Raw genomic sequence first — 61,162 nt, forward strand, 5'->3', positions numbered from 1 at the left:
GATAAATGGTCTGGTAGGGGCCGTATAACCTCAATATCACCTCCCACATCTACTACAGCAAATCCTACATGTTGATACCCTGAGGTTTAATCTATATAGGCAGATCCATCAACAAACAACACCATGTCAGAGTCAAGCAGAGATTCTTAAACAAGTCTTTGACCGGTGCACATCCCTGGGCTGTCCAGATGTCCCTGTTATCGTTACTGATGATTTGCTTAGGGAAGCTCCAACAACTTGTCCAGGTTTACATGTACAGGAACAATGAGCTCCAGTGTCTATTAGGAATGGTAGGTCATGTCCAGTAATGTTGAGAGTAACCGTTGGCTCTTCTCTTCCATCTTTGAATTCGTACTGGGGACACTGGAGCAGGGGAGTCAGGCACCTTCGTTTTTAATTCTGAGGAAAATAAGAACCATTGGTGTTCTGATTTCCCATTGGCCATGGCTGTCCTCCATCATTAACTTGTCCTCCTTGTTCATGGGGCATAAGTGGCCCCTGGGGAGCATTTTCAGCTCCGGGTGAGTGGTACTGTGGCTGAGGAGCATATTGTTGCCATGGTGGGTAATACACTCCAGGATGTGCATTATCAAAAGTTTCTCTCCCTCTGCCAGGCCCAAAGTTTCCTCTGCCCCTGCTATAACCTCTTCCTCTTCCATGTCCCCCACACTGGGAACTTATATGCCCCAACTTTCCACAGGTCCAGCATTGAGTGTTGCTCCAGTCACGAGGAGCTCTGGCGGGCTCATATCCTCTGACATACCATGTTTTTGTGTCACCATAAAACTCAATGGAGAAAAAGGCACATACCCTGCAGGCACCAGGTTCACGGGTGGGGGGGGGGGGGGGGGGTTGTGCAGGTTGTGATGAGCCTGTAGAAACAATTTGAGCAGCCATCACATTGTGAGTAAACCCACCACTCCCTTTCTCGATCTGGGCAAGCTGGACCTTCTTCAGTGCAGTGTCTAGTCCTCCTTTCCTCGATTTCTCATCATACTTTTGTTTCTTCCAGTTCCTGAACCAGTGTCTGAGATACTCTTCTTTCTCTCCCCCAGTCTTTCTGTCCCATCCTATCTAATCTTCAGCCTTTTTTCTGATGGGTTCAGGGCAATTTTTGCAGTGTAATCATAGAACATGCGTTCTCCAGTGTCATTCTGGTCATATCTTTCTCCGAGTTCCTCATTCCATATTGTTTTAAACTTTTCAAGCCATTCTGTGAAATCTGTGTTTTCGTCGAGGGCCACATGGCGTAGCCTGGTCATATCTCTTACAGTGGGGGTATTCATATCTTAGAGTCCTCCACAGGGGTGCTCGGACTTCACTCAATACGGCTTCAGGTGGAGCATCATCGATGCTCTCAACAACAGCGTTTCCAATTGCCCTGGTGTCATCATCCTTGCCAGTAGCGCCTTGAGGTTCCTCAGGCACAGGTTTCCATTGTGCCCGTGTAAATGCTCAAAAGTCTGTATCCACCCATCTGCTCCTTTCGAGATCCTGGGCATGCCTTTCACTGCTGTTTCCAGGTCTCCAAAACTCCAAGCCTTGTATTCCTGAGTCACCTGTCCCCCTGGACCTGTACGATACACCAAGGGCATGGAAAATGTCTCTCCCTTTCTATCTCTCAGTTCTTCTTCACACTCTTCCACCTCCCTCTGGTATCGTCTTACCATATCTTTGGCTTGTCTGACCTCATATTTCAGATTTTGACTTTCCTCCACATCATCTGTGTCCATTGTCTCTTTAATCTTATCATCAATTAGCATTTGTAGATCTATCAACTTTCTCTTTTTGTAATGTATATAACTTATTATTTGCCAGTTTTCCTTCTTCTTTCTTTCTTTCCTGTCTCTCTGGTCTCTGAATAGGTCCTCCATGGATGGTAAAACTTTGTACTTTACTTTTATTTCTTTAGTAGTTAGTTTGTTTTCTACAGGCGGCCATATGTTTATGGTTTGCCAGTCTGTCCCTTTTTGCGGAGTGAGATGGGGTGACAAGGGACTCTCCCTCCAGGAACTGTGCCTCCTTTTTCCATCCAATTCTATTGTTCTCATACCGCTTGCTGCTGCTGCTGTGTCATCCACCTCCTTCATCAGAGTTCCTTTGAGGATAATTGTGGTTGCTTCGCCATTTTCTTCTGTCAGTAGAATAAGAGGGTAGATCTGTGTATAGTCACCCAGGGTACCTTTGGGTTGATTGTTATACGGCGGCGGGGCAGTGGGGAGTACTCCTGTTCTGTCTCTGTCTTGACTCAGTTCTTTCTTTCCGCATTCTATTGTTCTCTCTAGTTTTAGTTTGGTCACGGTAGTCTTGTTCATGAAGATCTGTCCTTCCAGAAAAATCATTTCAATCACAATTTCTGATACAAGAGTACTCTTTTGTCATCATCTTCTTTTTGTCAAATTTTCTTGTCTGAATTATCTCCTTGACTAAATCCAACCTCGTCTTGTTGAATGATCCAGCCATTGGATATCTATTTTCTCCTGCCATCTCAGTCCAAACACGCCATTTCTTAAAAGTGACTGTAAATTCCACAGCAGGAAACTTCTTTTGCATATATTCAACAGGCGTGACAGGCTTCATTGCGCCTATCTCCTCATTCTGATTTGACTGTGCCATGGTGCTGCGGTTTTTTATTTAGATAGTCTGTGTGTAATGTGTTTTTCTACAAGGTTATCCTAAAGTGAGTGTAATATGTATGAATATGCCAATATAAATTGTGCCTATATAAATAGCAAACAAAGGTTTCTGTACCAAATATTAAGTTCTGCTTTTCTGTTGTATCAAATACTTATGTCATGCAATAAAAAGCAAATTAATTACTTAAAAATCATACAATGTGATTTTCTGGATTTTTCCGTCTCTCACAGTTGAAGTGTACCTATGATAAAAATTACAGACCTCTACATGCTTTGTAAGTAGGAAAACCTGCAAAATCGGCAGTGTATCAAATACTTGTTCTCCCCACTGTATACGCAGTATATATATATATTGTCAATACTGATACTGATGGTATAATGACATTATAGTACTTTTTTCTATCAAACTGCTAATCTGTAATTGTGTGGATTTAAAACTGTCTTGAATCTCTAACCTGCTTCTGTAGGCCTATTTGTGCCATGCCGCTCAGCCGAGCGCTTCCTGCCAGTTGACTTTCTTGTCGCTTAGAAGAAAACAAATCTCACTTTATGACAGACAGCCATGCAGGACTAACATCCATTCAAAAACTTGGATAGAATAGGTCCTGTTGAAATTGTGGAGCATTAGAGGAGGGTGGATGTGCTATTTCCAATAATGAGCCAACGCAAATGTTGAGATTGAGTTCATATTCATATTATTATATTACAGTGCTGGAAGGAACCAGTATTTGTTGTAATTTTAACTTACCTTCTTTCCCAACCTGGTCTCAGAGGATTTCACATTATTCTGTAAGTAAATCCAAGACACTCCATTTAGTATGATATGTTACGTTTTGTATGGTATGTAATACAGTCGTGGACAAAAATACACAAATATTAATTTTCACAAAGTTTGCTGCTTCAGTGTCTTTAGATATTTTTGTCAGATGTTACTATGGAATACTGAAGTATAATTACAAGCATTTCATAAGTGTCAAAGGCTTTTATTGACAATTACATGAAGTTGATGCAAAAAGTCAATATTTGCAGTGTTGACCCTTCTTTTTCAAGACCTCTGCAATCCGCCCTGGTATGCTGTCAATTAACTTCTGGGCCACATCCTGACTGATGGCAGCCCATTCTTGCATAATTAATGCTTGGAGTTTGTCAGAATTTGTGGGTTTTTGTTTGTCCACCTGCCTCTTGAGGATTGACCACAAGTTCTCAATGGGATTAAGGTCTGAGGAGTTCCCTGACCATGGACCCAAAATATCGATGTTTTGCCACTTAGTTATCACTTTTGCCTTATGGCAAGGTGCTCTATCATGCTGGAAAAGGCATTGTTCGTCACCAAACTGTTCCTGGATGGTTGGGAGAAGTTGCTCTCAGAGGATGTGTTGGTACCATTCTTTATTCATAGCTGTGTTCTTAGGCAAAATTGTGAGTGAGCCCACTCCCTTGGCTGAGAAGCAACCCCACACATGAATGGTCTCAGGATGCTTTACTGTTGGCATGACACAGGACTGATGGTAGCGCTCACCTTGTCTTTTCCGGACAAGCTTTTTTTCCAGATGCCCCAAACAATCGGAAAGGGGATTCATCAGAGAACATGACTTTACCCCAGTCCTCAGCAGTCCAATTCCTGTACCTTTTGCAGAATATCAGTCGGTCCCTGATGTTTATCCTGGAGAGAAGTTGCTTCTTTGCGGCCCTTCTTGACACTAGGCCATCCTCCAAAAGTCTTCGCCCCACTGTGCATGCAGATGCACTCACACCTGCCTGCTGCCATTCCTGAGCAAGCTCTGTACTGGTGGTGCCTCGATCCCGCAGCTGAATCAACTTTAGGAGACGGTCCTGGCGCTTGCTGGACTTTCTTGGGCGCCCTGAAGCCTTCTTCACAACAATTGAACCGCTCTCCTTGAAGTTCTTGATGATCCGATAAGTGGTTGATTTAGGTGCAATCTTACTGGCAGCAATATCCTTGCCTGTGAAGCCCTTTTTGTGCAAAGCAATGATGACGGTACATGCTTCCTTGCAGGTAACCATGATTGACAGACGAAGAACAATGATTCCAAGCACCACCCTTCTTTTGATGCTTCCAGTCTGTTATTTGAACTCAATCAGCATGACAGAGTGATCTCCAGCCTTGTCCTCGTCAACACTCACACCTGTGTTAACGAGAGAATCACTGACATGATGTCAGCTAGTCCTTTTGTGGCAGGGCTGAAATGCAGTGGAAATGTTTTTTGGGGGCTTCAGTTTATTTGCATGGCAAAGAGGGACCTTGCAATTAATTGCAATTCATCTGATCACTCTTCATAACATTCTGGAGTATATGCAAATTGCCATCATACAAACTGAGGCAGCAGACTTTGTGAAAATTAATATTTGTGTCATTCTCAAACTTTTGGCCACGACTGTACATTTGTGGATGTCCATCACCCATTTCGTATGATATGTTACAAATTACAATTCATGCTATATGTTACGAATTTGCACAATATGTTACACATTTGCAAAATGTATGATATGTTACAAATTCTAGCTTGCTAACGTTAGCTAGGCTAGGGGTTAGGGGTAAGGTTAAGGTTATGTTTAGGAGGTAGGATAAAGGGTTAAGATTAGGGTTAGGGGAAGGTTTAGCTAAAATGGTTAAGGTTAGGGTTAGGTGAAGGGTTAGCTAAAAGGGTTAAGGTTAGGGTTAGGGGAAGGGTTACCTAAAATGCTCAGTAGTTGCAAAGTAGCTTAAAAGTAGTACATTGTTGAAAAGTTGCTAATTAGCTAAAATGCTAAGGTTGTCCATGATGAGATTCGAATTCACAACCTTTGGGTTGCTAGACGTTTGCATTATACCCCCGACCAACCACCCTACTAAGTAAACATCTGTCTTATGTAACCATACCAAACTTAACATATCATACTAAACGGAGTGTCTTGGTTTTACGTACAGAATAATACAAAAGGCTCTGAGACCAGGTTGTCTTTCCACTGCCTGTCTTTGGCTGGACTACTGAATCGTTATCCTCTTCCATCTCTCTCCTGTTGCTCTTTCAAATCCAACTGCTCTCCATCCAACTTGGGAAGAGGTCTACACCTGTTGTATTCGGCGCACGTGACAAATAAACTTTGATTTGATTTGACTGGGTTGTGTCCAAGTCTACTGGACATGGTCCAGGTTAGTTGTCTGACCAGCTGTGAGCTTCCGCCTGTCTGAGCAGTATATCTGCGGGGCTGCAGCTGTATCAGGATGTGCTGGGTGAGCTGACGGAGCGTGTGACCACTGACAAGGTGACAGGACTCCTGGCTGACATCAGAGACCTGCTGGCCCAGGTCAACAAGGTGAGACTGACACACACACACACAAACTCCCTAAGTAATAAGAGGTAGACACATGCATGCACACTGGCACAAGATCCTAGAGGTCCTACACTCATATCATCACACTTGAGATGTTCGTTTAGGTTAATAACCTTCTGTATGTGTGTGTTTTTGTGTTGTTCAGATGCAGGAGCCTGGCCAGATGAGCAGTGTGGCCCAGTACGAGGCCTCAGGACTGGCCTCACGTCTCCCAGGGGACTACGAGGTTCAGGTTGCAACTCACTTTACCCTGCTGCAGCTCCGTGACTTCACACAGAACCTAAAACGCAGCCTGCGCAACATCGAACACCTGACTTCCAGGCCAGGGCAGAGGGTCTGAACTGTACTCTACAGCAGCAGCAAAACCTGTGCAGACATGGATGGAGGACCGGAGGGGGGGTCGTCCGTGCCAGAAGCCTATTGGACTTCTAAGGCAACTGCGTAGTGATGGAATCTGGCTGAAACATGTTTCATTTCTGTTCGAGCCTGCTTCAGTCTTTCTATCTAATCTGTCCATCAAGGTCAAACTGGACATTTGAAAACATGAAGCAAGCGGAGCACTTTATTTATCTGAGATAGGGGATGGCACCAAAACCAATTGTGTAGCGTCCCTGTATCTGCCAAGGTCTGTACCTSATAGTATAACTGCAGGTAGCTGGTTCAAGCCTTGCTCTATCTGTTCCCCATCAATTGGGACAATAGCAACTGGTCAAGGACTGAGTGCCTGCTTTTCTTCATCTCTTTCTCCCCATGAGGGTTTTGTTCTTAGCTTGTTCTGCCACTCAACACCACCTCTGATTGCTTTCTCAGACTTTCCTTGAGATAAAGCAACACCTGCCAGATAGTGGCAAGTCCCCGACAGTCTCTGAGATACTTATTTATACTTAAAAATATATATATTTATACATTTATGAAGTACTGGGATATCATTTGTTTGTGTGTTTGAATTCATTTGTTTGCATATGCAGGTATTTATTTATTTGTAATGTATTTATGTATTTATACTGTATGTGTTTTTTTACTGATTGATACTGTCCTCCAGAGTCTTTTCCTGGTGGGTGTCAAGAGATTTGTACTGTATGTGGTTTGGCCTCAGCCAAGGTCATTTTTTTATATACTAGGAGCTCCGATCTCCTTCCCTTTGTTTTATTTATTATTATATATATTTTTACAGGACAATAGGAAGTTGGAAGACATGTATAGAACAAACAGTGAGGAAGAGCTTTAGACGAACGGCCGAGTTGCGACTTGATCCCGTCGCCTTGGAGGCATGTGTGGTCCGAGAATCGAGAGTGTTACTACTCGAACCAGACTCCGGCACGAGAGGGTTATTAGTCAATACAATCACCCCTAGAGTCATTTCCTGGTAGGTGTGTCATTCCCTGTTTAGGAAGTTCCTATTCTAGTTTTTATTGACACAAGACAAACGTCACACAAGTGTGAATTGATGTTAACCGACATTTTGTGTGTTTTAGTCATCACTTGTAGTGTCGTAAACGTCACACTTGGGGAAAGCCTAGAAGGTTATTTATTTATTTTGTCTAGCCCTGATGATGAAATATACTCTTCACACTGAAGTATGTAAGACATTGAACATGTTCTAATGTTGTCAGGTTTTGGCCAGGACTGTTTGGTTTTGTTCACTAGATGTCCCCCTTGCACCTTTTTTGTACCTTTTGTTTTTCTTGCCCTAATTATTGTTTGCACCTGTAAGTCATTCCCTTGTTACTATTTAAACCCTGTGTGTTCCTTAGTTCCTTGCTCAGTGTTTGTATGTTAGCACCCAGCCCCAGCCTTTGTGAACATTTTTCTCTTGTTGGATTTTCCAGAGGTTCTCTGGTTTTGTTCTCGTGTATTTTTGGATTGGTCTTTTGAGGTTTGTTTTTTCCCTTGCTGTTTTTACCACTTTGTGGATTTTCTTTTGTATTTTGGAAGATATCTATTTTTTATTAAACCACCATCTCTAGTACTGCTGTGTCTGCCTCATCTTCTGGGTTCTGCCAATTATTAGTGACTGTTTCTCGCACCGGGTCCTGACAAATGTGTGTAGTTTAAGAAGGTTGAATGGTACTTGTGACAACGTACTGTATTTTTCTCCAACATAGTAATAAACCTTTAATGTGTAACAAGAAACGGGTTACTTTTCTAATCTCTGTTTCGTCAGAATGGAAGCTACCTGGAGCAATACAGTGTACTCAGTTAAATAAAGGTTAAAAAAAATAATATATATACTCAGGAAGGATTTCCTGCAAACACACTTGTGTGAAGCATCCAGGCTGTTATAATGTGATGTTGGCCGACTAAGCTTTCCTATGCTCTCGTCTCATAAATATACAAACATTGTAAGCTTCCAGGCTGTTCACTGTTTACATGCCTTGTTGTTTTCTGGGAAGAAGCAGGGAGCGTTCCCATTGTTGTTACAGKTATAGTAAGCACTTTGGTCAATCTGGAAAGCCAGAGTGATGATTCAGWTGTTTCTTGCTTTCCAATGTTGTCCATGACTTGATTGACCATTTTGAACAGATTCACAACATTGTCATAGAGCTGTGAAGAACTGTTGGAGACTGCAGAGCTTTCACAAGAAGCAGGGATGAGAAGAGGGAACAAATCAAATCAAATTGTATTTGTCACATGCCCCGAATACAACAGGTGTAGACCTTACAGTGAAATGCTTACTTACAAGCCCTTAACCAACAATGCAGTTTTAAGAAATTACCTATAAAAAAAGAGATAAGCATAACAAATTATTAAAGAGCAATGCATATAGTCTGGGTAGCCTTTTGATTAGCTGTTCACGAGTCTTATGGCTTGGGGGTAGAAGCTATTTAGGAGCCTCTTGGACCTAGACTTGGCGCTGCGGTACCGCTTGCCGTGCGGTAGCAGAGAGAACAGTCTATGACTAGGGTGGCTGGAGTCTTTGACAATTTTTAGAGCCTTCCTCTGACACCGCCTGGTATAGAGGTCCTGGATGGCAGGAAGCTTGGCCCCGGTGATGTACTGGGTCGTACGCACTACCTCTGTAGTGCCTTGCGGTCAGAGGCCGAGCATTTGCCATACCAGGCAGTGATGCAACCTGTCAGGATGCTCTCGATGGTGCAGCTGTAAAACCTTTTTAGGATCTGAGGACCCATGCCAAATCTTTTCAGTGTCCTGAGGGGGAATAGGTTTTGTCGTGCCCTCTTCACGACTGTCTTGGTGTGCTTGGAGCATCTTAGTTTGTTGGTGATGTGGATGCCAAGGAACTTGAAGCTCTCAACCTGCTTCACTACATCCCCTTCGATGAGAATGGGGGCATGCTCGGTCCTCCTTTTCCTGTAGTCCACAATCATCTCCTTTGCCTTAATCACGTTGAGGGAGAGATTGTTGTCCTTCCACCACACGGTCAGGTCTCTGACCTCCTCCCTATAGGCTGTCTCATCGTTGTCGGTGATCAGGCCTACCACTGTTGTGTCATCAGCAAACGTAATGATGGTGTTGGAGTCGTGCCTGGCCGTGCAGTCATGAGTGAACAGGGAGTACAGGAGGGGACTGTGCACGGACCCCTGAGGGGCCCCCGTGTTGAGGATCAGTGTGGGGGACGTGTTGTTACCTACCCTTATCACCTTGGGGCGGCCCGTCAGGAAGTCCAGGATCCAGTTAGTGTTCTTTGGCACAGGAACTATGGTGGTCTGCTTGAAACATGTTGCTATTACAGACTCAGACAGGGAGAGGTTGAAAATGTCAGTGAAGACACTTGCCAGTTGGTCAGTGCATGCTCGGAGTGCACGTCCTGGTAATCCGTCTGGCCCTGCGGCCTTGTGAATGTTGACCTGTTTAAAGGTCTTATTCACATCGGCTGCGGAGAGCGTGATCACACAGTCGTCCGGAACAGCTGATGCTCTCATGCATGTTTCAGTGTTACTTGCCTCGAAGCGAGCATAGAAGTTATTTAGCTCGTCTGGTAGGCTCGTGACACTGGCCAGCTCTCGGCTGTTCTTCCCTTTGTAGTCTGTAATAGTTTGCAGGCCCTGCCACACCCGACGGGCATCGGAGCCAGTGTAGTACAACTCGATCTTAGTCCTCTATTGATGCGTTTCCTGTTTGATGGTTCGTCGGAAGGCATAGCGAGATTTCTTATAAGAGTCCCGCACCTTGAAAGAGGTAGCACTACCCTTTAGCTCAGTGCAAATATTGCCTGTAATCATGGCTTCTGGTTGGGGTATGTACGTACAGTCACTGTGGGGATGACGTCCTCGATGCACTTATTGGTAAAGCCAGTGACTGATGTGGTGTAATCCTCAATGCCATCAGAACAATCCCGGAACATATTCCAGTCTGTGCTAGCAAAACAGTCCTATAGTTTAGCATCTGCTTCATCTGACCACTTTTTTATAGACCGAGTCACTGGTGCTTCCTGCTTTCAGTTTTGCTTGTAAGCAGGAATGAGAAGGATAGAATTATGGTCAGATTTGCCAAATGGAGAGCGAGGGAGAGCTTTGTATGCATCTCTGTGTGTGGAGTAAAGGGGGTCTAGAATTGTTTCCCCTCTGGTTGCACATTTAACATGCCGCCTCTGGATGAGCATTTTCCTGATTGTGTCAGTGAACAGCAACTTATTCACTGACACTTTAGCAAAGGCATACACAGGCTCAGAGGAAAAGAGCTTCCCTGATTGTTTTCCCCTCATGATTGCGGTCGACGTCACCAATCTTCTAGCCATCACTGATCCATTTTTCATTTTCCATTGGTTTTGTCTTGTCTTCCTTCACACCTGGTTCCAATCCCATCAATTACATGTTGTATATTTAACCCTGTTTCCCCTCATGTCCTTGTCGGTGATTGTTCGTTGTATGTATTGGTGCTAAGTTTGTTATGGTGTGTGACGGGTTTTGTACCCACTTTCTTTCTTTTGTAAATGTTGGTTTTCGGAGTTTGTGAGCATTTATTGAAATACTCAGTTCATACCAAGTTCATTCACCTGCGCCTGACTTCCCTGCCACCAGCACGCACCTCATTACATCCCTGTTCACTCATGACTGCACGGCGAGAAACGACTCCAACACCATCATTAAGTTTGCTGATGACACAACAGTGGTAGGCCTGATCACCGACAACGATGAGACAGCCTATAGGGAGGAGGTCAGAGACCTCACCGTGTGGTGCAAGGACAACAATCTCTCCCTCAACGTGATCAAGACAAAGGAGATGATTGTGGACTACAGGAAAAGGAGGAGCGAGCATGCCCCCATTCTCATCGAAGGGGATGTAGTGGAGCAGGTTGAGAGCTTCAAGTTCCTTGGCATCCACATCACCAACAAACTAAGATGCTCCAAGCACACCCGTGAAGAGGGAACGACAAAACCTATTCCCCCTCAGGAGACTGAAAAGATTTGGCATGGGTCCTCAGATCCTCAAAAGGTTTTACAGCTGCACCATCAAGAGCATCCTGACAGGTTGCATCACTGCCTGGTATGGCAACTGCTCGGCCTCTGACCGCAAGGCACTACAGAGGGTAGTGCGTACAACCCAGTACATTATCGGGGCCAAGCTTCCTGCCATCCAGGACCTCTATACCAGGCGGTGTCAGAGGAAGGCTCTAAAAATTGTCAAAGACTCCAGCCACCCTAGTCATAGACTGTTCTCTCTGCTACCGCACGGCAAGCGGTACCGGAGAGCCAAGTCTAGGTCCAAGAGGCTCCTAAATAGCTTCTACCCCCAAGCCATAAGACTCCTAAACAGCTAATCAAAAGGCTACCCAGACTATATGCATTGCTCTTTAATAATTTGTTATGCTTATCTCTTTTTTTTTATAGGTAATTTCTTAAAACTGCATTGTTGGTTAAGGGCTTGTAAGTAAGCATTTCACAGTAAGGTCTAAACCTGTTTTATTCGGGGCATGTGACAAATACAATTTGATTTGATTTGTTCCCTCTTCTCATCCCTGCTTCTTGTGAAAGCTCTGCAGTCTCCAACAGTTCTTCACAGCTCTATGACAATGTTGTGAATCTGTTCAAAATGGTCAATCAAGTCATGGACAACATTGGAAAGCAAGAAACAWCTGAATCATCACTCTGGCTTTCCAGATTGACCAAAGTGCTTACTATAMCTGTAACAACAATGGGAACGCTCCCTGCTTCTTCCCAGAAAACAACAAGGCATGTAAACAGTGAACAGCCTGGAAGCTTACAATGTTTGTATATTTATGAGAGAAGTTCATGGGAAAGCTTAGTCGGCCAACATCACATTATAACAGCCTGGATGCTTCACACAAGTGTGTTWGCAGGAAATCCTTCCTGAGTATATATATTATTTTTTTTAACCTTTATTTAACTGAGTACACTGTATTGCTCCAGGTAGCTTCCATTCTGACGAAACAGAGATTAGAAAAGTAACCCGTTTCTTGTTACACATTAAAGGTTTATTACTATGTTGGAGAAAAATACAGTACGTTGTCACAAGTACCATTCAACCTTCTTAAACTACACACATTAGAACATGTTCAATGTCTTACATACTTCAGTGTGAAGAGTATATTTCATCATCAGGGCTAGACAAAATAAATAAATAACCTTCTAGGCTTTCCCCAAGTGTGACGTTTACGACACTACAAGTGATGACTAAAACACACAAAATGTCGGTTAACATCAATTCACACTTGTGTGACGTTTGTCTTGTGTTAATAAAAACTAGAATAGGAACTTCCTAAACAGGGAATGACACACCTACCAGGAAATGACTCTAGGGGTGATTGTATTGACTAATAACCCTCTCGTGCCGGAGTCTGGTTCGAGCGGTAACACTCTCGATTCCCAGACCACACATGCCTCCAAGGCGAGGGGATCAAGTCGCAACTCGGCTGTTCGTCTAAAGCCCTTCCTCACTGTTTGTTCTATACATGTCTTCCGACTTCCTATTGTCCTGTAAAAATATATATAATAATAAATAAAACAAAGGGAAGGAGATCGGAGCTCCTGGTATATAAAAAAAATGACCTTGGCTGAGGCCAAACCACATACAGTACAAATCTCTTGACACCCACCAGGAAAAGACTCTAGGAATGACAGTATCAATCAGTAAAAAAACACATACAGTATAAATACATAAATACATTACAAATAAATAAATACCTGCATACGCAAACAAATGAATTCAAATACACAAACAAATGATATCCCAGTACTTCATAAATATATAAATATATATATTTTTAAGTATAAATAAGTATCTCAGAAACTGTCGGGGACTTGCCACTATCTGGCAGCTATCGGTGTTGCTTTATCTCAAGGAAAGTCTGAGAAAGCAATCAGAGGTGGTGTTGAGTGGCAGAACAAGCTAAGAACAAAACCCTCATGGGGAGAAAGAGATGAAGATAAGAAGGCACTCAGTCCTTGACCAGTTGCTATTGTCCCAATTGGTGGGGAACAGATAGAGCAAGGCTTGAACCAGCTACCTGCAGTTATACTATSAGGTACAGACCTTGGCAGATACAGGGACGCTACACAATTGGTTTTGGTGCCATCCCCTATCTCAGATAAATAAAGTGCTCCGCTTGCTTCATGTTTTCAAATGTCCCGTTTGACCTTGATGGACAGATTAGATAGAAAGACTGAAGCAGGCTCGAACAGAAATGAAACATGTTTCAGCCAGATTCCATCACTACGCAGTTGCCTTAGAAGTCCAATAGGCTTCTGGCACGGACGACCCCCCCTCCGGTCCTCCATCCATGTCTGCACAGGTTTTGCTGCTGCTGTAGAGTACAGTTCAGACCCTCTGTCCTGGCCTGGAAGTCAGGTGTTCGATGTTGCGCAGGCTGCGTTTTAGGTTCTGTGTGAAGTCACGGAGCTGCAGCAGGGTAAAGTGAGTTGCAACCTGAACCTCGTAGTCCCCTGGGAGACGTGAGGCCAGTCCCGAGGCCTCGTACTGGGCCACACTGCTCATCTGGCCAGGCTCCTGCATCTGAACAACACAAAAACACACACATACAGAAGGTTATTAACCTAAATGAACATCTCAAGTGTGATGATATGAGTGTAGGACCTCTAGGATCTTGTGCCAGTGTGCATTCATGTGTCTACTTCTTATTACTTAGGGAGTTTGTGTGTGTGTGTGTTTCAGTCTCACCTTGTTGACCTGGGCCAGCAGGTCTCTGATGTCAGCCAGGAGTCCTGTCACCTTGTCAGTGGTCACACGCTCCTTCAGCTCACCCAGCACATCCTGATACAGCTGCAGCCCCGCAGACATACTGCTCAGACACACCTCCTGTAGGCGGAAGCACACAGCTGGTCAGACACRTAACCAATAAAGAATCGTGTCCGAACTAACCATGTCAGCTTTATTAATCTATCTTTAACATTCAGCAGAACCATATCATTGTTTCCCCTTCACACACACACACACACACACACACACACACACACACACACACACACACGACACCACACACACAACACACACACACACACACACCACACACACACACACACCACACACACACACACACACACACACACACACACACACACACACACACACGTGGAGGAACGGAAGGACCATTGTCCTCAGGGAGTTTCATAAAGATACGAAATATATTCACGCCACCAAATAATTGATTAAAACACACTGTTTTGCAATGAAAGTCTACAGTAGTGATAGGTTCTAAATAAACAGAGTAAAAACTAACGGACAACTAGGAAAAGCTCAAACCAACGTTACCCAACGGGGTAAACAAGACATGTTCCCACCAGCACAAGTATTTACACCCGACTTTAGGCGGAGTCTCCTCCTTTTCTCTAAACATGACATCTTTGTTGCTAGGCAGAAAGTTAAGTGATGTGTGTAATAAACTGTTAATTTTCCCTTCATGTGACCTGACCTCGGCCCCCTGTCCTCACTAATCCACAGCTATCCACCCTTATCAGTGACCGCAACCATGTGATTGCCTTTTCCCTCACTTAGTAACTCTCCAAGCCCATGGCTCAAATCCACCCTCAATTGACCCCATCATATACATTCCTCATACAGATAACCATTAACTTCTGGTGTAGCAAGTATTTCAAATTACAACCCAACAGTAGCCTCAACAGCACTTTGTAGGGTAGCACCATGGTGTAGCTGGAGGAGAGCTAGTTTCCATTCTCCTCTGGGTACATTTACTTCAATACAAAACCTAGGAGGGTCACGGCTCTCACCCCCAACACTGTACTGCATGATTGTAGCGGGTTTACTAGCGCGTTAGTTATAGTAGCTATGTTGACTATGACGTCAGCTAATATGGTGACAACGATGTAGGCTGTGTGTAGCGGTTATGATATAAAGGTTTGCTTGAAAAGGTTTTTTCAGCTGGTCACAGATAGCTGATGTGTTGTGCACTGAAGTCCACAAGCAAAGGGAATCAGCTAGATGCAGGCAAGAGTGTGCAAGGCGGCTCTCGACCTGTGCACCTACGTTGTGAACTTACATTAATAGACTAGGTTGTAGCAACCTCCAGATGGGTATATGGAAAAATGTTGTATCATGTAGTAGTCTAAACTTAGCGATGTTACATTGAGCTGGGTGAATGGAATATGAATTACAGTCATCCGATACGCTGTAATAGAAATAAGGCCATGTTCATAAAAAAAAAGAATCAACCTCCCTCATCTTAAATGGCACCGACCAGCACTGACACACACACACGTACTCACCAGGGTGAAGTCGATTTGGTTTAGGGGTCTGCAGACAGTCCTTAGTTCTGGTGCTGCGGGGATGCCCAGGGAGGTCACCATGGACTGGTACGGCATGTTCCTAGACTGGCTGGACGGGTCAAGGGTCAGGCCCTAGGAGAACAGGAGTGGTGTGGTTATAGAGCTGGCTCCAATGTAATGCATTAATGTAGGTCTATGGGTAGACTGCAGATCAAACAGAGAGAAGTTATGGTTAGTGCACTTTTGGAATCTGTGGTGTTAGTGGTCATGACTGGATGTAAAACCAACCACTGCAAGTTTAAAAGCACAAAGAAATGCATCCGATTTGCATTTTAATTAAACCTATATTTTCCTTAATTGGCCTGCAGATACAAGGCATGATTGAATTGACTAAATGTAGCTGCAGCTAAATGTGATATTGATCTTTGTTAGATACATGCTTTGCATTCTTCAGTTTAAATGTGGCCTGTCGCGTGCTAGGGTTTGTTTTATGCAAAAAAACAAACCACAACATTTGCATGATACAAATTCATCAAACGGTCAACGTGATTTCAACTCAAATCGAGCATTAAAGACCATGCAAAGCTGCGTAAGTTTACCCATAGAAGTTTGCGATAAATGACATGCAGTAAAGACAATACACACCAGGTAAGAACAGAGCATCATCGCCCTCCCATAGACTTACCATGATTTTAACACTGGACCCGTGAACCACAGGGATGTTGCCTAATATTTTTTCGACCAAACTCCTTGCGTCCATTGACTTCTCTGGAATATGCGCGGACCGGACCAGAAAAGCCGAACAGCAGAGCAGACCTACAACTTTGAGAAAGAAAAAACAGCTGCAGAACGACTCTACGATGCTACAGATCCTTAATAAGTTCCACTGTGACGTACAGCCAGTGCCGCGCAGAACCGTAAGCAAGAAAGGAGCGCGTGCCAAATATAGTGCATTGAGTTACACAGTATCCATGCACAATTAAAAATGCCTGGAGACAACCACTCAAAATATGTCCAAGCTATTATGACTTTCTTCAGACAATAATTTTAAAAAACTAAATATTGTTTCCAAGTAAAAAAAAAAGTTGCATCAAGCAGAACAAATGCACTCATTAAGAGTGTCCTAGTCAAATGTATTTATACAAATATAAGATAAAATATCACTTACTTTTGAGAGTGTTCATTCTGTGTCAGTATGGTTAGTCTATTTGGCTAAAGACTTGAAGGAGACTTGAAGTATTTATATGAATGATAGTACGATTCATGGGAATTTCCACTGAAGGGTCATTGTAAACCTGCAATAGTGAGTGACTAATAATTTGGTCTCTATTCAATCTGCATTGCGGAAGTTCAGATTTACAGCGTAATTGAATGTAAAGGCAATGTTCTCGCTTTAGCGGAGACTGAATTCACGGTAAACGCTGCATATGTCAGCTCGATCGGAAATGAGGCTACCTTTACACTTCTATCGCGGAATATGTAACGCTTCAGTTTTACATATTGAATAAAATCCCTTAAGAGATGATAGGACGACCTCCTGCTGACCTTGTGATAGCTTGGCATGCATTCACATTAAATAATGCCACTTTAATAATGTTTACATATCTTATCTCATATGTATATGCTGTATTTTATACCATCTATTGCATCTTGCCTATGCTGCTCAGTCATCGATCATCCATATATTTATATGTACATATTCTTATTCCATCCCTTTAGATTTGTGTGTATTAGGTAGTTGTTGTGGAATTGTTAGATTACTTGTTAGATATTACTGGACTGTCAGAACTAGAAGCACAAGCATTTTGCTATACTCGCATGCTAACCATGTGTATGTGACCAATAACATTTGATTTGAAAATCAGAACATGAGCAAATATATAATGCATAGGATTAAAACTGCGCTACAAAATACAACTTGCCTATTAGGCTATCAATACAGAAACGAAGTATAGGCTAAGCCTAATTGTTCTATTTTGCTGTTTTACATCTATTATAATGCTATTATTTTTATTTTACTAGGCCAATATTATTTTATTTCCTATTGCTTATTGTGAAGCACTTTGAGCTGCACATAATGAATCAAATAAATGAAACAAAGCTATTAATTGCCACCTCCACCTGGCTGTCACTGTCTGGACCTACTGTCACTCCTGCCCTACAGCACTCCCTGATGTTTAACTGTATGTGTCTTAACCCCATCTATTAAACAACGTTTTATCTGTAAAGTGTGTTGAAAATTATGAAATGCACTTTAAATAGGCCTAGCTGGTGACTTGACTTGATTAACAGGCCTATAGGCTATAATTGTTATTATTATCTTACTTTTTAATTTACATTTGTGAATGGGAAATTAGTTGTAGCCTATAATTCAGAAAGAATGTCACATGAGTTTTTGATCAAATTCAAAGCCTGAAGTGATCAGTCGCGCTGCGGACAATAGGCTATGCTTGAAAGTAGCTATCTGCGCTCTACAAAACAGTCGCACATCCAAATACACTGCAGAGAAAGTTCGCACGTGTAGCTGTTGACATCGTGGCGAGCAATGACTCAAACAGCCTCATGGCGTTTTCAGTGACGTTCACGTAGGGCTACATTACCCAAGAAAAATATATGTACATCATTTCACAACTCTAGTTGTAGCAATTCGACATATTACGTATGCTACCGTCTGAGTAGGCCTATACAGAGGATATAAGGTTGCGTTACTAAATGCTTAGTCCATATTTTATTGCCTCAAAAATATTAAAGACAATATCCCCATTTGTGAAATCGTTTTTTTCCGCAGAAAGTCAAGTAGTCTTACTTCAGGCTATGTGCATTGCGCAATGACAGGAAGTCCACACACATCTTGATTGCAAGGTGTGCTCGCTGTTCTTGACTACAAATGATTTTCTTAGGCAATAACTGACCTCATTCCCGGCGAATAACCTATATCGCTTCAAGAATTGGCATGACATTGCTATACGCTTCTTTTGATAGTATAATTTTTTTTCTAATGTAGGCTAGGCCTTTTCCAGTTGTTGTGCCTACCAGTAATGCTAAGCTCGTGAATATTGAACGCATCATTATGACTGATCCCTGACAATATGATCAATCCATGTTGCAGAGCACCTTGACATTTTAATATTCAATTGTCACCTTAGCAATTGAGTAATCAAGCAAGATGCTCTAGATCTTGTCCACTTTGAACCTATCAACTTTCTGAAGTATTATCAAATTCTATATCTTAACTTAACAAATTAAAACACATTTGACAAATGATCACAAGCAGCCAGTAGGTGTATATATTTTTTATAATACAATTAATTGATAAATGGCCAAAAACATGCACTAAGGTTCTACTGTCACGCTTTATCAAAGACAAACATTTCTTATTTTCATAGATGCAATGGCAATTGGTGTACGATTTAAACTGACTTTCCACAAATTACCTTACCTTGCAAGGGCCTTGAACCATATGTCTACGGATGTGTCCCAATAATCTCTCCCTCCTCCTGAAGAATGACTCATTCACTAGTCTGCACATATTGAATAGCACTGGATTGGTGTTGGCATGGGCATTTGTTCACTTCGCTTCATGAATTTGACAGGAAATGACTGGTAGATGATTGCATTATATGATTGGTTTATACACTGCATTCGGGAAAGTATTCAGACCCCTTCCCTTTTTTCACATTTTGTTACATTACAGCCTTATTCTAAAATGGATAAAAATGCTTTCCTCAATCTACACAAAATACCCCATAATGACAAAATGAAAACAGTTTTAGAAAAGTTTGCAAATGTATATATTTTATTACGTTTAACAGAAAAACCTATTTACATAAGTATTCAGACCCTTTGCTATGAGACTCGAAACTGAGTTCAGGCACATCCTGTTTCCATTGATCATCCTTGAGATGTTTCTACAACTTGATTGGAATCCACCTGTGGCAAATTCAATTGATTGGACATGATTTGGAAAGGCACACACCTGTCTATATAAGCTCCCACAGTTGACAGTACATGTCAGAGCAAAAACCAAGCCATGAGGTCGAAGGTATTGTCCATAGAGCTCCAAGACAGGATTGTGTCGAGGCACAGATCTGGGGAAGTGTACCAAAACATTTCTGCAGCATTGAAGGTCCCCAAGAACACAATCTTAAATGGAAGAAGTTTGGAACCACCAAGACTCTCCCTTAGCTGGCCGTCCAGCCAAACTGAGCAATTGTGGGAGAAGGGCCTTGGTCAGGGAGGTGACCAAGAACTCAATGGTCACTGACAGAGCGCCAGAGTTCCTCTGTGGAGATGGGAGAACCTTCCAGGACAACCATCRCTACAGCACTCCACCAATCAGGCATTTATGATAGAGTAACCAGACTGAAGCCACTCCTCAGTAAAAGGCACATGACAGTCGCTTGGAATTTGCCAGAAGGCACCGAAAGGATTCTCAGACCATGAGAAACATGGTTCTCTGGTCTGATGAAACCAAGATTGAACCCTTTGGCCTGAATGCAAAGCATCACGTCTGGAGGAAACCTGGCACTATCCCTATGGTGAAGCATGGTGGTGGCAGAATCATGCTGTGGGGATGTTTTTCAGAGGCAGGGACAGGGAGACTAGTCAGAATCGAGGGAAAGATGAACAGAGCAACACACAGAGATCCTTGATGAAAACCTGCTACAGAGCACTCAGGACCTCCGACTGGGGCAAAGGTTCAGGACAACAACCCTAAGCACACAAAACCTGAAAATAGCTGTGCAGTGACACTCACCATCCAACCTGACAGAGCTGGAGAGGTTGTGCAGAGAATGGGAGAAACTCCCCAAATACAGTTGTGTCAAGCTTGTTGCGTAATACTCAAGAAGACTCAAGGCTGTAATTAGTGCCAAAGGTGCTTCACAAAGTACTGAGTAAAGGGTCTGAATACTTAAGTAAAATGTGATATTTCCATTTATTTATAATTTTTCAACCTTTTCTAAAAACCTGCTTTTGCTTTGTTATGGGGTATTGTGTGTAGATTGAGGAAAAAACTTTATTCCATTTTAGAATAAGGCTGTAACGTAACAAATTGTGGAAAAAGGTGAGGGGTCTGAATACTTTCCGAATGCACTGTATTATACCAGTCATTTCTTTTAAAATCCATGAAGCGAATGGAACAAGTGCACACTTCCTGAAAAAAATTTAGATAATTGGGATGCACCCTGAGGTAGGAGGAAGAGGGAGCTAAATGAAGAAATCAGGGGAAGGAACAGGAGCTGTGAACAATGAGGCAGAGAAATCTAACTAGTTGAGCTCAATGGCACGCAGTTCTCAAGAGGGCCAACAAATTAATTGATTTCCCTCAAGGTATTTTGAAATATGAGTTTCCATTTCTGCATTTTAGAAAGGGCAGCTGTCAAGATATTGAATTGCATTGCGCAGCAAGAATAACAAATCAAGGACCCAACATCATTCCTGACAGAAAAGCTTACAAATACAAGCTGCTCTGTGCCAAACAGCTCTTAGTTTTCCAGACATACACTGTACAAATTAGTGTTCACCAAATTAGAATTTAAAATGACAAAGACTGTTTATTTGTGTGCTGGCCTCAAACTCAGTACAGATACACCAAATGCTTCCACCAGCAAGTTAACAGTCACACGCAAAGTCTAAAAGCAGGGACAACGAGGACCAGTGGTAGGGTTGAATAGAGGTGTTCTTATTGTATGTTAGAATGCTAACACAGATATATAACGTTATAATGGCCTTTTGCCTGCAGAGAAATAAACAAAAACAACTATTACAATAGGGAGGATGGAGGGGGAGAGAAAGGGAAAAAACAAGGCATCCTTGCACTTGCACCCCTCAGAGGATCATGGGAAACTGTCGTCGTCATCTTCGGCCATCTCCTTGGCGAACTCCAGGTCCTGCTGCTCCCGCTCTCTGCGCTCCTGAAATGGAAACACACAAAAGAACATGTCAACACATTAAAGCTGCAATAGGTAACTTTTTGCGAGACCTGACCAAATTCACACAGAAATGTGTGTTATAGATCTGTCACTCTCATTGAAAGCAAGTTTAAGCGGTAGATCAGTTCTATGTGTGCTATGCATCTGTACACCAGCTTCAAATAGCTGAAAATATAAGATTTTTGGTTATTTCATTATTATTATTATTATTATTATTATTGGTTATTTGGTTATTTGGTTATTTCAGTGGTTTAGATGGTACAATGATTCTCACAAACTGAAATTAGGCAGACTAAGACTTAGCAACCAGAAAATGGCGGAGTAATTTCTGCATAGTGCATCTTTAAAACGATTAAGTTTGCAAATAGCAATCATTTTAAAATGATAGTACACATCTAGGTCTGAAATTCTAGCCCCAAATATAACATGACAAAAAGTAGTTGACTACACTACCCCCTTGTGGTCACAAAAGTAAAATATAGTATACTGGTAGTTCAGTAGAACAGATAAAGAACAATTTCCTACCATCTCCAACAGAACTCTCACGAGGGTCAATTTCAGGGGCTAATACAAGGAGTAGTACAAGGTTGGTACACACCTCTGCTGATTCTAGGTCCTTGTTGTAAGCCTTGGGTGGAAACCTCATGGCCTTGACAGACATATTGTGTATGTCCAGGCAGAAGGAGATCCTCTGGTGAAAGGCCAGCTGGGGCTCCCTGGTACCGTAGATATCCATGGTCTCTTTAGACTGAACATAGCCTTTCTCATGGTTGATGCTGGCTTCGATCACTCCATCACGGATAGCCTGGAAAAGAGGGATGAGGTCGGGAGAGAGAAAAATCAGTAAGAGACTGAGGTAGTTTTCCATTGCCAACTGTGGCTTAGGACAGTTGAGGACTGCATGCCATATTTACCACACAGAAGCGATGTGCTTTTCTATTAATGCTCTTTAGGAAATACCATGATCTTAAGGTAAATGTACAATATATACACTGAACAAAAATATAAACGCAAAAAAGTGTTGTAAAGTGTTGATTCCATGTTTCATTAACTGAAATAAAAGACCCCAGACATTTTTATATGCACAAAAAGCTTATTTCTCTCAAATGTGATGGGTGACAGGCTTGGCATATCAAGAAGCTGATTATTAAACAGCATGATCATTACACAAGCGCACAAAGCCATGTCTCAAGTTAAGGGAGCGCGCAATTGGCATGCTGACTACAGGAATTTCCAGCAGAGCTGTAATGTTAATTTCTCTACCATAAGCCGCCTCCATCATTTTAGAGAATTTGTCAGTCCAACTGGCCTCACAACCGCAGACCACATGTACCCACGCCAGCCCAGGACCTCCACACTTGGCTTTTTCGCCTACGGGATTGTCTGAGACCAGCCACCCGAAGAAACTGTGGGTATGCACAGCAAAATAATTTCTGCACAAACTGTCAAAAACAGCCTCAGGGAAGATCATTTGCGTTCTCGTCATCCTCACCAGGGTCTTGACCTGACTGCAGTTCAGTGTCCTAATAGACTTCGGTGGATAATTGCTCACCTTCGATGGCCACTGGCACGCTGGGGAAGTGTGCTCTTCACAGATGAATCCCGGTTTCAACTGTACCGAGTAGATGGCAGAAAGTGTGTATGGAGTCGTGTGGGCGAGCGGTTTGCTGATGTCAATGTTGTGAACAGAATGCCCCATAGTGGCGGTGGGATTATGGTATGGGCAGGCATAAGCTACGGACAACGCACACAATTGCATTTTATCGATGGCAATTTGAATGCCCAGAGATACCGTGACGAGATCCTGYGGCACATTGTTGTGCCATTCATGCGCCGCAATCACCTCATTTTTTATCATGAAAATGATGTCGCAAGAATCTGTACACAATTCCTGAAAGCTGAAAATGTCCCAGTTCTTCCATAGCCTGCATACTCACCAGAAACGTCACCCATTGAGCATGTTTGGGATGCTGTGGATCGACATGTATGAGAGCGTGTTCCAATTCCCATCAAGATCCAGCAACTTCACACAGCCATTGAAGAGGAGTGGGACAACATTCCACAAGCCACAATCAGCCTGATCAACTGTATGCGAAGGAGATGTGTCGCGCTGCATGAGGCAAATGGTCACATCAGATACTGACTGGTTTTCTGATCCACGCCCCTAGACCGCGTTGACCCCAATCTGGGTTCGAATAATGGTCCACCAATTGAGTATGGCTGTAATATGTCATGTTACCTTGGCCACTATGAACTCAGCATCCTCTGGACTGTCCAGCTGCAGCTTCTGAGCGATGTCTGCCAGAGATATACGAGAGTATGACAGGCTGATCATACGCACACCTACAGGGAGAGATGGTTTTAAATATCAACAAGTCATTCAGGTATTAAAAATGAAGAGCCATGACCAAAAACTTAAAAAGAAGAGGAAGCCATCTGAGAATGTGGAAGAATAGCCCGAAGTGAAAGGCCTGGTCACTGACCTGTCTTGATGACATTGTGTCGCAGGCGGATGATCAAGGTGTAGGTGCCGTCTGCCTGGAACTTCTCTCCAAACTGATCCAGGGCCTGGTTGAACTTGGCCAGGTTACCCGTCCTGACAGCTGTGTGGGAACAGAGACCAGGGTTGAAATCTTACTCACACTTAAAATGCATTCTCATGACCCAGCTTTCCCGCAAACGTACCCTGCGTGAGCAGGAAATAGGGCGCTAGGGATCTCTTCAGTGGAGCCTGGCGGAACTGCAGCCTGTCTGGGATCTCCCCAAGCAACAGCTCCACCACAATCAGCAACTTGTGGACCTGATAGGGATAGAGATGTGAACAAACTTTTTTTGTGGGCTATTTTATTTGTTAAGCACTTTGATATGTATCTGCTGAATTATTATTGAAATATTGAAATAGCATTAGCGACTGAGAAAAACAAATTGATACAATTTACAGCCAATAATGCAGGCCTTAGGGGTGGGGGGGGGTGAGCATGGGGGTCTTGGCAGATGAGATATTGTCATTGCGTGCGTCTAAGTTGTTGTTCGCGTGTGTACGTTTGTGTATGAAGTGGAGAAAGAAAATTAGGAAAAATGTAAAACTAAATATTATATATTTAAAAAAAGAAATGCATCATCCCCTGTAAGAAATGTGCTATATAAATACAGTTTGAGCAACAACTGTAAAACCATAACAAAAGTGTATTTCATTTATTTTTATTTTAAATAAGGTAGCCTTGTGGTTAAGAGAGTTGGGCCAGTAACCAAAAGGTCGCCGTTTCAAATCCGTGTGACGACTTGGTGAAAAATCTGTCGGCTGTGCCCTTGAGCAAGGTTCTTAATCCAAATTTCTTCGATAAGTCACTCTAGATAAGAGTGTCTGCTAAAAGACTAAAATGTAATAATTGCACTTAGGGAAAAACTGCATGCTGTGTGTACTGACTGTTTGTTTGAAGCCCACAGCTGTGTGTTGGGGGGCCTTCCTCAAGGCGTTGGTCAGGGTCCTCCTGGCCTCTGTGTACTCCAGCTGGATAGCCTTGATACGACCTGGAGGGTCGAGGGAGCAGTGGTGGAAAAAGTACCCGATTGTCATACTTTAGTAAAAGTAAAGATACCTTAATCGAAAATTACTCAAGTAAAAGTCACCCAGTAAAAACCTACTTGAGTAGAAGTCTAAAAGTTTTAAATATACTTAATTACTTATCAAAAGTAAATGTAATTGCTAAAACCGACACAAGTATCAAAAGTAAAAGTATGAATAACTTGTTTTACATTTGTTTACAGCTAGCCAGGGGCACACTCCAACACTGAAACATAATAGGGATGGTCTCTATAAGTGTGAATTTGACAATTTCTGTCCTGCTAAGCATTAAAAATGTAACGAGTACTTTTGGGTGTCAGGGAAAATGTATGGAGTAAAGAGTACATTATTTTCTTCAGGAATGAAGTAAAAGTATAAGTTGTCAAAAAATATAAATAGTAAGTTAAAGTACAGATACCCCAAAAAAACGACTTAAGTATTTTTACTTAAGTACTTTACGCCACTGGGAGGGAGAGAATGATCAGAGTGGAAGAGCAGCAAACTAAGGCCACAACTACAAATTAATTCATATTCTGAGGAAGTTTCTTAGTCACTTCAAAATCTGTAGAGGCGTAGTGGCCTGATAATTCAATTGAATGTGATTAAACTAAACTTCTGATGTCGTCAACTAATAAAATGTTTACAGTTTAATCACAGGTGATGCTTTATTTAAACAGAAATTGGTATGCTTAGGGCTCCTCCCCCTCACCTGTATAGTAGAGGTAGCGGGCCCACTCGTTGTTGTTGGCCAGCTCGGGGAAGACTGACTTGGACACCAGCTTCTCAGCCTGGTCGTACAGGTTGTACTGCAGGTAGTTCCTCAGCAGCAGGTTGAGCAGCGTGGCCTGGCCGTCGGCGTCGTGCCGCAAGGTGGCTGTCCTCAGGCGCGTGTGCAGGAAACTTTGCGAGAGAAGGGTTTTAATTTGTTTAAAAATCGATCAAAGGCATTACATATTGACTTGCATAGGTTCCAAACTGGCCTACTGCCTTTTGAAACAAATTCCATCTTTCCCCATCTGTTTAAGTCAGAAAAAACAAAAACAGTCAGTGAAAGTGTTGGTGGGCTTACCTACGCACGGTGTCCAGCTGGTTGAGGAACTCGTAGACGCGGGAGTGGTAGTAGTAACACTTAGCAGCCACCAGGTCCAGAGCCCGCCGGTTCTGAGGGCCGATCTTCTGCAAGAGCTCGTCTGACACCTTCTGGGCCTACAGAGAGAAAAGTGAGGAGCTAACAACCAAGACAGGCAGTCGGGCATTAAACCAGTCATAACTTATTTCTAAGGACTATGGTATGATGGTGAGCAATGTAAAACCAAAGAGAATTCAGAGCTCAATCCAATATAAATATGTACTGTGCATGCATGAGAGAGAGAGCGTGTGAGCTCAGTCAGCCCACCTCTGTGTAGCGTTTGTTGTTCGTGAGGTAAACCACCAGGAGCAGCTGCAGGTAGGCCTCCGCCTCAGGGATCAGGGGGGTGGCAGCTGCCTTCCCTGTACGGGGCCTGAATTGGACATCTCCCTCGGTGTCCATGGGCTGGATGGATGCAATTGATGGAGGGGAGAGGGTGTGGGTAGAGGGAAAAGGAAAGACAGAACCGGACAGAAAGCGACCAAAGGAGACAGAGCGAAAAGGCCATGAGTAATAGTTCATAGCCAAGGTTTCTCAGCAATAGTAATACCACAGTCTTTTCTATCTGATACTATCTGTGCTCATCGTACCTCCTCCAGGAAGCTGAGTAGGAACTCCTTGCCGGCGGCATTGGAGGTGTAGAAGCCAGACACAGCCTTGTGCAGCACGTTGGGGTTGAGGCGGCGGCTGGTGGAGGGCAGGGCACGCAAGGCCCTCAGCACAAAGCGAGGCTCCTTGCCCGACACAGCCTTCTCTATCTGCTTTACATGCTCCTTGATGTCTGCAACCGGAGAGGGGGAGTAAGGTTATAAGGAAAGACTTATGGAAGAGTGATACAGAAAAATCTGACATTTAATTTCAGTTCTTTCACTTATCTCAAAACTGAAAATAATTTAAAATACAATGTAGTTACTGACATGGCAAGCTAGGTAGCTACAGTTGGAGATACAAAAAAGTACTGCTTTGACAGTAGTGTTTTCCAACTGACACACATTGAAGTAAACATTGCTAGCAAACTGATTAATTAACTAGCTGGCTAGCTATGACTAGGGGGTTTTGTTTTTGTTAGATACCCAGCTAGCTAGCTAACGTTAGCTACCTAGCTAGTTACTACTACAGCGAGTGAATAAAAGTCAGACCATATAGTAAACAGGCTAAGTAGGTCAGCTATCTATATTCTCTCAGTATAGCTACATTTGAACAAAATATTGCCAATTAAACCGGGCAAATAAGCTAACGTTAGCTAGTTACATTGACTAACAACTGCTTGCTAACGCTAACTAGCTAACTAAGATTAAGTACAGTAGGTAGCATAAACACGAAGCAGTTGCAATATTCAGTATCTGACATTGAGTTTGAATGTATCCTTTTCAGTATTTGTGTTAAAGCTCAGCTAACCATCTAGCTAGCTACCTTCAAGTGTGAGGGTATCAAGTTCCTTGGGTTTCTTTTCTGCAGTAGCCGAGTCTTCCTCCGGCATCTCCACATCCTGCGGCTCGGGGCCCGCATCCTTCTGTTTATCAGCTTTGGAGTCCTTGGATTTCTCGCGTCTCTTGGCTGTTGTCTCTTTCATACTGTCTGAAATGAAACGTGCAAGTAAAAGTAACAACGTAACTATCAATAAGACATGTCAAAATAAACGACGTAGAATTCACATTTATTTGACTCCATTCAACACTCACATTCGTCTCGTCGGCAGAATGACTGGCAACTATTGTGACGCGCAAAGGATTATGGGGACATACCATACTAGTTGATCCTGACAATATCGAGCAGTCAAAAGTAATAGATAGCTGATGAAAGTGATAATTTTCACTGTAACGCTACTTTTAGTACGAATTGTTGTTTTGAAGTAGATATAGAACAGGGAGATCTGTTAACAAAAATAATTTTATTAATCCAATTTAGAGAGAAATCGCATATTTTTAGGGCTCCACTAATCTTCCTTAAATAATCCAAACAATTTATGGCGAGCTGTGATGAAATCAATGATGTCTTGTAAACCTACAGTGCTTTTGCAGAGTTGTAGCCTATGTGGTCATTTATATGAAGTACATTTCTCACATTGACACATATACACTGAACAAAAACGCAACATGCAACAATTTAAAAGTTTTACTGAGTTACAGTTCATAGAAGGAAATCAGTCAATTAAAATACATTCATTAGGCTCTAATCTATGGATTTCACAATTGGGCAAGGGCACAGCCATGGGTGGGCCTGTGAGGGCATAGGCCCACCCACTTGGGAGCCAGGTCCATCCACTGGGGAGCCAGGCCCGGCCAATCAGAATGATAATTTTTCTCCCCACAAAAGGGCTTTATTACAGACAGAAATTCTCCTCAGCTCATGAAAAATGGGACCAACACTTTACATGTTGCATTTATATTTTTGATCAGTATACATCATTAGTGGGATAATTTACTTTGTGAGCCAATCCACTCACAACGGTTATGACCATTATAAAAGCGTCGGCGCACACATACAGTAATTACACTGATTGCTATTTCTACATTATTTCTTTGATCATCTGAACAGTATGATGTTCAGATGATGTTCACATGCCACACAGATCTACTGTAAAGACACCAAACCAAAGGCAAGAGATGTGCCATAAAGTCATATAATCACAACTCCCTTCACAGCCTTGAAAGAGAAAACAGAGAGGATAGATCAGGGATCGTTTGCACAAGGGGGTAAACAAGAATGTGCCGTTACCATGGAAATGGAGAAAGTGCTAGCATGCCAGCAGAGTAATGAGAGACACATCAAAGTCTGGGAGGATGGTGGGGGAGGTAGTGGAGGAGCGATGCAGCGATCCCGTCCCATGCTGTGCCATCTCCTGCCACCGTGTGGCTCTCTCTCCAAAAGGAAGGGGACATGCGATCTCACACAGACAGAGGTCCACAAACCAAAGCCTGTTCCACCCACACAAGCCCAGAGTGGCATAGGAGCCAATATGAATGTGGTGGGTGTTGTATGTGAAGAAAGGGTGTGTACCTAAACAGACTGCAAAGGGGAGACCCACTACCTGTTCAATAATATGAGCATATGTCACTTATGTACTCTGCATCCTTGAATTGTTGGCATTGTTTTCTCTCGCATGTCCTTAGGACGGTCTTTCATAATTTGACCATTTGATAATAATTGTGAAACCTTGCAACTTATAACCATATATGTGCATTTTGAAAATTCGGATAATATTAAATATTTGTATCGGGAATGTGTATACAACATCAAGTGTCATTATTGAAAGATAATGTCATCACACTTCTCAGTTTCAGTTATACTTGCTAGTTAGATTTTTTTTTTGTCTGTACAATTAATGAGCCTTCTTCTCCAACTCATAACTCTGTATATACAAAAWAAATAGTCAACGCAACATGTACGGTTTCATGAGCTGAAATAAAAGATACCAGAAATGTTCCATGTGTACAAAGAGCTTACTTCTCTAAAATGTTGTTTACATCCCTGTTAGAGATCATTTATAATTTACAAAATAATCAATCCACCTGACAGGTGTGGCATATCAAGAAACTGATTAAACAGCATGATCATTACACAGGTGCACCTTGTGCCGGTGACAATAAACAGCCACTCTAAAATGTGCCGTTTTGTCACATAACACAATGCCACCGATGTCTCAAGTTTTGAGGGAGCATGCAATTTGCATGCTGACTGCAGGAATTTCCAACAGAGCTGTTGCCAGATCATTTTATGTTAATTTCTTTACCATAAGCCAGAGGCCAACAACGTTTTAGAGAATTTGGCAGTACATCCAACCGGCCTCACAACTGCAGACCACGTGTAACCACACCAGCCCAGGACCTTCACATCCGGCTTCTTCACCTGCGGGATCGTTTGAGACCAGCCACTCGGACAGCTGATGAATCTCAGGAGATGGCCTCAAYTCCCTACAGGACAGGATCCCATCTTACTTCAAAGATGGTGTCTGGGAGAGGTTGAAGAGAACTCTAAGAATAAAACCTTGATGAAAGCCTCGCTTTGTGCTGAGGMCCTTGRGTGCCCTGCCCTCCACCAGCCGCCGCCTCAACCCCAACTTGCTGCACAAGGCTGTGTCTGGCTTCTACACCTCCAATGCCGCCGGCAAGGAGTTCCTACTCAGCTTKCTGGAGGAGGTACGATGAGCACAGATAGTATCAGATAGAAAAGACTGTGGTACTACTATTACTATTGCTGAGAAACCTTGGCTATGAACTATTACTCATGGCCTTTTTCGCTCTGTCTCCTTTGGTCGCTTTCTGTCCGGTTCTGTCTTTCCTTTTCCCTCTACCCACACCCTCTCCCCTCCATCAATTGCATCCATCCAGCCCAAGGCTCCGGTCTCTTATCGTTGTGTGGTTAGCTTCATAATGAAAAATTATATGATAGGTGAAATGAAAAACGCAATCTTTATCTCCTGACATATTGCACAAGTTGACTGCAGGTATTTACTTAAAAAGTAGCCACAAATATTCAAATGTCAAATTTATTTTTCAAATAATTAGTTTAAACAGTAAAAAAAAACATCCGTGGCTATTTCCGAACACCCTATACATGGTATACATGGTATATACAGTATAGCGCCCAAGCCTAGAGTTAGTGGTCTCAGCAGCCACGACTGAACTGTTTCACTAGCTGATGGTTGGCGTCAGCCCGTTTCACTCCCTTCCTCTTCACAGCAGTACTTAGAAGCAACTGCAGCCTCTGTAGATATTCTGATGCCCTGTCACCTTGATTTTCTTCATGAACCTGGCGAATATCTCATCACCATCCTCTACTAGTCCAGAAACTGAATCGAGTAGCTTCATGTAGGCTCTTGGGGATGCAGAGGAGCCAAGTAGCCTCATCACATCTGAAGCTGGAGGAAGCAGACTCTCCAGGATCCACCGCCCCTGTGGGTATGTAGTGGGGCAATCTTGAAACATCAGTTCAACATGCAGACACCATGTCTCAAAGTCAGCTTCACCTCGGGGCTTTGGTACTTTCCCTGAGAAGGAACGTAGCCGCTATGTTGTAGCGGTGTCACTCCTAATAATATGTTCTACCACAATGCATTGGACCTCAGGTGTGTTAATCACGTCATCGCCCTTTACCTCAGTCCTGGTTTGGGTTGTTCGCCTCCTAACTGTGGACTTCCTCATGTCTGAATGAGGGGGTAGGCGAAGTGGGGGGGTCTTTGTGAGATCATACCTTGTCTCAGCAGATCTTCTCAGTAGGGGTGTGTCGCTATCGTCAGAGTGGATACGGTCATTCCCAGAACTACTAATGTCATCTGAGTAATAAGGAGCAACTAGGGTCTGGTCAGTGGCTCGATACTCATAATGCTGCTAGTAGTTAGTTAACCTACTTCTAGAGAAATATAACCTTTGGCAATATTTTTCATGAAAAGTAAAAACAGATTATTAATGTCTGGTCAAATAATACAGTTTGCTGCTCAAAGTGTGTAACACACTATATGTAAAAAAAAGTATGTGGACACCCCTTCAAATTAGTAGATTTGTTTTTTTCAGCCACACCTGTTGCTGACAGGTGTATAAAATCAAGCCCACAGCCATGCAATCTCCATAGACAAACACTGGCACTAGAATGGCCTTACTGAAGAGCTCAGGGACTTTCAATGTGGAACCGTCATAGGATGCAACCTTTCCAACAAGTCAGTTCGTCAAATTTCTGCTCTGCTAGTGCTGTTATTGTGAAGTGGAAATGTCTAGGAGCAGCAACGGCTCAGCCGGAAAAGTGGGTTTGGCGGACGACAGGAGAACTCTACCTGTCCGAATATATAGTGCTAACTGTAAAGTTTGGTGGAGGAGGAATAAGGGTCTGGGGCTGTTTTTCATGGAACCCTGACTTCAACCCCATCGAACACCTTTTGGGATGAATTGGGACACCGACGGCGAGCCAGGCCTCATAGCCCAACATCAGTGCCCGACCTCACTAATGCTCTTGTGGCTGAATGGAAGCAAGCCCCTGCAGCAATGTTCCAACATCTAGTGGAATTCCTTCCCACAAGAGTGGAGGCTGTTATAGCCGCAAAGGGGGGACCAACTCCATATTAATGCCCATGATTTTGGAATGAGATGTTTGACGAGCAGGTGTCCACGTACTTTTGGTCATGTAGTGTATGTGCGTGTATCCTGTGTGTATAGAACAGCAATGTCACCACAATGTGTAAAGAACATAAAATGTACAACTGGGCTGCAATACCCTTAATGAAGAATAAGTTAGCTCAAGGAGGATTAATGACAGCTTCTACCCCTAAACCATAAGACTCCTGAACAGCTAATCAAAGGACTACCCAGACCCCTCTTTTATGCTGCTGCTACACTCTGTTTATAATCTATGCAGTCACTTTAACTCTACCTACATGTACATATTACCTCAATTACCTCGACTAACCGGTGCCCCCACACATACTGCTGCTGTTTAATTATTTGTTACTTGTATTTTCAAATGTTTACTTATCTATTTTTTACTTAACCCTTATATTTTTTTATTAACTTAAAGCATTGTTGGTTAAAGGACTTGTAAGTAAGCATTTCACTAAGGTCGACACCTGTTGTTTTCGGCGCATGTGACAAGTACAATTTGATTTGAGACTTGAAGCAAAAAAAACMTTATTTTGATAAATATATTCATACTATTGCATCCTTCCACAAGATATAGTCCCGACACAGAACTAGTGTTGCTTCCCAAACCGGCTGGTCGTTTGTTCTATAGACGCAATCCAGTCATTCTTTTTGTTCTGTATCTAAGGACACGACCCTGTCATTCGTTCTAAATGTTCCATTGCCATACTGGCTGGCAACATTCTTATCCATTGCTTGCTAGCTAGCCAACTACGGCTAACTTACAGTCACGTCAAAAAGTCCAGCCAGAATAACAACAGTAGCTTCTTTTGCATTTGTTTAAGCTGTTTTCTAGTGACATTTATTTGGATACATCCATAACAATGAGCTAATGAGGCGCAACTTCAGCTAAAACAATCACTTCAAATTGAAGCTGATTTGTATAAACCTTGTGTTACAAGAATTTTGTTCTCAGTTGTTCATAATACCCAATTGAATTAATTACTCAGCCTGAAACCCAGAATTTGTAAGAAACTTGTTGAAATGAATCAGGCGGAGGCCCAGCTACAATTGTCAGGAATGTTTATTTAGAGAGCTCTGCTTATCATTTCCGGTACATTGGTCTATATACCTCACATTTCGTCATAAACGTCCCTCCTCCTCTCAGATATAATGGCAACATAGTTCACAAGTCTTCTTCTCATACATTGTCTGCCACCTGTTATACAATCTACAACAAGCCCAAGGTCTCTCCCCTCCCTGGGTGGGGAGACTTCCATCCCTGTTATCAGTTTCACAGTGGTCACAAGTTGTCTGCCACAGTTCCTTGCCTACCAACAGTCCCTCTTTCTTATGGACAAACATTCTTCATCAGACAGGATATAATTCTGTTAGTTATAATTCTACGTTAAATGTAGTCATTATTCATTATTCAGTCATTATTCATAAAATTCCCATAACAATCCACACTTTGACTAAATATTATACACACGAGCACACATCTATTTTATTAGATAACAATCCACACTTTGACTAAATATTAAAAATCCCACCTCTATTTTTATTAGAAATACCTATTGTTATCCAAAATCAACCACACAAAACCAATATATGTATTTACAATGACTGTTCTAGGCCTACATCAGAATCATAACTCTTCTTATCAGGATTTTTGTTATAATCTTCATCAAAAAACAGTCTAAACATAAAAACAAGAAGGGACCTAAACATTAAAAAATGGTTTCATCCAACATAGGCTCTTCGTATGTGAAGGAGCCGGGTCCATCTACTAGGTCTGGGGACATGTATTCATCATTCCACTGGTCAGAGCTCGGAATCGGTCCATATCTCACGATCTGTAGTGTCATCGATTTCTCCAGAGTCCTGGAAATGAGACCTTTCACACCCAGAATCAAACAGCATTCACACGGAACCAAAACACTCATACAGGTGAAAGTGGSCCACAACACAGTGATTATGACAATTTTCCATTTCCCAAACATACTGTCAAACCAATATGTAAGAGAATTATCCACCCCATAGTTCTCTACCAGAGCCTTGGTTACTGATCCGCCTGGAGCTGTGTTATTTAAAAAAATAAACATACAGCCATGAACCCCAATCATTCTACATACCCGCCCTTTTCTGACAATTTACATATCGAGAGTCAGTTTATTTTACCATGCCATGATGGAGGTGTCGGATAATTGGTCAGAGAACCCCTTTACTGCATCCCCAGTCTCATTCATGAATCTCTGTTGCTTATAATAGATGTCATTAATCCAATCCACATTTTTATTTATTGTCAACCACCAATATAATGTAGTGGTTAAGTCTTCACCTATTTGATCCATAGCGTTGTATTAATCTGTAACTTCCCTGAGGATGCCAATAGCATCCATCTAAACTCCCATCCTAGTCAAAACTCCTCCTGTGCCTACTTAGCCTCCTATAACTGGCCTCTGATGACTAACTCGAACTGGTTGGACCAATAACCCCGGGGCGTAATTTCCTGACCACCCTTTTTGGTAGTTTCTATCGTATGCGTCCTTTGCTGGTACGAGCCCACCCTACATCAGTTATAGGTGCTGTGAGGTTAAGAATTGTCTCCTGTCCTTCCAAACCTAAGTTTGTCACATTAACGATTACCTTTCAGCCATTCAAATAATCTAAGTTCTCGGTGCCATTCTTGTATCTTTAACACTGGCACTCATCAGAAGTTAAAGRGCTTCAGTACTTCAWTCTGGCCAACCCAACTGTACAGTTATTTGCTTTCCTAGGGAATTGTTTAATGTTTACCTTAAATCCTACATCTCGATCTTCTTTGACTCCTTATTTTGTTAGTCACTCATCAGTGAATTATATAGTTTATCTTTTKKTTCTTATTAATGACAATGGRGTCATATAATTAGTACCGACAGGTGGTAGATTTGGATGTATCAGAAAGGTTTCAAAGACTAGGATGCAGCTCAGAGCCCCCACTCTTCCCAAAAACCGCCAACCCTCTCCTGCCCTTAGTCGGTCTGCTAGGTACCACCCCATACTCACACTTCTAGGAGCACACACAGTGATGAACGGTCGGGATAGGAAATCTTCGTTTAAGGAGGTAACCCCCGGACCCTGTTGGTTCTCGGTTCTTCTCCTAACTCTGTGTGTGATCAGCAGTGCTTATATGTGTACATGCCTTCTTGCAGTGGGTAACGTGGACCCACGTGACTCTCTCAGCTATTCTAATGGCAAAGGCGGTGGTTTAACAGAACCTGGTATGGGCCTTCCCAACGGGGCTGCTTCCCGTCTATTCTCCTCAGGGACTGGATCCACCCCCAGTCTCCTGGTTGGATTGAGTGAATCACCTTCTCCTGTCATTCACCTGTTGGACACAAAATCTTGGACATACGGGTTTTGGTTACCAGAAAGTCTTCTCATGGGTTCTGCTAGTATATCTTCAACTTCTATGTCTACTTGTTCTGGTCCCTAACTCTGGCATTTTATTTGTTCTACATGATTAGCTAAAATGTCATCCATTATTTAAAGACATATATCCTAGTAAACCACTCTAGGGATAATATCTTGACCTAATATTTTAGCTTATTTATTAAAAACATTTTATTTTTATTTTTTATTAGTAGTTCATTATCACATAGGCCACTAGGCCACGACATCTTTCCTATCCTGCCTAGGCCACTGGGCCATCAATAGGCCACTAGGCCCTCATCCCTCCGGGTTGATACCTGGCTCCGCCCATGTATCAATCTTGCTGCATCTAAACAATGACTTAGGTAAAATAGAGAGGTTCCCTTTGTGCCAAATTCCTCTTTTGTCAACATATAATTGTGTATTCTGCTGCCATAGTCCTACCATAGATCAAATCACTAAGTATCCCTGTATATAATGCAAAGTGTGGGACCCACGCCCTACAATAGTTTATCATTCCCAGAAAACTCACTGATTCTGGATCACCACAGATGCCATATATCCCTGTCAACTTTCTACTTATTTAAATAAAAATCTTCTAATGATTAAATAAAGCCAAAACGAATGCTAAACATAGCATWTGTTTTCTGTACTAATGAAATCTCTCCTTCGGGAGTCCACTGTATTTTATCTAACAATAACATGGACTAATCTTAAATCAGTCTCATCAATAATTTAATATATGTTGRATTATCTAAACAATGACTTAGGTAAGATTAGTAAATTATCCTTATGTCTGACCTTATCATGTAGGAGCGCCCCTTTCATTCTCTTTATGTCCAATTCTCCCTGGGGCGTTCGTTCATGTATATCCTGTATCAATTCTCTGTCAAGTGTCTTATCTACTTTAAGAGTTATCTGTGCTGCTTTGTATGGTCTTAGATATATATGTGCTTGTCTATGTAAACAGTAACCTTTCTCTCCTTTCTTATTTCACAGGCACTGGTCAATGCTACTATTTCGGCCTGCTGTGTCGAATAATTTCTGGGCAATGTTTCCGTGTTTAATACCTTAGTTACTGAAACCAACTARGTTTTCATACCCCTTTTGTCTCCACTCAGTACTGTTATCTACCCATTCTGCGTCACTCCTATCTTGCTCATTTCCTGGCCCCCCTTTTCCACCTTCTCTTCTCTGCTCTCAAACCTTCAAGGTCTCAGCAGTGCGGGGAGGGCTCCTCCGTCTGCCCTTTCTCCTATCTGTCTGTCGCACTTTCTCATAACAYTCTGTCAATTATATGGGTTGTTGCCAAATCTTGACTAAGTGTCTCACTGTCTGAACTCATAGATTTTTGGAAAAATGACCTGTCTATGGTGGCCATCTTCAAAGTAATTACATAGGTTGATTAAGGTTATCTCTGTGTTCTCAATAATTCGGAATCACCACAGATGTCATATATCCCTGTCCTGTTGGCCTGGATTATGTTCTAAATACTTAACATAAYTCTACCGTTAATCCAAGGCTATGCCTTTTCTTTCTTCTCATTMGTTCAAATTACAACTATGTCKAAGAACTATAAACTCATTCATAATTATCAATTACTCAATTTACCTTAAAATCAGTATCACAAATGAAGACAATGAAGCATTCCTTTTCCCAGAAAAAACACTTTGTCAGACTACCCGGACTCAGAYATCCAACCATTGACTACAAACAAAACCTAATAATCATTCCATTGTACTCCTTCCAATCATTAGTTTTAAATTTCCTCAATGGTCATATGTGAAACCCATTCAGTCCGTTTGCAGACAGTCWCCCAAAATTCTTAATAGGAATATCCTGCCATTAGATACCCACAACTGTGATTAACGTGCACTGTCCCTTTAAAATAAAATTAACTAACCTGSAATCCCCTTTACCGACCGGACATGGTTCCACATAATGGAAACAGATTATAATGTTTAGAATACGTTAACTTCTTGTTCAAATTCACTGGTGTTACCTAAACAATCAAACCAAAAATTTATTACCGGGAACTATCACAAAACTTTTACGATTAAACTATTCAGACCTCCCTCTCTTACAGCCAAATATAGCCCAGTGAGCCACACCAACCAATGATGCCCACCTAGCAATTTTGTTGCTAGATTTAGCATCTTTTCAGACTACCCTGACAAATTTAGCTACTTTTTGAAAATGTATTTGGAACTTTTAGCAACTTTTTGAAAAGTGACTCAAAGCTATAATGCACGCATTTTCCCTCTAAATGACACAAACAATTTTCTCTGTCCCACCCTCAGTCACAACCTCATTGTCTGGCTGCACAAGTGCATTGTGARTGACGTCAGCAGCAGGCGCTRAGCCCGTGCCCAGGCATCAGCAATTTCAGCGAATTGCAAATCATTGTTGGCTGACTGCAGCAGCAGTAGTACGGGTTCGACAAGCCAAACCCAAGGAATATAGTTGGTCACGAATGTTTGATCTTGAACAGAACTTACAACATCAATCAACATCTCTCAATCAAAATTGTACTGCCAGCAGTACAGAAAAGAGTGGGAGTCTGTATCCGAACCACTGTCAAATCATTTTGAGTAACGTTATTGTGTATTCTACGTAATAACACAGTTTTACGTTATTACGCAAACATACCCCCTACTCAAATTGAGCTCCGCTTTAAGTCTATTGCAAGAGCAACACCAAACCTTCCAACTTTCTCTACTCCAAAATGTAAAAGTACCACGTATTTTGCTAAATTTATAACGTATGTCAGTCAATCCATAAGAATGAAAACATTCGATGGGCACAGCTTTATCGTATCTCTCCGTTATTATTCATAATTCATCAGGTTTAGGTAACTGTCTCTTCTATGATTCAGCATTTTAAATACGACTCCAGTCTCAATACATTATTCCATCAGATCATTTAGGCAACATAACGTATTACATCGAAATCGCCTCGCTATTATTTTGAATGACTTAGTCTTTCAATTTAACCTAAACAAGCTATTAAAACGTTCAGTTTATATCTTAAACAAACACTAACAACCGTATCTTTCCGGGCAAAACCTATAAATAGTTAAATTACAATCATAATGAATTCTAGTCTATTGGTGCATAGGCTGAGCTACGAACCCGAGTCTCACGCGTTGTAGGCAAAAGTTTTACCGCTGAACCACCATCCCTATTGSAATGACYGAGCRTCCCCGTASACAACCCTATTATTATATTTGTCTGTAGTCGCAAACTCTGGTACAGAGACAATTTCCCAGAAAATATCCCTAATTTAAAGGTCCAAGCTTTTCCCCAGCAAGGATATTCCTTACTCTCTCTCTCTCGTTGTCTCTGTATTTACAGCCCACTGTAAAACTACCGCTGCCCCCTGTCCTGGGGTCCCGTCTCCTTTTACAGCCGCCCAATCCTTTCCTACTGACCTTTTTCTGTCTCATCTCCATATCTCTTATGTATCTACTTTTGTGATCTATATGTGTGCTTTTTTTTACCGTTATCCAATTGCTATAGTTTTGTCCTGCACAATCTATGTGTGTTTTTCTTTATGCTCACAATCTATGTGTATGTATTTCTATGATCTATTCTTACACTCTAGGTGTATGGATATCTAAGATCTATGTATGTGCTGTTTACCGTTACCTAATTACTTATAGTTGTTATCACAATCTATGTGTGTGGCTCTTTAATTCTGATTAAATTACTCCTATGTGTGTCTCACTATTGGTGTGTATGTTGCCATCTCTTAACCTGTGTGCTTTTCCTTTCTTGAAACTTTATCTATAGTGGTGTCGATCGGACATTAGGTCTCACCGTTTACAACCTATAAGCTATTTTCCAGGGGTGATAAATCCTTAGCCAGCAGCCTATTTTTTGGTTGTTGCTTGTTCTTTTTACGTCATTATCTCGTATCTCACTCCGCTATATTAGGTTTCCCTTCCTTTCTCCATTTTTGGACTTTATTTCAGTCTTGAATAGGTTAAGTTATCTTGTTCGCATAGAATCAACTTCCTTTCTCACCAAGCCTAGTTTATATCCACACCTGTTTTAATATATCTATCGCTACTTTTCATAGTCTCAGACTACTTCCCYTATACAGATAGACTATTTAGGTATTAGGACTTTATTTAGGTATGTCTTTTGAATGGGGTCTATGGCTAGTTTATGCCAGTTAACCATAAGTTATCCTATTTGTACAAAACGACCGTCCTATCTAACAACACTTATTTAATATCCCTACTTAACAAACCTTGCAGATCCCGTCACCGTCTCTGCCYACCTTAGGTATATACCGGCCTGTTATGGAACCCCAATGTCAYGGGACAGGTCTTTAATTTACGGGTCAATGACCCGCCCGTGCACGGTATTACGGCGTGGTACCTTCGGACGGCAGGGACAGATATTGAGTTCCGGCTTCGAAGGACCAATTGTTACAAGAATTTTGTTCTCAGTTGTTCATAATACCCAATTGAATTAATTACTCAGCCTGAAACTCAGAATTTGTAAGAAACTGGTTGAAATGAATCAGCCCAGCTACAATTTTCAGGAATGTTTATTTAGAGAGCTSTGCTTATCATTTCCGYTACATTGGTCTATATACCTCACATTTCGTCATAAARGTCKCTCCTCCTCTCAGATARAATGGCAACATAGTTCACAAGTCTTCTTCTCATACATTGTCTGCCACCTGTTATACAATCTACWACAAGCCCAAGGTCTCTCCCCTCCCTGGGTGGGGAGACTTCCATCCCTGTTATCAGTTTCACAGTGGTCACAAGTTGTCTGCCACAGTTCCTTGCCTACRAACAGTCCCTCTTTCTTATGGACWAACATTCTTCATCAGACAGGATATAATTCTGTTAGATATAATTCTACGTTTAGTCATTATTCATAAAATTCCCATAACACCTTGCTGTTTGTCTCTCCGACATTTGCAACATTGTTTCAATATAAACATTTGATCTCAAGTTGTCACATAGTAATAAACCAGTTGGGAGTTGGGATTAGACAGACAGGCAGCATTTCTCAGCCAGTCGAAATCATGAATGAGCATCATTTTTATGGATAGTGTATTGCTTATAAACTGGGTGGTTCGAGCCCTGAATGCTGATTGGCTGACAGCCATGGTATATCAGACTGTCTACCACGGGTATGACAGACATTCATTTTTACTGCTCTAATTATGTTGGTAAGGAGTTTATAATAGCAATAAGGCACCTCGGGGGTTTGTGGTATATGGTCAATATACCACGGCTAAGGGCTGTAGTGCTTAAGAACAGCCCTGAGCCGTGGTATATTTGCCACATACCACAGCCACTCGGGCCTTATTGCTTTAAAATACACTGTCTGGAATGCGGTTTTAACCAATCAGCATTCAGGATTAGACCCACCCATTGTATAATACAGCACAATCAAGTGCACATACAGTTATCATTCAAGTCGTCATTCTACACAGGCAGGACCACCTTGCAGTAGCCCATCCGGACACCTGATATACACCTGATCCAGAGCAGGCCAGAGAAGCAGGGAGTTGGTGGAGACAGAGCATGCTCCATTAGATTGGATGGATGTGTGACACCCTATCCGGAATGGCCTGTGTCTCATTACCTGATGGGGAAATGCTCTCCCCTCTACAAATGTAACACTTGGATCAACTGTAAACTCTATGAAGAGAACAATAGCAACGCATTAATACATTGCCAGTCCACACGTGCACATTTGACATGATTTTGGCAAGGATAACAAGTACGATACATGCAGCATTAATGGAACAAGGTTTTAATATTGTGGTAGGCACCCACTGCCAATTCTTAATACAATACCACTGATGTGGTGTTTTCTTGCAATGAGGTAGGTAGTGTTACAACCTGGCTCAAGATTGTAACAAACAATGGGAAACCACACACTGGGTAAAGGAATAACAAATTAATTTATTCCATAAATAAAGTAAGCACTCACAACAATAATCAGATGAGGCATGACGGTTATAAATGAGGTGTCAACTGCCAAAACCACAAACTAAACAACCAAAGAGATGCATGGAGAGAGGAATCTCTAGCTGAATGGGGAAAACAGTGGCTTTATGCCACAGCTGAGCTGTCGCAGGTGTGTCCCATCAGCACTGATTGACTCTCCCAGCTCCGCCCACCTCTCCTACTCCGCCCACCAATGTCCTGCAGGAAGTAAGCACAGCAAAACCCAGTAGACAGAGCGGGGAGAGGCCGTCACAGTAGGTTAGGTTAACCCATTGAATTGTTGCATATAGTGTGCAACTTTCTTTCTCTCTCTATATATATATATATGTTTTTATTTTTTGCTGCTTACTCATGGTTAGTCAGCCCCTTCACAAACATGTGTGTGTGTGTGTCAGTTCATGCTTTTCACTAGGAAATTGCAGTGAGTGACAGCCTTCATTCAATTCCCCTTCCCATACCTTTTACAAGAAAGGCAATCCATCCTTTACTATTACTAATCATGCCACTTTCACAAAAACCTAACGCTGCAAGTAGACAAACTATTATTTTGTAATCATTTGCGGAACCAAAATTAAATTACTACCAATTTGAGGATATTCAGCTGCTTCAGGCGAAATTAGAATTGAATTGCTAAGTGGCTGGCTAGCCCTACACTACACTGGCCCTTCTGATTAGTTTAGCTATTTTACCTGTATCTATCAAAGAGGATGGAATGCCACAGACTAGAACAGCAGCTACCACAGTGTGTGGGAAGTGTGGACCAAGCTCATTATTACACAGACCTGTCATTATACCATCACACACAAAACCTGAGAGCTGTAGCCTTGAGTCTGCAGCTCTACCATGCAGTAAATACAACATTCAGTCTAAATGCAAGGCTGAGAGAGAGAGGGAGAGAGAGAGAGAGAGGGAGAGAGGGAGAGAGAGATGAGGTCAGAGCGCTCATCCATTCAGTAATTGTAGGTGGACAGAATAGATTATGGGAGGCCTTAGCCAAGGCTGGGTGTTACCCTTGATTCCGTTTTCAAGACTTGCTCCTTCTTCGTTGGCTAGGGAACAATGTAAGTATAACATCAATCTAGGCTAAAGCATGGCATTAGTGATGTGGGGACAAAGTGGCCTCGCTTACCAGCTGGAGTGGGTTTTGTTCTGCAGGAGACTGTGGCAGGATATGATTTGGCTCCTGCGGTCGGCCAAGCTCCCAGTGGTGACACRGCCCCAGGCAAGGTTACCCATTTAGAGGGTGGGTACGCACGCACACAGGCACACATACACACCCACCATACATGTGCGCGCACACACACACACATGCACGCACGCACGCACACACACTTTCAGTTTAAATCACACACACTCATTCCTTGAAGCTCACATCATAAATAAAGAACAAGCTGTATTTTGACATGCAATCTCCCAATACAAACACCATCAAAGACAAGTTCCATCAAAGACATTAACACCACAAATACACAGACATTCATGAAAGCCTATGATGTACAGGCTCTGAGGTAATACACACAAACAGTTCATCTCGGACAACAGCACGTACAGAATCAGTGCCACTCAGAACACCAACGGAGAGAGCGTAAACGCACGCACGCACGCACACACACACACACACACACAGGTTTGCCGCCCCACTGACTGCACCACACGGACTGGATGCAGGTGTTCATGCTGCTAGCTAGTCAGTGGGATAACAAGGGGCTTTAGGAATGCATCTGAAGAAATAAGATAATGCTGCATCAAGCATGGAGCCCCTTCACAACTCCCACAGAGACAGTTCCTTTCAGAGAATTATATATTTTTATATATATATATTTTAAAACCTTTGATGCAACATAATATCATACACAGCTGGAGATTGAAATTAGATGCAATTAGTGGACTTGCTTACAGAGGTGAAATCAAGCAAACAGAACACAAAAGCAATTTAGGAAATGAGGGAGACAGAGGACAAAAGTTATGAGATCTAATCAGGAGCTGCAAACCGAAGCGTCATTCTCTCTGCTTCGTACTATCTTCCTTTTGTAAACAATGGAGCGAGTGTTGCATTGCAGAAGTAATCAGTGAAACTCCAAAGCTCATTCAGGGAGATGGACTAAGAGGACTTGTTCCCTTCACCTGCAATTAACCAGCTGGGGAGGAGAGAGTTTTGTAACTCTGAAAGGGTTGGATATGAGCTCAGAAGCAGTGTGTGTGTGTGTGTGTGTGTGTGTGTGTGTGTGTGTTCCTATACCCATCTTCTACTTTTCAGGAGTATGAGCTATTCGCCTAACACAATGCAAATGAGTCCTCAATTCTTATTAAACAACAATACCTTCCAATTGACTACAGTAGGTCTAACTACAAGACAATGAGCCACTTTACACTTTACAATCAAAAGCAGTCAGGAAATGTCTTAATTTCCCAGAGGACACAGCATTTAAAAATGAAGGTAGGAAATTTGCATTTCCTTCTCCTGAGAGAAAGCCTTCTCACTTAATACAGGGTGTAACTGAGGAGCAGAGCAATGACTCTGGTTTCAGTCACAGTGGTGACAGGGATGTTCTCAGACACCTGGACACTGTTTGAATGTCACCTATCAAGCATGCCTTACATCCAGGAGAGAGAGTGAGAGGGAATGTGTGTGTGTGTGTAATAATGTTCAGCTGAGAGGCTAGACTACCAATATGATAATGTTCAGCAGTAGGCTATACACTCTTATAAACTGGGTGGTTTGAGCCTTGAATGCTGATTGGCTGAAAGCCGTGGTATATCAGACCGTACACCACGGGTATGACAAAACATTTATTTTTACTGCTTTAATTACTTTGGTAACCAGTTTATAATAGCAATAAGGCTCCTCGGGAGTTTGTGATATATGGCCAATATACCACYGCTAAGGGCTGTGTCCAGGCGCGTTGCGTCGTGCTTAAGGATAGCCCTTATCCCTGGTATATTGGCCATATACCAAACCCCCTCATGCCTTATTGCGTAAATAGCACCCATGTACAAACATTCTCCTATTACAGTATGTATGGTAATGTGAGTGAGTGCATTTGTCCATGCAAATAAACACATGCTAATGAGGGTAATGTATCTGAGTCTGGTAAGGCTCATGACTGACATTTTTAAGATTGAACAGGCTATTATGTTAACTATATTTATTTGTGTGTGTGTGTGCGAACGACCTTCAGGGTTCAGCATCAGGTTGGTGGTGTATACGTCCCCATGGTCATTAAAGACCTCAGGATGACAGACAAACGCAAGGGAGAGAGAGGTTACCCCCATCTTCCCATCCTCCACGAATGAGCACTTAAGACAGACAGAAAGCAGACAGACTGTGGCTAGATACTGTACCAGGGTCAGAGGGCAGGGTTTTAATAGTTCCAGTAGGACAGGAAAACACCATTCTGTGTTTGTTCCCATCCTACGTCATGTGGCCAGGGGTGATCCCATTGCCCAGTTTCCAAACGTTGAGCAAGGCTCAAATCCATCATTTTAATTTCAGCCTGAGGGTGTGAAGTTTTACCGTGTGCTTTGTGGCCATTAGTCATGTTTGTGTGTGTGTGTGTGTGTGTGTGACAGAAGCCATATTTAGTGCAGTCTGTCCCTAAAGCAGATGAATAATTCTAAAAGACATACCTGTTAGTGAGATCAAAAGAATTCATGAGGCTTGGAGGAAATTGAAATAAGACTTCAGACAGTGAACTCTTTCTTATAAAATTACTTTTTGGACCCACTGATTGAAGTTGCGCACTTCATATTTCTAAACTAGTTTTGCCATCGTGCACTACGGTCTGTCAAATATCACGATTCAATATAATCAACACATTGTTCACTTAAAATGAATGAAAATGTGATATGTTCAGGCAGACTTAGTGTGAAATTAAACATTACATGCAATACAACTGTGAATAAATATGGTATTGTGGCCAAAATAAAAATGAAGGAGCATTTCATGATTTTATTCTTTCTGGTAAAAGGTTTGACGATTACATGGGGTTGTCATCCAGAAAATAAAGATCCAACATTCAATYAGTGCAGCTGCTGGAAYAACAATGCCGTCTCTGTTAAACTGCCAAGCACAGTATTATGACTAATATGGAGACATTTTATGACGTCATGCATTCCTGAATAACAACAAAACGGTGCCCTCGGCAGTCCATTGTGAAATAGTTATGCACTTGACAAACGTTCAATACCTCGTTGGAATTAAATCATTTTCAAATACAGAGTATCTTACATAAAGACCGAGACTGATTGGCAAGTACATTTTGAATATTCACAAATGTGTAAAATAATTCCTTGTTTCGTATAACAAACAGCTATGTGAGAAAAAAAATTGAATTTAATGGCCTTCATTTATCAAAGAGTGTGAATTTGTTTGAATGAAAATGTTACCGTGAGGTATTGTGTTTCCAGTGGATTACTTGTGATGAACAGGTTGAAAACTTGTACAGTACACTAGTATCCCGGTCTATTTCCAAGTTTGGGCATTTCCTTTTTTGATCCTTTTGAGGTGTTTGGCTGTTATTTCCTTTGTCTCCACCTGACTTAGGTAAATATATGTCAAATACTTTCAAATACTACAGGCTCGCTTGATTTAGCTTACCGACTACAATAGAATAGTCCCAAAGGTGCAAACTACCTCCTAGCACAACAATTAAGCTCAATCAAGCACATTTTCAGAATGTGAAAGTACTTGACAAAATGCATTTGACCCAGGTCTGGTATTTTACTTCTCACACCACTGTGCTGAGTGTAGAGGACTCCTCTGGTCTGTCCAGTTTGCTGGGAAGGGACTTGAGGTACTCCAGGTGTCTCCGTGCGTCTTCCTGGTTGTGCCTGACGTAATACACCAGGTAGGAGATGACCATGGCGAACCAGCCGAACATGGTCACCAGCATGGCCACGTCCGTGGTCCTCTTGAGCCCTGCGCACAGGTCCAGGTCGGCCGCCACCATGARGAAGGGCACCCCTGTATCTACGCCYACGTCCTTGGGCTCCGAAGTGTGGCACACCACGCCAGCCAGTGAMYCCGGWTCCAGGTCCAGCCGAGGCATAGCCACCTGGAGGCGGCAGTCACAGTGCCAGGGGTTGTGGGTGAGGTTGGCCTGGGCCCTCAGGCCCCCCAGGACCTCTGGCTCCAGGGTGGTCAGTCTGTTAGAGGACAGATCCAGGCTCCTGAGAGAGGGGACCAGACCCCGGAAGGCCCCCGGTTCCATCTGAGTTAGCTCATTGTGGGAGAGGTCCAGCTCGTTGAGCAAAGGAAGCCCCGCAAAGGCGTTGGCGGGGATGGTGGTGAGGAGGTTACCGTCCAGGTAAAGTCGGCGGGTGTCGTTAGGCAGGTCATGCGGCACCTCCGCCAGGCGCATGTTGCTGCAGCGCACCACCCTCCCGCCGTCTGCCGACTCGGAGCAGTAGCAGCTCTCGGAGCAGCCGGTGTTCGCCCCGTGGAGGCCCGCGGTGGTGGAGCTGAGTGCCAGGCTATGCAGCAGCAGGCATGCCACCAAGGAGTGGCACAGCAGCCATTCTGCCAGCAGCGGCATGGTGGGATACAGGCATACCCTCCTAGAAGTACACAGCCCCTGGACCATTAGCCAAGACAACCCTGCATAGGTCACAGCTTCACCAACCAGCCGGCCTGAGAGACAATGAGGAAAAATGTCAGGGAGAAAATAATGGAGAAAAGGAACGAGGACAACAAGTGATTGCAAATGACACTAATATCAGTGTGGCAGAAGCAACACAGAACCATCTCTGTGTGAGTAATCCTAATAGCCATACAAGTGCCACGTGTTATTTTTAACCKACTTTGATCCTGACTGGGCTAATTGTAATGAATTGGCACTTGTGTCTTGACGAACAGAAAATGACAAAACACAGCTGTAGTGTAGAGGAGGAGTGGGATAGAGATCAGCGACGCCGTCATCCGTGCATACAGATTACAGAGAAGGTGCTTCCTGCCAGTGCTGTGATGGAAGATGGAACTCTCATTGATTGGCATGTTTTTTCTCTCTTGTCCTACTTCAACGTTGCCGTGGAGTGACTTGGCATTACCACAATCCTGCTCTGATTCAGTGGAACTAGGGAGATTGACGCTCAAAAGATATATGGTCATGGTTATTTCAGATGGCAAAGTACTGTCAGCCTCTAATGGATTCAGAGTGAATATCTCTGGGCCTCTAGCACCTACCGTACAGCACCAACTCTGTTTGGATGTAGGCTATAGGCTACATTCAATCAGATGCGCCTTAACCTTTGATAACCGACAACTGCATAGCAGTATTATTGTTTTATGTAGGCAATGTCGGAGGTGGAACTGTGTTGGAGCTGTCCAATCAGCAAGCGGCTCCAGGCGACTATAGCGGYCATTGCCATTGGATGCACTGAGTTGCATTAGTAGAAATCCTATGCAAGTTCGACCAATGTGTGTGTTGTAATCGACAAATCGATTAGGCTGATATCAAACCCTTATTGATTAATTGAATGAGTGTCACTTTCTCGTTCTGAACTTCTAACACGGCGGGTGGGACTTAAGGACAGGTGTGGTTTCGTGACAATGACGACAAGGGCAGCCGCTCACCGATTCGACAGCGCCAACGCAGTTGCACCTCCAACATCGGCTAAAGAAAAGCAATAAAACTGCTATGCAGTTGTCGGTTACCGCGAGTTAAGGGCTCTATTCAATCTGTGTCGTTGAAGCGTTCCAGATTGTMGCGATAGAAAAGTAAAGGTCATTTCCGATTGGCCGACATATGCACATTGACCGTGAATGCAGTCTCCGCTAACACGGGAACTTTTCAATAGAGCCCTAATGCTGGAACTAATTGAATCTAGGCCTAAGTCTGTTTGGATGTAGGATGTAGGCTATATCTGCAACGGTAAGTAGGTAATCTTTGGTCCATTTAGTGTAAGTTCCTTTTGGGTCAATCAATGTAATGTTTCCGGGCCCATCAGTACTGTGCCCGACTCAGGTAATAGACTCTGGAGCAGCGCTGTCTGAGGCAGGCTGAGGCGCAGTAAATGCCACAGTCCAGTATCGTCTTACTAATCCTCTCTAAAGGCCACATAGAATGTGTTTCTCCACTGACACAAAACCCCAGAGAAAGTGTATGAGTTGGACTGGACGCTCACAGTTTCACAACTGTAGCCTAGAGCGGGTTTCACAAACTCGGTCCTGAGGACTCCCTGGGTGCACGTTTAGGTTTTTGCCCTACACAGCGAATTCAAATAATCAAAGCTCGATGAGAACAGTTACAGTACATTATGCCTGTACGCAACAGGCAGATCTGACGGGATATAAAGTTAGGAAAACCCTGGCCTAAACCTTAAGAGAGCTCTTATTCGTCGTAGGTTGGTTTTATGGATTCGTGCTTTTTCAGAATTGTAAATCTTGCACATTAAAATGGAAACATATATTCCTCCTGGAGTATTCACCCATTTACAAAACCAGCTGAGTCAAAGAAAAGACTGATAACCGAAAAGACATAAAACAGTAACTGGCATCTTTATATCRAACATGGCTCCCATCCAATCAGATTGGCCTGTTGCATAGGGGCATAATGTACTGTAACATAATGTACTGTAACATAATGTACTGTTCGTTCAGTTTCTGGGAAATGAGCTCTATCTGACCAGACAGACTCRACTTAGGCTGTTTTACAAATGACATAATCTAAGAGCGGCTCTTAAATTCACATTACGAAAGGCAGCACGTCTCAATATGAAGGATTGTGTCTCTTGTGTGTCTTCTCAGAGTCAGGGTGAGGGATGGCCGAGTGTCTGGGAGGCCTGAGTGGACCATATAACAARCGTATTAGTGGTGCCTGTCACAGCATGTCATCGTGATACAGTAAGTTTCCCTGTCTGAGTTGATCAGAAGAAGTCTGGTTTATTAGGGTTCTGCTGAATGCATAAGGAGGAGAGGGGCACAACCTAATAAAGAAAATGACGAGAGGCTAAACATAGCATCATTAACTTGACAACCACTAATTCCAAACGATACAGAACCCCAATTATCTAAGTGGAATGGATTGATACACTGTGTGACTGTACTATAGTGTGTGTACTACAGTGTGCGACTGTGTGTATGTGTGTGACCGAGAGTAGACTCAGTACTTTATTTACTCAGTTACATCCGTTTTTTTCCTAACGACTTAGCATTATATAGGCCAAGAGAGTATCGAAAACAAATGTTGCAGCTCTGCCATGCCACCAATGTGCTGGTCCCAATTGACTAACTCTCTCAGTTACTTACGAGTCCTGCAATAAGATACTGATTTACCACTGTATAAACTGTTAAAGTATAGTAAAAATACAGCCGAACCACAGGGCCTGGTGTACAATGTGCACTCACTGTCTGACTACAAGAATAACATTTGAATGCATTAGATTAGACTATCCTCCCAGTAAGTGATATGGGGGAACTTGGAATTATCGAGCGAAGGAAGGCCTCATGATGTTATCCTCTATTGATTCCTCCCTCCTCCTCCTCCTCCTCCTCCTCCTCCTCAGTGCAGTGATGGATATTCTCTAGTCATTGGTTTGACGTTCACATGGTTAACCTTTGTGCAATAGAAGAACCTGTCTCACGAGGCTTGCCGCTGCGAGCAGGGCTTACACAGTCAGAAACCCCTTTTCCACAGTGGACACAGCCTAGAAGTGTTATTGTAGGAATACTGGGAGAAGAAAAACAATATTCAGCTTGGTCCTAGTACATGATGCACGGACCCTCTACCCAAATGAGGGTTATTATAGCTGTGCAGTTACCAACTTTGGCTAAAGTATCTCTAATCTTCTGTTATGCATGTGAATTAGTTTCTCTGAATCCGTTCTTATTTAAAGTTCKTMTCAGCCGGACTGCCAGACATCACACAAAATCCCTTGCAGACAAAGTTCTAATACATTCAACTATTCAAAATGTGGGAACTTTATAAATCAKATATTGATATGGCACATATGAATGTACATAATCAAATATTAATGTACACAAAGGTAGGCCTACATTTACATGTCATTACTCTCCACAACATTAAGGCTAAATTGATGCATTCTGAATGTGCCAAAGGAATGAACCTTTGGCACATACAGTAGACTATTATGAATTCATTAGGCCACTGACCTAAATTGGAAGTTATGGATACCGCACATAAGTGATTAATGAGGAATATTGATATGTAGTTTACAAAATAATATCATATACCCCTTGAGATATGATAATGTAAGCTGCACCTCAATATTCCATCATGACAATGAAAAATGAAAAGGTCCCCAACAATAACGCAATACAATGTTTCAGACAACACGATTCCATATTTCTCAATGCAATATAACGTTACTCCTCCATGAAACTTTTGCTTCTTATGTATAAAGGACATATGCATTCATTCTATCATCAGATGTAAATGTAAGGCTGGCAAACATAAGAGCTTTCTTACCACTTCAGTTTTTGTTGTCCGGGAGGAGATCATTTGTCAGTACAGCATGCTTCACAGAACAGCGTCCATATCTCAGCTGCGATTACAGTACTCGCGAGCAATGCAGCGCAGCCCGAGAATCCGCGTCAAAAGCCCAATGGACTGGAGTCTGCTTACCAACATTCAATACCGATGGTTGTTGCCTCTCCYCTCCCCGCTATCTAGTTGTTGAAGAAATTAACACGACTGTAAATACAAAGAGGGGCACAGGGGAAATGGTCCCTTACCAAACCGTAACCTATTCTTGTCGGCTTAAATTGGAATATGAGCCGTCAAACGCAGGCACAGGGGCGTCGAAGCATCGCATCTCCTCACAACACATACACCGCCTGCTACAGTACATGGCTATTTGTTACTGCTGCGCTGTGCCCGTGAACCCACGTCGTGATTTCTTAGAGGCAGGAAACCTTTCCATGATTAATGTCATGCATAGCCTTCAAGGGAAGTGTGTAAAGGCTGAGAAAGCTAAAAATGTCCGGCGCTTAATTACGTTTCCCTAACAATTATCCGAGCAATACAATAGCCTATGGTCACATGGGAAGTAGGCTGCTAATGACTAATTAGTAATTGCTAATGGGGGGTTCCTAGCTGTTCGTCTCAGAGATAACAAGAATCTACAAAATGCTGACCTACCAAACTATAGACCATCTCTGTGTGCTTCCAAGTAGACATTCACATTTAGGAACAAAAGGTGCGATCTAGAACATAAAAGGGTTATTTGGCTGTCCCATAGTTCTAGGTAGAACCTGTTCCACAGAAGGTTCTACATGGAACCAAAAAGGGGTCTACCTGGAACCAAAAAGGGTTCTCCCATGGGGACAGCCAAAAACCGTTTCGGAAACCTTTTTTCTATTAGTGTAGGCCTCAGTCCATATGCAATGAGTGCTTCTTCAAACTGGACACTAAATGCAATATAGAATGTTATTGAATAGTTTGGAGTAGGCCTTGTCTCCAAGGAATGCTCCTTGGAGCCATGGAGCCAGATGCTGATGACAGGTTGCCCTATGCTGGGCTGCTGGCATCAACACCCCCAGCTTGGAGAACTGGGTTCAGATGACGGGGCCTTCAGTTGGTGGTGGTGGGAATGCGGAAGGTCGTTGGAAGACTGCTGCTGCAAAACAGCAAGTGAGAGACACAAAGGGTGAGTTGACATATAGAGTGGGTGGAACACATATTTGATACACTGCCGATTTTGCAGGTTTTCCTACTTACAAAGCATGTAGAGGTCTGTAATTTTTATCATAGGTACACTTCAACTGTGAGAGACGGAATCTAAAACAAAAATCCAGAAAATCACATTGTATGATTTTTAAGTAATTAATTTGCATGTGAATAAATCGACCTTCAGCCACACTGTCTGTCAGCCTTCGTAAAATAGGCCTAAAGAGTCCAGTTGTAGGCTAAGCAAAGACTCTGTTCTCAAAGGCTATGATCTCCAAGAGAGAGCAACATGCCTGATGTCTGATATGGCTGAAAWAGAAGGAGGAATCTCCAAAACGTAGAAGAATTGAAAATGTGTTTACGGAGGACATCCATTAAGTAGAGTGGAGAAGAGAGATGGATAGAGAGAGAAGACTCACTTGCACCTTTCTCAATGAACAGGAAAAAAAATAGAAATGAGGATAAAAAATGATTTAATGGAGCTTTTCTTACTTAGRGAGAAAATAGACAGAAGCGTGACTAAAGGAAGGTTAGCGCCAATATAGTAAGTCGCTCTGGATAAGAGCGTCTGCTAAATGACTTAAATGTAAATGTAAATATAATTCAATTAAATAAGGAGTGCAGATGTACAGAGTAGCAAGACAATAATATATTTGAAGGTGCTGAAAACAACGTCAGAAGAGAGGGTGTGAAAGGCAGGGAAGGAGGGGGAGGAAGGGAAAGAGGGAGAGAGAAGAGTGTCTTGAGGAAAATGGAACAAGGGAGAGGGGAGGGGGGATGGAGAGAGCTGTCAAATTCTTACTTGCTTCCTCAATCATTGTTGAGGAAGCACTCCTCATTGGAGGAGGCGGCCCGGGGAAGGGACCTTAAATCCTCTTCACTAATGCAAGGATATGATAGCTAGCCTGTTTTGCTAGCKCAGACTGAAATATGTTCCGGMATTCTTCCGATGGCATTGAGGAGTACACCACATCAGTCACTGGCTTCATCAATAAGTGCATCGATGACGTCGTCCCCACAGTGACTGTARGTACATACCCCAACCAGAAGCCATGGATTACAGGCAACATCATCACTGAGCTAAAGGGTAGAGCTGCCGCTTTCAAGGAGCGGGACTCTAACTCGGAAGTTTATAAGAAATCCCMCTATGCCCTCCAACCATCAAACAGGCAAAGCATCAATACAGGACTAAGATCCAATRGTACTACACCGGCTCCGATGCTCGTCGTATGTGGCAGGATTTTGCAAACTATTACAGACTACAAAGGGAATCACAGCCGAGAGCTGGCCAGTGACATGAGCCTACCAGACGAGCTAAATAACGTCTATGCTTGCTCAGGGCAAGTAACACCGAAACAGTCATGAGAGCATCAGCTGTTCCGGATGACTGTGTGATCCCGCTCTTCACAGCCGATGAGAGTAAGATCTTTAAACAGGCCAAGTCTAGGACCAAGAGGCTTCTAAACAGCTTCTATCCTCAAGCCATAAGTCTCCTAAACATCTAATCAAATGGCTACCCAAAAATTCTGGGTAGCCATTTGATTAGATGTTTAGGAGACTTATGGCTTGAGGATAGAAGCTGTAGAAGCCCCCCACACACACACATTCCTTACGCTGCTGCTACTCTCTGTTATTATCTATGCATAGTCACTTTAATAACTCTACCTACATGTACATATTACCTCAATTACCTCGTCTAACCGGTACCCCCACATATGACTCTCGTACCGGTACCCCCTGTATATAGRTTCGCTATTGTTATTTTACTGCTGCTCTTTAATTACTGGTTACTTTTATTTCTTCTTTTTTTTCAGGTATTTTTCTTAAAACTGCATTGTTGGTTTAAGGGCTTGTAAGTAAGCATTTCACTGTAAGGTTGTAATACCTGTTGTATTCGGCGCATGTGACAAATACAATTTGATTTGATAGTAACATTTTCCAATCCTTGTTTCCTCAATTCCTCTTAAAGCTCATTGGAGGAGGAGGCCCGGAGGAGGGACCTTAAATCCTCATCTCCATTGCAAGGATATGAAAGCTAGTAARATTTTCAGACACAGCCAGGGTTTGCAGCTGCAATACGGAGCCTTAAGAGAGCTAAAGAGAATCTGGTGTCACAGAGGTTGTCAGCGTGGAAGTTTGCTTTGCCTCAGGGCTGTTGATGGAGAGGACACATATGCTCTCTCTCACCCCTCAAGAACACATTGTCACAGCTCTCTGATTGTCCTCACASCACTCCTCAAAAGCAGTAAATTTKTTTCTGTCATTGTGCTAGATAGCCAGCAAGTGATCTCTCTTGCTCATTGTGCTAGAGTGCCAGCATGGAATGCAGTACTCAATAATCGTATGTATTTTGTATGCTTGGGTTAYGAGAGTTCAAGGCAATAAGAGAAAATGTTCTGCAGTGAAGTTTGTTATATTTTGGCTGAGCCTCTGTGTGTACATGTCTATCTATATAGACACCAGATCAGGCTGCAGTTTACATTTTCCATCTCTGCCCAACTTTCCCTGACTGCTGTGTGTCTAGTTAGTGTTCAGTATGCCTTGTCAGGCCTCTGACTGCAGGAGGAGTGTGATGGTTTTTAAAGGCAGCTCATTAAAGCTGCATGGTGTCTCCACCCCTGGTGTGTGTGTGTGTGTGTCAGCCCTGATGCCTTGCCCCCCCGTCCCTTGTCAGCCCTGGTTAGGTTCTGAGCCAGACACAGCTAGTTTTACTGCATGCTGCTGGGTGACAGGTCCCACACACCTGTAGCCAGGCTCACACATACACACACTTATGTATAATCAACGACACTCAGGAGAAAGCACGTACACACACACACATACACACACATTTGGTTTACTATCCTTGTGGGCACCAAACAATTGGTTTCCCATCGAAATTGACACACACAAAAATATGTTTTTATATAATGAGCCACTCTCCTCTCCCCCCATGCGCTCGAGAGAGAGAGAGAAACAAAATGTTCGAAACATACAACGAAGAGAGGAGGGTCAGTTTTCTGTAGGTATAATTATGTATTTCTCAACTTCCAATATTCATCTCAATAGCATCTATTTTACAACCAAGATATTTGAGATATGGAGATCATGGGTAGTAGCTAATAACTCCAACGTTCTTTTTTAGGACATTCAATTTACTGTTGGATGAATACATGGCTACAAGCAGTGGGTATTATATTTAGTGATAGCAATACGTTCATGTGTTTTTAGTTCTTCAGGTGTTAAAACCCAAATTAAATAGCCTATGATATTKGTTAGTGCACATAATCTTGTTTTATTTCAACCTTATTTTACCAGGTAAGTTGACTGAGAACACATTCTCATTTACAGAAACAACCTGGGGAAGAGTTACATGGGAGAGTAGGGGGGACGAATAAGACAATTGGAAACCCGGGATGATTAAATTGCATGAAGGCCAGATTGGGAATTTAGCGAGGACACCAGGGTTAACACCGCTACTCTTACAAAAAGTGCCATGGGTTCTTTAGTGACCTCAGAGAGTCAGGACACCCGTTCCATGTCCCATCTGAAAGACGACATTCCACACAGTAAATGTCCACAATAACTGCACTGGGATATTTTCATTTTAGACCGGAGGAAAGAGTGCCACCTACTGGCCCTACAACACACTTTCAGCAACATCTGGTCTCRCATCCAYGGYCTGACCAGGACCAACCTTGCTTAGTTTCAGAGGCAAGCCAACAGTGAGATMCAGGGTGGAACTCTGCTTAATTAATTGCAGTGCATTTGGAAAGTATTCAGACCCCTTGACTTATTCAATTATTCAGACGCTTTACTCAGRGTTTTGTTGAAGCACCTTTGGCAGTAATTACTGCCTCGCGTCTTCTTGAGTATGACACTACAAGCTTGGCACACCTGACTTGGGGAGATTCTCCCATTCTTCTCTGCAGATCACCTCAAGCTCTGTCAGGTTGGATGGGGAGCGTTGCTGCACAGCTATTTTCAGGCCTCTCCAGAGATGTTCGATTGGGTTCAAGTCCGGGCTCTGGCAGGGCCTCTCAAGGATTTTCAGAGACTTMTTCCGAAGCCACTCCTGCATTGTCTTGGCTGTGTGCTTAMGTTCTTTCTCCTGTTGGAAGTTGAACATTTGCCCCAGTCTGAGTTTCCTGAGCACTTTGGAGKAGGTTTTCATTAAGGATCTCTCAGTACTTCGCTCCGTTCATCTTTCCCTCGATCCTCACTAGTTTCCCAATCCCTGSCTCTGGAAAAACATCCCCACAGCATGACGCCGCCACCACCATGTTTCACCGTAGGGATGGTGCCAGATGTCCTCAAGACGTGATGCTTGGCTTTCAGGCCAAAGTGTTCCATCTTGGTTTCATCAGACCAGAGACTCTTGTTTCTCATGGTCTGAGAGTCCTTTAGGTGCCTTTTGGTAAACTCCAAGCGGCTGTCATGTGCCTTTTTACTGCAGAGTGGATTCCGTCTGGCCACTCTAAAATAATGGCCTGATTGGTGGAGATGGTTGTCCTTATGAAAAGTTCTCCCATATCCACAGAGGATCTCTGGAGCTCTGTCAGAGTGACCATCGGGTTCTTGGTCACCTCCCTGACATTACATTACATATAAGTCATTTAGCAGACGCTCTTATCCAGAGCGACTTACAAATTGGAAAGTTCATACATATTCATCCTGACCAAGGCCCTTCTCCCTCGATTGCCCAGTTTGGAAGGGCAGCCAGCTCTAGGAAGAGTCTTGGTGGTTCCAAACTACTTCCATTTAAGAATGATGGGGGCAACTGTGTTCTTAGGGACCTTCAATGCTGCAGACATTTTTAGGTACCCTTACCCAGATCTGTGCTTTAACACTCCTGTCTCGAGGTCAACGGACAATTCCTTCYACCTTATGGCTTGGTTTTTGCTCTGACATGCACTGTCAATTTGGGGACCTTTCCACACAGGTGTGTGCCTTTCCATATCATGCCCAATCACTTGAATTTACCACAGGTGGACTCCAATCAAGTTGTAGAAATATCTTAAGAATGATCAATGGAAACAGGATGCATCTGAGCTCAATTTCGAGTCTCATAGTAAAGGGTCTGAATACTTGTATGTAAAGTATTTTATTTTGAATACATTTGCAAAGAATCCTAAAAGACTGTTTTCGCTTTGTCATTAGGGGTACTGTGTATAGATTGATGACAAAAAATGATATGATAATTTCATTCATTTAGAATAAGGCTGTACCATAACAAAATGTGGGAAAAGTGAAGGGGTCTGAATTCTTTCTGAATGCACTGTACATACATAAATAATTAAGTATTTCATCTCTATTGAACAAAAATAAATCAGTAAATTCTGGAGTCCTATTTTGACAGTAAAATATAGCAACTATAGTCTAATTGTGAACCCAAAATACATGGCAATCATTGGATTATGTTGCACATCAAAATATCGTGAAACATGCGTTCCTGCTTGGACGTGTTAGATGAAACCACTTATTTCTTGAATTCCTCAGTCGTCTATATATTATACTTCTTCATAAAGCACTATGAATTACTTTATAAGAGAATGACTTGTGATTTGGGTCTGACCAAATTATGGGCTGGTGCCACAAACTGGTGTGTTTAAGGGCATATTCAATCAATTGCTATCCCAGTCTGCTGTTCCCACATGCTTCAAGAGGGCCACCATTGTTCCTGTTCCCAAGAAAGCTAAGGTAACTGAGCTAAATGACTATCGCCTCGTAGCACTCACTTCTGTCATCATGAAGTGCTTTGAGACTAGTCAAGGATCATATCACCTCCACCCTACCTGACACCCTAGACCCACTCCAATTTGCTTACTGCCCAAATAGGTCCACAGACGACGCAATCGCAATCACACTGCACACTGCCATAACCCATCTGGACAAGAGGAATACCTATATAAGAATGCTGTTCATCGATTACAGCTCAGCATTTAACACCATAGTACCCTCCAACTCGTCATTAAACTCAAGACCCTGGGTCTCAACCGCCAAACTGTGCAAATAGGTTCTGGACTGCCCCCAGGTGGTGAGGGTAGGAAACAACATCTCCACCCCGCTGATCCTCAACACTGGGCCCCACAAGGACATTCTCAGCCCTCCTCTGTACCTCCCTGTTCACCATAGACTGCGTGGCCATGCACGCCTCCAACTCAATCATCAAGTTTGCAGACGACACCACAGTGGTAGGCTTGACTACCAACAAGACAAGACGGCCTACAGGGAGGAGGTGAGGGCCCTCGGAGTGTGGTGTCAGGAAAATAACCTCACACTCAACGTCAACAAAACAAAGGAGATGATCGTGGACCTCAGGAAACAGCAGAGGGAACACCCCCCTATCCACATTGACCGGACAGTAGTGGAGAAGGTGGAAAGTTTTAAGTTCCTCGGTGTACATCACGGACAAACTGAAATTGTCCACCCACACAGACAGCGTGGTGAAGAAGGCGCAACAGCCTTCAGGAGGCTGAAGAAATTTGGCTTGTCACCGAAAACACTCACAAACTTTTACAGATGCACAATCGAGAGCATCCTGTCGGGCTGTATCACCGCCTGGTACGGTAACTGCTCCGCCCACAACCATAAGGCTCTCCAGAGGGTAGTGAGGTCTACACAACGCATCACCAGGGGCAAACTACCTGCCTCCAAGACACCTACACCACCCGATGTCACAGGAAGGCCAAAAGATCATCAAGGACAAACACCGACGCCACTGCCTGTTCACCCCGGTATGTATCATCTAGAAGGCGAGGTCAGTAGAGGTGCATCAAAGCTAGGACTGAGAGACTGAAAACAGCTTCTATCTCAAGGCCATCAGACTGTTAAACAGCCATCACTAACATTGAGTAGCTGCGCCAACATTACTGACTCAAATCTCTAGCCACTTTAATAATAAAAAATTGGATGTAATAACATAACACTATCACTTAACAATGCCACTTTATGTAATGTTTACATACCCTACATTACTCATCTCATATGTATATATCTGTACTCTATACCATCTACTGCATCTTGCCTATGCCGCTCGGCCATCGCTCATCCATATATTTATATGTACATATTCTTATTCACTCCTTTACACTTTTGTGTATGAGATAGTTGTTGTGAAATTGTTAGATTACTTGTTTAGATATTACTGCACGGTCGGAACTAGAAGCACAAGCATTTCGCTACACTCGCATTAACATCTGCTAACCATGTGTATGTGACAATAACATGTTTTGATTTGAACTAAAAGTAGGTGGCACCAGTGACATCAGTGGAAAATGATAGTCTGGAGGCCTGTAATAGTAATTAACACGTAGGATAGGTGTTGATTCAGGTGAACACATATGATAGGCACTCATTTGCAATATAGCCTAAGGCCTAGATTCAATCAGATAAAGTGTTAACTGCAATGGCCGCATAGCTGATGTTTTGCCGGTGTCGGAGGTGTAACTGCGCTGTAGCTGTCAAATCGGGGCGCAGCTGCTCTTGATTATTGTCGCACAGCCACACCCTCCCACTCACATTTGAAGAAAGTTTAGGCGATATATAATTAATGACGCTCAAATAAAAAATGATTCAACAAAAGAATGTATCAGCCTATTCGAGTTGTAGATTAACATCTCAGATTCCAGTATTCGAAAATGTAAACATGGGATTTCTCTTCATGCGACGCCATGCAGCCAATGGCAATGTCCGCTTCAGGTATAATGCCAGGAGGTGCTTGTGGATTTGACAGCCTCTAACACAGTTCCACCCCCACAACGCCAAAACAGCTTTGCGGATGTTGGCTAAAGTGGATCTGATTGAATAGAGCTCTAAATCGTTAGCTTGGCTTTTATAACATAAGGTTTAAGCAGACAGGCAAGACAGACTGACAGAGAACAAGAAAAAGCACAGAGTGACAGCTGGCAAGATGCTGAGACAGACAGACAGCAATAACAGGGAGGCAAACAAAATGGCTCGTGCAGAGGCCCAGTTACAGTGGTGAGTTGAATCTCCAGCGGGGTTTGAACATATTGTATTTGTTTTAAATATGAGCTTGTTAAAAAAGATGAGGGGGACCTTGTCTCATGAGTCACTGGTACATAAATGTTGGAAACTCTGTACTGTGCTGCCAAGGTTATGTGTCAGCACTACTGCTTGTGTCTAAGTCTAACTCAGAGTGGATGCTGAATGTCAGACAGAAGGCTCAATCCTGGTGTAGATTGAGGTCTGTGATAAGGTCTGGGCAGTGGCTGACAGGGTCTGGGTCAGTCCGGGTGAGTTGGTGGCGCGAGCAGTAGTCGGGGCTGGTGTGGATAAAATGCCAAGGCTGAATTCTTGTCCCTGGCAAACAGTATGGAGAGTAAAATAGTTGTCTCTGGAGTGGGTCCAGGTGGGACCTTTTGTCGTTAGGCAGCCTTTTTTTCTTCATGTCTGCTGTTCTCTCACCTAGTAATGCAGCTTTGTGCTCCAGACAGTGTGTGTCGCCAGGCTGGAGGAGAAAATCCTCAATAAATAACACCAGTCGAGTGGGTTTCCCTCGGAGGCTGTCTCGCTGCTGCATGTCGGCCACTGCACCGATGCTATTGTAGGGGACCCGTGTGTGTGTGTGTGTGTGTGTGTGTGTGTGTGTGTGTGTGTGTGTGTGGGGAGCTAGAGATAGAGAGAGAATGTACAGTATGTAGTGTGTTTGACATATATGAACGATGTGACCAAATTTCTGCATTCACGTCCTCTGCTTTATAGGGTTCTTCAAAATGGAAGTTGTTGGTCAGGGTTGATTTTGGCCTCCTGCATCCGGATGTCTATTTGTAAATGTTGACCATATAGTTTGTACATATTACATACAACTCT

At 42.8% G+C, this 61,162-nt stretch overlaps 2 protein-coding genes across 2 annotated transcripts; both read right to left on the bottom strand.

The window, feature by feature from the left end:
• Nucleotides 1-21,296: 21,296 nt before the first annotated feature.
• LOC111980959 (26S proteasome non-ATPase regulatory subunit 3) lies at nt 21,297-28,023 on the bottom strand. Its single transcript, XM_024012046.2, has 12 exons — nt 27,944-28,023; nt 27,675-27,839; nt 26,852-27,042; nt 26,529-26,666; nt 26,202-26,338; nt 25,842-26,032; nt 24,995-25,098; nt 24,253-24,367; nt 24,051-24,170; nt 23,807-23,910; nt 22,166-22,372; nt 21,297-21,549 (listed from the first exon to the last, which is right to left on the bottom strand). The coding sequence occupies exons 2-12, from the start codon at nt 27,832-27,834 to the stop codon at nt 21,472-21,474; spliced, it is 1,545 nt and encodes a 514-aa protein (XP_023867814.1). The 5' UTR covers nt 27,835-27,839; nt 27,944-28,023; the 3' UTR covers nt 21,297-21,471.
• Nucleotides 28,024-45,646: 17,623 nt separating this feature from the next.
• On the bottom strand, nt 45,647-51,706 carry LOC111980237 (leucine-rich repeat-containing protein 3B-like). The gene is made up of 2 exons (XM_024010921.1): nt 51,149-51,706; nt 45,647-47,352 (listed from the first exon to the last, which is right to left on the bottom strand). The coding sequence occupies exon 2, from the start codon at nt 47,303-47,305 to the stop codon at nt 46,451-46,453; it is 855 nt and encodes a 284-aa protein (XP_023866689.1). The 5' UTR covers nt 47,306-47,352; nt 51,149-51,706; the 3' UTR covers nt 45,647-46,450.
• Between the last annotated feature and the right edge of the window lie 9,456 nt (nt 51,707-61,162).

The sequence above is a fragment of the Salvelinus sp. IW2-2015 genome, linkage group LG20 (genome assembly GCF_002910315.2).
Source record: "Salvelinus sp. IW2-2015 linkage group LG20, ASM291031v2, whole genome shotgun sequence".
Lineage (NCBI taxonomy): Eukaryota > Metazoa > Chordata > Actinopteri > Salmoniformes > Salmonidae > Salvelinus > Salvelinus sp. IW2-2015.

Coding starts and splice junctions, on each gene's coding strand:
- LOC111980959 (XM_024012046.2), bottom strand. CDS start 27,834: ATGAAAGAGACAACAGCCAAGAGACGCGAGAAATCCAAGGACTCCAAA. Junction 26,033..26,201: donor CAGCTGGACACCGTGCGTAG/GTAAGCCCACCA, acceptor TCTCTCGCAAAG/TTTCCTGCACACGCGCCTGA. Junction 24,171..24,252: donor CTATTTCCTGCTCACGCAGG/GTACGTTTGCGG, acceptor GTTCCCACACAG/CTGTCAGGACGGGTAACCTG.